The sequence below is a fragment of the Pezoporus flaviventris genome, unplaced genomic scaffold (genome assembly GCF_033815535.1).
Source record: "Pezoporus flaviventris isolate CSIRO_AGI_PZ_B2104156 unplaced genomic scaffold, CSIRO_AGI_Pfla_v1 ptg000080l, whole genome shotgun sequence".
Classification (NCBI taxonomy): Eukaryota; Metazoa; Chordata; class Aves; order Psittaciformes; family Psittacidae; genus Pezoporus; species Pezoporus flaviventris.
Window position 1 is genome coordinate 1,459,027 of NW_026892628.1, and position 70,358 is coordinate 1,529,384.

Genomic DNA, 70,358 nt, shown 5'->3' on the forward strand with positions numbered 1-70,358 from the left:
AGGTGAAAGCTTTGTTTCTATTATTACTTTTCAACACATCTTGGGGTTTGTGTCGGCTGATCAAAAGCAAACAAGTGGAGCCCTTTGCAGCGGATCAAGGGTTTGGGAACTTTCAGAGCTTTTAGTTTTTATCTTTTTTTAAGTCATGTTTGCAAAGTGGCTGAGCAGCCCCCAAGAGGGTCAGAGCCGGAACATGGGGGAACAGAGAAACCAGGGATTGCAGGGCCTGGAATTAGGGGGAGGAAAGGGGGGAAAGCAAAGGGGAGGAGGGAGAGATTGGGGTGGAAAGGGAAAAAGGCGAAAGGAGAAACAAGACAATGGCAGAAGGCACCCCGGGGACTTCCTGAGAGGTTTTAGAAATTCAAAGTACGCCTTAGAGCCTCAAAGCTGTGTCAGTCACAGCCCGGGCGCAGGGATCACCGAGGCTGCGGCCGAACAATACCAGATTGTGTGAGGAAGGTGGGAAAATAGGGGGTCTCAGCGGCTCCCACTCACACCAGCGGTTCCGCTCGTCAAGCACGCGTTCCACATGAATCAATTCTGGACAGAGCCTCGGCATAATCCCCGCCAGCCTCGCTATGACAACTTGAAGGAGAATTCGGCGCCTGAGTGACAGCAGACACAGAACTGACAAGGCAAAAGCCTGCAGGACTTTCCTTCCCTTTCCCCCCCCCTCCTCCTTTTTTCTCTTCCCTCTCCCCTTATCCCCCTTCCAGTAACTTTTCCTGGGCCGCTGGTTTGGGTGCTCACGCATCCATGGGTTTGTGCACTCACACGTGGGTGCTCCCCATGCCCGCGCTGCCAGAGGGGCTTTGCTCTCTCCTTGCAGCCCCAAAGACCCTTCTGAGCTTGCCCTGCTCCTGGGCACCCCCGGCCCTTCCCAGCAACAGGGATGCTTGGGAACCCCGGCACCTCTCCCACCCGCAGGACTGGCCACGGCTCTAAGCAGAGTGCAAGGGGAGCGTGGGATGGGGGTACCCAGCTCCTGGACCAGGATCCCATGGGAGCAACAGCAACGAGCAGCCACCCCAGGGCTTTGGTAGAGGGGGACACACGGTGCTAGGACCTCACCTGCTTCCCTGGAGCATCCACCAAGGCTCATCCCTGGCTTCAATGCTGCCCTTCAGGGGCACAGGGCAGCTGCAGGAGCCCTCCAAGAGTGAAGGCTCATAGGGGCACACCAGCCTTAAGCCTTTGGGCTCGCTATCAAGGGTGTGAGACGCTGTGGGGCTCTCAATTACCAGCATCACCTACACGTGTTTGCAGCTCACCTTTGAGGGGCCCTCAACACCTTCCTGCCCCCATGGACCAGGACACGGCCAAGCAGAGCAGGACTGGTTTGGGTTTCAATGGGTGCCTGTGGGGACGGGGCCATGTGGCAAGGAGCTGCTCTGAGATAATATATAAAGATTACAGTTGTTAAATACGTTTCTCCAGCCCTGCAGCTAAAAGATGCACTGATCACCTCTCAGTGCCTGTTGCTGCTTATCCCTGCCCTCCTGCGCTCCTGCCTCCTAAGGTAAAGGACATGTAACATTAATAATCATATCAAGAATAAAAAGTGCTTTTTGTCACCTCTGGATCCTGCTCCCTTTCGGGCTCCCCTGTTCCGTTCCGCTTGCGTGCTCGGGGAGGCAAGAGGTATAAAGGAAACTAATTAAAAATTGCCAGTGTCTTATGTTGGAGCATTTGGGTGCTTTCAGTAGTGAAAGAAAAGCGTCTTGTTGCAAGAAAATCAATTTTACAGTTACAGGAGCAGAATAAATAGAGGTGGTGCGTTAAAGCAAGAGGATGAGCAGGGGTTGCGAGGGGGCCAGCACAGGGATGCTCCAGGTACCCCTATGTCTGCCCCCTGCTCCTGCAGCTCTCCCCCAGCAGCAGGTTTTGCTCAGACCATGCGTTTTTCACCCAAAGCAGTGCTGCAAATCAGGCTCAGCACCACCTGCCAGGCTCTGTGCTTCCAGGAAAGCCAGAATTGGTCCCCAAAATGCCACCCCGAGCATCCCCGTGAGGTGCACACGGGGTATATCCCCGGCACGTCCCTGCTCACGCTCTGAATCCATTACCCATCCCTGCCACGCAAGCCTCTATCTGTATTTCATTTCTATCGCCTCTCTCTCTGCAGGCATGTGGCTACAATCTATTGGGTTTGTGCACAATTTCATTGTCTTTTTGGGGGTCAGGAAAACGGTAAACAAGCCAATTATCCTTGGCGGAGGGGGTTAAATGCTGCTCACCCCGGTCCCCAGCCCGTGGGTTTCCCTGGTGCTCAGGACAGTTATCTGCTGCCTGGAAATGAGGGAGCAGCAGTCAGGGGGCCCAAAACAAAATGACTTTTATGCTAAACTGGATGCAGGCAGGCAGGGAGCGGGTGGGGAACGCAGCAGGAGCATGGGATCGCTGGCACCGGGGTCTCTCTGCTGCTTCCAGAACCATCGGCACTGCGATAACCCTCCCTGCTCACGCCCTGGCTGGACACAGCATCCCCTTCCCAGCCCCGGCAGGGTTTTCTTGCCTTTGCTCGTCACACCAGGACAGCAGCGATCCCTAATCCTCAAATCGTCCCTTGCTGCTTTTACACACATCTCTAAGCTCCTCATAATAGATTTATTTTAAAATAAAGAAACAAATGGGAAAGGGAAGGAATAAAAGCCCTCTGTGGGTTATTACAGGATATTTTTGTGTTTAATTGAAAACTCTGAGCACAGAAAGACAGATCCTCACCGGTGTAACCCAGTGCAGTCGGCCCCGCTTGGTGGGATGAGACAAATTGGTGCTGGTGCAGGGTCTGGCTATGCCAAAGCCCACCCGGGCCCCTCAGAGCATGTCATGAGCATCCTCCAGCCTCAAGCGGGGAGCTCGGCATCCCTGGAAAATGGATCCGTGCCACTCATTTCCTTCATATCCCACCTCGGAAGCCTCTGAACACTCACAGCCCCACTGAAGGTGTGAGCTGGGCTCTGCTCTGTCCCCCTCCGGTCATCTCAGAGCTGATCGGGCTCTGGCTCCTCCACAGTGGGGTTGGTGTCCTGAAGGGGGGTATGAGGTGGGCGAGGGGATGTGGGGCCATTCCTGTGGTGTTGCAGATCCAAAAGCTCCTCTAACCGGTGGCTGTGGCTGTGCCCTTCGCTTGCAGGCAGTGATTCAGCTTCCTCCAGCTCAGAGCCTCAAGCAGCACCAGAGCAGCACCGCTGTGCATGCACACACGTGTGCTGCAACATGCGTGTGTGTGCGTGCTGCAACACCCATGTGCGCTGGGGACACGCTCCTCTGCCTGCCTCAGTGTTCACACTCTGTAGGGTATAACTGGTGCTCGCTGGGGCATCGCTGGTGCCAGCGCTGCTGCATCCCTAAATAGATGTAATTGAGTTACTGAGATGATCTGAGATGAACTGGGGGGGGTTGGGTTTTAGGTTTTGGGTTTTAGGTTTTGGGATTTTTTTTTGTAAGAGAAGTTGCCTTGAAACCTGCGGTCTGGGGAGAGAGGAAGGTCTCCGGGTGAATTAGCATTTCCGTCGCTGTGCCTTGCATTTCAAAACCCCCTTTATCTCTATTAGCACCTAATAAAGACAGAGCTTTGCTCTAATTCATAATTATAGCACTGGATGGAAATATTTGTGTTTCTATTCCCTGGGAGTTTGCCTCCAAACCCCTCAGCCAATTTGCAGTGGAAAACGGACGGGTTTCCCCCTGCACCACACTGGGGCCCTCCACCGGCTCAGCCAGGCTGAACCCAGCACCCAGGGCCCACGAGGGCTCGGTTGCTTGCACGAGGGATGCTCGCTTGTGCCAGGGTCCAGCAGCACCCTTGGCTCAAAGGGCCACTGTCCCCTGGCCGGCTGTGCCCTCTGTGCCAGCCCGCAGCGGCAGCGCCTGGGCTGCACGGCCAGCTCGTTGTGGATTCACCGCACTCCCCGGCACAAATGGGTTTAAACTACCTTAAGTGTTTCAGCAGGGAACTGGCGCTGGCGGTGTAACACTGTATTACCACAGCATTAGGAGTGAAGTATTGATCCTAATCCCCTGGTTCAAAAATAGGATTATCAGAAGGGGAAGGGAGGGAGGGGATGCGGGAGGATGCCCCGTCCCTGTCCCCAGCAGACCCGGTCCCTGCAGTGGAGGACGGGGCTGGGTGTCACGGTGGCACCTGGATGCTCCTCTCCCCAAGTGGCTGAGTCCCTCGCGCCCCCGGCCAGCACCGGCCGCCCCCTGGCTGCCCCATGGGGAATTGGCCACCCCAGGCTCTGCGGGAAGGGGCCGAAGTGGTGTTTGGGTGAAGGGGAGCTGCCACCGCAGGGTTTCTCCTCCTACAAATAGGGCCAGCTTCTCGTTGCAGTGACCGCTGCATTAGCGGTTCCATTTGACTGTCTCCAGATGCATATTTCCATTACCCAGCCCCTGAAAAGCCATCTTCCCCGATCAATACCTGCACCTTTATTCCTGATTGATTGATTGACCGATAGAGCAAACCACCGCCGGCTCAGCCCCAGGCCTGGGGGGCTTTGCTGGATTTCTGCTACATTTTCCTCTTGCCATTACTCTTTCTTTTACCCTTCGCTGCCCAGCAAGGGGGGAGCAGACCCTACCGTGCGGTGCCAGCTCCTAACAGCGCTGGCTGCCATGTGCCATGCAAGGATGGGGCTGAGCGGGGCTGGGGATGCTGCAAAGCCTGTGAGAAAAAGGTTTGCACCAAGGAGCAGCTTGCACTGAGGAGCAGCTTGCGCAAGGAAGCTGCTGCTGTGCACCCACCCCCCTGGGAACCCTCAGCCCCAGGTTGATGGCAATGGTTATTCAGTCATGAAGGGGAGAAATGGATTTGAGTCCTCCCCGTGTGCATCTTATTGCCTGTGACACCGGGCTGGATGGCTGGTTATTGTTCTAGATTAATGCAAAGGATTGAGGCTCCTCTGTGCAGGAAAAAGGGGGGGGGGGGGGGGTGTCTCCAAAGCCCCTGGAGCATGATGCCCGCCTTTTGCTTCCTTTACCCCAGCCCTGGGCTTCCTCCTGCCGCCAGCTCCGGCGTGGGACGCGGGGCTGAGCCCCTGCGGCACGGTCCCCTCCTCGGCTGTTTGCTTCTCCCTGCCTGGCTGACTCTGAATACAGTTCACATTTCACTCCTAATCTCCCCTCCTTAGTTTTTAATCCCCTCTCTCCTCCCGGGCTCCTTTTCCCTCTCCTCCCTCTCCCTTCCCTCTCTCCCTTCGCCCTCCCCCTCCTCGCAAGACAAATTACCCTTAATGATATGCTGAAGGCCATGACACCCATGTTGTCTCTTTGTCATCCTTCGCGGTGCAGCGTGAAAAGATAATACAAAATGCGGCACTTATCTACAATTGAGCGCCAAGACAACTTGCTAATCCCTTAATAACGCGGCGGCCGGGGCCCCATCGGCTGCTGGCTCCCGCATGCCAAATCGCCGCCGCCGCTGCCAGAGGCTGCTGTGCCCCTCACCGTGGTGCGTGCCGAATGCCGGGGCCGCGGGTCCCCCCCAGCACCCCGTGGGGAGGTGGTGACCTCAGATGGATCGGGAGGGGGGGGGGGAGGAGGAGGGGCAAAAAACCTCAGTGTCTGGACCCAAAAGGATGCGGCGTGGTGATGGGGCAATGGGAGCATCAAGTGGCAGTGTGGAGGGGGCAGATGGCAGCCCCAAGGTTGAAAAGGCCATGTGCCTGATCCTGACTCCCCTGGTGCCCATGGAAAACCTATCTCTTATGGCTTCTCCCAGTCCAGCCCCGCTGAGGAGCAGAGCAAGGCACAGCATCGATGTGCACCCACCCCACTGCACACGAGCAGGGCTTGTGCCCTGTGCCCACACCCCGGGGTCCCACCGGGGGATGAGCATCTCTGCACCCAGAGGGTGACTGATGGGGACACCGGGGGCCCCCCGGGTCCGGCATCCCCCTGCCCCTCTCTGCCGTGATGGACAGAAATTGCCACTTAATTTCCGGCTTCCTTTCCCCTTCCCACCCCGGCCGTGATTTACCTCTCCCCAGAGGAGCCCAAAAGCTGTAAACACACTTTTATTTGTCAGTTGTATCCCTGCAGCCGGCGAGGCTGTTGAAAAGGTAATATATGATTTCAGTCCTCTTTGCTTGATGATGTCGGGATTAGGAGCCCTACATATTTTATGGAAACCTCTACATGATCTTCCTTTATAAATCATTTAAATAGGAGTGTCTTTTCTTGGTGTGTGATATAAAATATTTACTGGAGTGGGTGAAGGCTATTCATCCGTGTTTACCCTCCCGCTTCCCAGACCCGCTGCATTTACAAACAGCTCAGCTCGGCACAGCCGGTCACCGGCTGCCTACCAGGAGCCTGCTCAGCTCAGCCCTGGCACAGGGAGGGCAACAGCAGGGACAGGCTCCATAGGGATGGGAACTCCTGCCAAGGGGAATTCTGCGGGGTGATGCCTTCCTGCAGCTGCGTTTTACTGTGGAAAGAAAGGATTTTGGTACAGCATCCCAGAGCATCGCCCCTGCAGCGCCCACCAGCTCCGCTCTGGGCGCGTGTTCTGTGCCAGGGGCCAGCTCCAGCCTGCAAGCCCGGGGTTCCCCAGCAGCTCGAGTCCCTCAGGGTTGAACCCCGTTGTTCCCATTCTCCCCAGCTCCTGCCCAGCCCCAGCTCCAGCCCTGGCAGCCTCCGCAGCATCCGCTCCGCACCCCATTAGCATTCATTGCAATTCTTTTCATTTGTTACCTGGCAGGGGAATGAAAACACGTTGTTCCCCCCAGCGGGGTGTTTCCTACGGCGAGCCCCAACTTTTCAATCATTTCTTGGCACCGCCGTGGCAGAGAGCGGCCCCCCCCACCCCCCCAGGCAGGAGACATTGCTATTAAAAGGCTCACCCAGGGGCATGTATTTTACATAAGACGCCGTGTACATGCTGTGCAACATTCAGGAGGATCATGCTGGAGCAATTGGTCCGAATATAATGCCGGTTACCTTGCGAGAGAGCAGCTCGCCGAGGGGAATGGATGCTCACGCCGTGCCTGGGGGAGAAATCGCTCCCTGGCAAAGCTCCCGGGGCTGGCAGGGACAGGATGAGGATGCTCAGCGCCTGCTTCACCTCTGCCCCAAGCCAGGCCGGGCTTGGGATGGGGACAAAGGGGCAGGGAAGGTGCCCTGTGTCCTGATAAGATGCTCTGTGAGATCCTCTTCGTCATCGCTCCCTATGGATGCTGCAGAAGGCTGCAGCAGCCCCCAGCCCATGGCCCCATCGCCCTCTCCCCATGGCAGGGCAATGAGCAGCTGAAGGAAAGTGAATGTCTGGTGGCCCGAAAAGTTTCCTTTCCTGCCCGCAGGGCCCTGCCAAGCCGCATGCAAAGGAGGCTGCCGCCGCTGCGTGCAATTACACACGCGGCTGGGCTATTTCATGGAAATCAATGGCCCCAAAGGGACAGCGCGGGGGCTCCACGCACCCCCCTCCTCCGATTCCAGCCGCCCGCCGGCACCAGGCACAGCCCCGCATCCCGATGAGCCGGGAGCAAAGGTGCTGGCGCTGCTCGGGAGCGGAACGGGAGCTCCATCCCTCACCTCCGCGCTCTCCTCTCGCTCCCTATTTTCATAAATCATCCCCGATGTGGTATTCTCCCGGGTGCTCCGCAGCCAGCAGCTTGTTACATGAACGTTTCTGGTTGTATTCCTTGTACCTATCAGGAGATAAGGCTGGGGAGAGGGATGGCGGGAGGGGAGGCAGGGAGTGAAGTTGCAGATGTGACAGCCAGGTAGCAGGAAACAAGCAGCAGGGATGGTGGGGCCCCCTGCGAGCCCAGCCGCTCCCGCCGTGATGGATGCACTTTTTATCCGAGCTGAGTCAAAACAGGGCAGGAGCCTGCGCCGGGAGCTGCTGGAGAGAAGTGACGGAGCCTGGGAAGTGCCAGTGAGCCCATGGTGAGCACAGGGTGCTGTGGGAGCAGGGGACACAGGGCCGAGCCCCCCCCCAGCCCTGCTGCAGCTGGGTCTGTGCTCTGCTCTGCACGACCCGAGGGAACAGGATGGCACTGTGCAAACTGGTGCCTCCAGCAGCCTGAGCTCTGCTGCGTCCACAAGCCACGGCCTCAGGCACAAGGCTGGGGGGGGACACGGGGAGGAGAAGGGGGCAGCCTGGCCTCTGGGAATTCATTGGAATGGGGCAAATTGAAGGCAGATGCTGGGAAGGGGTGGGGAGCGGAGCAGCGTTGGGGTGCATGGGGTGGCTGGAAGGGGGGCAGCGCACCAGCGAGTCTGGGGCCTCAGTTTTAGCACTGGGTGCTCCCAGCCTCCTGCTCTGCCCCAAGCAGCCCCGGGAATGCTCAAGCTCGACCCTTCCTCATGGTGAAGGTTTCCCTCAGCACAAGGTATCTGGGGCTGCCCCAAGGCTGCCAGAGGAGCCGAAGCAGCATCTCTGCCCGAGCAGGCACCGGGCTGGCCCCTCCATGGCACAGACCAGGAAAACCTTGGTGCAGAGCACAACAGGGATGAGACCTGCTGAGCATCCCTCCTCACCTGCAGGCTTCTGAACCTGGAGCGAGAACAAGAGGAAGGAAGCCGGAGAGGTGCCAGGGGAACTGGTGTGCTGGATCCTGAGCCTCACCAAGGTGTAAGCCTGGACCATGTCACCGGGACTGGGGAGGCTGCAGCAAGCTGCGGATCGGGCTCCTGCGCTGTCTGCAGCAGTGGCTGCACCAGGCGGATATTCCACGGGCCAGTGGAGCACGATGCGCCCGCTGCCTTCATGGGATTAAAGCAGAAAACTATTAACGCCGAAACGTTGCAATAGAGCACGGAGCAATGTGCCAGTGGAGACACAGAGCAGATGCTCTCGGGAAGGGGAACACCGTGACCGGGAGGCTGCTGCCGTGGGGGCTCAGGACCTCTGAGCTTCCCCCTGATGCCATTGAACTGGAGCGGATCGGGATGCTATGGGGTCAGCAGGATGCTATGGGGTCAGCAACCAGAGGCACCTGTGGAGGTGCAACTGGGGTGACCCAACTGTGCCATGGCTGAGGCACCCCAGCAGCCACCCTGTGCTTCGCCCATGGGATCGCAGGGGCAGCTCCTGCCACCGTGGCCAGACACGGGTCCAGTGGTTGGTCAGTGGAGAGTGTGGAAGGGAAAGGGTGTGCTGGAGCAGGGCTGTGTGGGGGGAGCTGCCCGTCCCTGCTCAGTAGAGGAGTTATGGCACTTGGGAAAGCTGAGCCCCACAGGCCACCCTCATCCCACCCCACACCTGAATATCTTGAAGGAGGGCATGGCCCCAGCCCTCCTGCACCGAGCCCTGAGGTCCTGGTTAATTGCACAGCCACATCCTGGAGTAAGTGCGGCGTGCAGAGGTGAAACCGTATCCCTGTCAGCCCTGAACCCCGACTGCTGGCACAGGGGGCTGTGAGTGCCCACACAGCCGGGAAGCCCTGACACTGACAACGTAAAACTGGTGCTAGAGGAGCCTGAGGCCCATAAAGCCCCGTTTCAGACACCACCAGCCACATGTGGCACCATCCCTGCTTCCCTTGGTGCTGGCCATGCTCCAGGCACTGCCCTGCAGTTGCGGCACCGCAGGATGAGGGGGTCCTAGGGATGCCCCATCCCATCCCTCAGCCCCGGCTGCCCTGGGGGTGCTTAGACCCCACTCATCCCTATGCCCTATTCTGCCCCCTCACCCCCAATTGCAGCTGGAACTAAGGATATTCAGGGGGTCATGGGGCTGGGAATCCCTCTGGAGACTGGGGCTGTTTCCTTCCCCTTCCTTCGCACATGCTGCCACGTTTAAAGAGATTTAAGACGTGTTTCTCTGGGTCAGCAAGCAGAGGAATTCTTGGTTTTCCAGCAGCGCCAGCTGCTTTAAACAAGGAAAGAGGTGGAAAACTCACTCCCATTTCCCAACATCCCACCTGCTGCGGCGGTCATTCCCCCCTCTGGCCAGGCAGGGAGCTGCGGTTCCCCCGCACGGTAACGCGGATGCTAAAACCGACAGGGTTTAGGATGCGGAAAGAGGGCGGCAAGAATCAGCGATGCTTGGAAAGGGAATGACCCTGGCCCTGGGCATGGCACCGGCACCTCGAGCGTCCCTCGACCCAGGGCTCATACTCTGCAATGGCTGTTTCAAACCCAAATAACAACTGCTTTAATGCACATGGGCCCTGCAGCCGGTCCCCACATCCCCTCTCCCCTTTGCAGGAGACACCCCAGAGCCGCAGGGACCCCCTTGCCGGGGGCAGTGGGGAGCCGGCCGTGCCCTGGTTAAGCAGGGTAACCACTGACATGGGTGATACCTGGACACCGCAGCAGGAGCATCCGGGCTGGACCAGCTCTCCATCACCACGAGTCCTTAAATCAAGCCTCGGTGCCCCTGTGACGAGCTGCCTGGTCTAAATGATCCTTCTCAGGCCTTAAAACTCCATGACTCAATTAATTACTTACTAACGATGATCCCTCTCAGCCCTGCGCCTGCCGGTTTGCTATTTTTAACTCCGTGTTTCCAACCCCCTGTGTTAAAAAATATCATGAGTCAGGCCTCAAAACCTCCCTGAGCGGGGCTAAAAAATCACCTTGTTATTCCCTGCCAAATCCCTGCCGGGCTCTTTCCCAGCACTTCCCTGCCCGTCACAGCAGGAACCGGCAGCGCTGCGGAGCTCGGTGCAGCACCCACCTCGCTGCTGGCACACAGATGGCCATTATTAAGAAGCAAAATTAAGTCTTTCACCCTCTTGTGGCAAACTTCAGCGCCTCGGATCAGCTGTAGGAGCCTGGGTTAATGAATAGCGGATTGCTCCTATCATTGTGCTGAAATACACATTAAGCACTAGGAATGGGCTGCACAGGAGAGTTCGGTACTTGAGGAAGAAAGGAGCGGGCTGGGGGCTGCCATCGCCTCCCACTGGGTCGGGATAGGGGTAGCGAAGGATCCGGTGATGCCCGGTATGAGCAGCACGTCCCAGCTTTGGTGTCCTCTCGGGCTGCCACAACGCATCCCGGTGCAGGGGTAGCTTTGGCAGCGGCGGTGCCCGGGGAGATACCGGGACCGTGCCAGCCCCGAGCGCCCGCCCGCGGGGCTGCAGCACCTCCAATAATTAAGTACTATCAACAACTGCATATTAATTAATTTAATATCCATTATTATTAATTAACGCGGTAATTAAATCCTTCCCGTAATTAACACACCACCCAGCAGAGCGGTCTGGCTTCACAGCCCTGGCGCGCCGCGGGAGAGGCTGCGATGGGGATGTAGGGACAAAGTCAAGCGTGGTTTCCCCTGGGGGGGGGGGGGGTTGGCACTGGATGCTCCCCCCACACCCCCCCCCCCGCCTTTGGGACACGGCAAAGTCATTCCTCCAAAGCAAGGGCCTCGCACGACATTTATTTGTGTTTTATTATAAAAAAATACAGACTCCAAACGGGGGGGGGGGGTGGATCCGGATAGCACCAGCACGACGTCGAGGACGAAAGCGGCGTTGTCTAAGGACGAAGCTAGGCAGAACGGAGACCAACACGCAGAACCAGCGCCAGCGACGGGCTGCTCCCTAGGGGCAGCCCCGGCCCACAGCGAAAAGCCATTCCCCCCCCCCCCCAGCCCGCAGCACCCGCTCGGCCGCTCTCCCGCAGTCGCTGTACACAATATAGATATTTATATATATAATCTATATATATATAAAACACAGACCAAAGGCCAGGGTTTGCTGCTCCCCGTTGCGAGCTGGGGGGGGGGGGTGTTGCTGCCGGCCCCTAGACGGAGCCCTCCCTTCACCCCTTGGATATACACGATGCTTTTGCTCGCCTTCAAGAACCACAACTTGGTCTGGACACACACACACACACACACGGGGACCGGGACGGGAGGCAGGGAACGGCAGGGAATGGGGGAATGCCGGGGTTTATTGTTGGGTTTGGGGGTTATTATTATTATTTTTTTTCTTTTTTTTTTTTTTTAATTTTTTTTGTATGTTTTGGACAGTCGAGATGAGCTTATTGCGAGATTCCAGCTTCCTAGTCTAAAAAATAAAAAATAAAATAAGATAAACCCTTCCATAAAATCCATTCTCAACAATACATAAAAAAAACCGCTCACAGTACAGCGCTGTATGTACAGGGACCGAGCCCCCCGCGCCGGAAGGGTCTGGGGTGCGTTCACAAAGGTGCCCTCCGGAGGGGGCTTTGGCCGGGTCCGAGCCCATCGCCACCATCCCCCGGGACCATCAACCCCATAGGGCATGGGGGGGCTCTCATAGGACACCCCCCCCCCGGTGGGACAGCTCCAGATTTAAGGCGAGGAGGGGTCAGGCCCGAGGGGGACCCCTCCTTGGGGATCTCCCACCCCCGGGGTCAACCTCGGATCGGGGTTTCAGTGGGTTCTTATTAATGCAAAGAAGGAGAAGGAAAAACTTCCCAAGTGCAGCCCCAGAGCCCCAGGGACATGGATGAAGGGGCGACCATGGGGAGCGCCGCGATGGTCCCGCATGTGGCCAATGAACCTCCCCCCCTCCTCGCCATGGGCATTCTCACACCCCAAAGGTGTTGGGGGGATGCAGTGCAGAGCAAGAGAATGCAGAGAAGGAAAACCTGCTCTGTGAGATCGGCCCTGCCTGGATGGAGAATCCAGCCCCGGCTCCAGCCAAACACCCTTGGAGTGATCCCAGCATCCGGGCAAGCCCAGCCAGCCGGCTCCCAGCGCCCGGCGGTGCTCCTGGTGCCAGTGGCCATCCCTGGTGCTCCTGGTGCTGGCCATTCCTGGTGCTCCCCGTGCCAGCCATTCCTGGTGCTCCTGGTGCTGGCCATCCCTGGTGCTCCCGGTGCTGGCCATCCCTGGTGCTCCCGGTGCCAGCCATTCCTGGTGCTCCCGGTGCCAGCCATTCCTGGTGCTCCCAGTGCCGGTCATTCCTGGTGCTCACGGTACCAGTCATCCCTGGTGATCCCGGTGCCAGCCATTCCTGGTGCTCCCAGTACCAGTCATCCCTGGTACTCCCGGTGCCGGCCATTCCTGGTGCTCCCGGTACCAGTCATCCCTGGTGCTCCCCTCCGGTGTGTCCGGTTTGCTTTGCTGCTCATGGAGCTGCTCCGGGGTCCCACGGGGACAGCAGTGACACGCATGGCACGAGTGATGGAGACAGGGTCACCCCACCAGGCCCTTGGTGGGGGCTCGTGTCCGCCCAGGCCCCTCATCACCATGTCCCCATTGTAGGTGGGTGCCTGGAGAAGCACCTTGGGGCCGGCACCACCACATCCCGGTGCCAGAGCGGTGGCTGGGCTGGGAAGGAGTCTGTGACAATGGAGCCGTCGGCACCATCACTGTGCTGTTTGGTGTCCGGTGTGAAAGCAGGGCTCAGTGCGGGGCTGAGCCCGGCCCCGTGCGGGTCAGTCTGGCACGGGGGAGCGCGGGCTGGAACAACCCAGCAAACAAAAATAAACCCCTTTTATCTTTACAAAACCAAACCCCCCCCCCCCCCAAACCAAACAACGAGGCCTCTGTATTTGGTCTAGAAATGCAAAAAGCGACATCCAAGAGGCAGAGCCGGCGCCGAGCGAGCCGCAAGCGCGGGGACGGGAGCTGTCGGTGCGCGCAGCCGGGATGCTCTTTGCTCCCGGGGCCATCCCTTGGCGTGGTGGCCGTGCGGTGACGGGGACTTCCCGCGGTGGCAGGATCAGCAGCACCAACCCTCCCGGGGCACCGGAGGTGATGGAAGGAGGGGGGTGGCCGGAGGTGATGCTCCCCGGAGCCGCTCCCCGGCGCGTCGGTGTCAGCGCTACGAGGCCAGGAGCGTCCAGATGACCGGCACCACCACGAGCATGGCGCGCGGCACCCTGAGGCTGCAGCAGGAGTTGTTGCTGGTGAAAATGGGCTCCGGGGACTCGTACAGGGAATCGTCTGCGGGAGAGGAAAGGAGGGAGACGTGAGCCGGAGACAGAGCCCACCTCAGCATCCCGGGGGCTGCGGATGCAGCGGCTTATCCCATAGCAAGCAGCTGGGTGCTGATGCCTCCTCAAAGGCATCGCTGCCACATGCACTGGAAACTGAGATTGTTTCAAGGACCCAGTCAAGGGTCCTTTGTGCCCAGGCCAGCACAAAGGCACCCTCTCCGTGAGGGAATAAACCCCCAACACTATGAACACACTAACAAGCACTACGAGGAGAGCTTTCCCCACCTCCCGCTATGCCCTAGTCCTGAACAACACAGAATGATTTTTTACAGATGGTTTCATTATACTGGGTTTTATTTTAAAGCCATGCAAATACACAAAAAAAAAGAAAGACATCCTTTTAAACGGTGACATTTCGCAGGCACTCGTCCCCAGGGAGAGCTGCTGCCATTTGCTAATTACACGTTAACAGGAGAAGAAAATTATTAATTTGTTTTTTTAAATGGCTGAGTTATTTGATTCTGAAAAGTAGCCACTGTGCAGAGATTATTATTCATTCCCCCCCCCATACGGAGCTCGGCAGCAAATGGCCATCACCAGGCACAGCGCCTGCCATGGCACAGACACGCTGGCATGGATGCGGGCATTGTCCGCATCCCCATTGAGTGCTACCAAGGTGGGACCTGCAGCACCCCGTTCCCCCCGCAGTGGTCCCCACTCACCCAGGACCATCACCCCCTCGCCCCTTGGGCTACCCAGGGCCCCCCCAGTCACTCACTTGTTGGCCGCACATAAACCTTCAGCTTCAGGCAGGACCTGTCCACTGTGTTTGGGGGGGATGAGGCTGCAGGGAAACAAAGGGGAGAAGCAGGAGGTTAGGGGGGGCTGTGGCCCCACAAAGGGTCCCCAGTGGTCCCAGTGCAGCTGGGCAGGGAGGGATGGCTCGTGGGGCTCTGTCCCTGTGGTGAAGGGCTGCGAGCGCAGGCAGGGCTGTGCTGCTTCCCTCCACAGGTAAAACGAGGATAAAGGCACAGGAATAAGAATACTCACTGGGAGAGAGAAAGGGAGTAATTGCAATAATTATCTTGGTGAAAGTCCCCTCTCAATAGGAGAAAATGTGATTTATATATATGTTTTTAAAAGAATTTCATATTGTCTCAGAGTGGTTTTTTTTTTTTGCATTAAAGAAGGGCAGAGAGCATTATTCACAATGAAGTTTCATTTCAGCTTAAGGAAGGAAGGGGAATCGGGACGCCGCTCGCAGGAGAGGCAGCAGCAAGGGGCACACGCAGTTCCCTCGGGTGCCCACCACCATCCCTCCCCTTGGCTCTGAGGGACAGACACAGCAGGTTCCTGTACAGATGGTGACACGGGGGGCACCCCCCCCGCTGCCCCACAGGACCCATCTGGGTTATTTTATCCACACAAACCCATGGGGCAGCTGCAGAGGGGCAGCCCCCTCTCAATGGTACCCCTGGCCCCCTCGACGGGCGCATCCAGCCCCTGCGCCCAGCTCAGCATCACGCCCATGGGAGCGCTGGCATCCGACGGGGGATGCTGCAGAGCCTCCACGGTTGGGAGTTGTCCCTTTTCTTTCCCTCCATGGCGCTACCACCCCACATGGGAAGGAGAAGGCCATGCCTGCCGCGCCATGCTGGCCCATGCCGTGCCGCGCCGCGGCCATCCATCCGCCGGCTCTGTCCCCAGGGCCAGCTCATGCCCTTGACCCGGCACCGGGAGAGCGAGCGCGTCCCCGTGCCCGCGAGGTTAATGGCATTCCAATTTGCGAGCTCGAGGAGGAGGTAATTTCTTTTCTTTCATGTCTGCTAAATACGGTTCCTCAAAGAGGCATAATTTCTAATGTTCCGCATGACATGAATTCTAACCGGTTTAGCAATGATCGGCTTCACCATTTACTTCTGTGTAATCTCTCCCTAACGACATTAAAAATAAAAAAATAAAATAAAATAAAATAAAATAAAATTGGGGGGGGGGGGGAAGAAGAGAGAGTTGTAGCTGCTGTTATTTCACAAGTGACATTTTACAGGGGGGAAGGGAGAGGGGGGCAAAAATGGTAATTTAATATAGATAAAAGGAACAAATTAAGTGGGCTGCAAACAGATGCTTTAGGAAAAAGGGGGAGAAATAATAAGGCAGATAAGCACACGGCTGGCTCCGGCGCGGGAAGAGGCGCCCCTGTCTGCCCGTGACACCGCTGAGTGCTGGGGGTCAGGGCTTCTCCTTTATGGGTTTTTCACCCTTTATTGATTGCCAGACTCCCAGTGATGGATCCGAGCCCCAGTGGCTGATTTTGCCATGGATCTGCTGCTCTGCCCCCCCACATGCCCAGCTCTGCAGAGGCAGAAATTCAATGAGGGGCATCATCGGCTTGATCCTGCCACCGCTGCCTGGTGCCTATGGGAAGGTTTCTCCCCTTGAAGGCCAGTTTGGGCTTCATCTGTTGGGTGAGAAAGGGGAGTGCAGTCTAGGAGTTCATGGGAATACACAGGAGCGCATGGGGACACTGCCTGGGCCTGGCAGGGCTGAGCCACCACTTCGGTGCATCACCATGACCAGTGCCCGGTGTTGGTCCCGTTGGAGACGATGAAATCAGTGTCCCCATCATCCCGTGGTCCCTGGAAAGTCCTATTCACTCCTGTGGCCACCCCATGGCTGTGGCTCAGCCCTGGAGAAGGCTTTTGGCACCGTTTGGGATCTCCACCTTGACTCGGACATGCTGGTGCTGTCACCACAAGGATGGATTTGGGGGCATCCAATGCAAACCGACCTGTGGCTCAGCACCCAGGTCTGGTCTGCACTGCGGGGTGATGCGGGAGACATCCCTGGGGTGTTCTCACCGCCCCCCCCCATCCATCCCTCCCCACCATCCCTACTCACAGATGTAGTAGTACTCGTGGCCGGGTCTGAACTCGAAGCCCAGTGAGAAGGGGGTGAAGAGCTGGAACTTCTCTGAAAACTTGAGGGGCCCGTTGGGGGAGTCGGGCCGGTTGCACTCCCAGCGCTTGAAGCCCCTCTGACGGTGGTCGCAGGATGCGTGCCCCTCGTAGTTGACCATGTAGAGGATGTAGCGCTCCATCCGCTCGGGCAGCGGCTCCTCGTAGTGCGGGCAGTAGATGTCCAGGTAGTCGTTGATGCTCACTTCCACTGTGTAATCCCCGTGCTGAAACCTGAAGGAGAAACCGGCGTCAGGGGGACCACGCTTCACCGGATCCCACCATGGGGATGGGGTGTGCCAAAAACCTTGGGTCCACCACAACCCAGGGCCTGATCCGGCCCAGACCGGCACCACTGCTCTCCTCACCATTAACCTACAAGATTAACCCCGAGCCCCGTGATAAACCGCCACCTTTTAAGTCACAAAAGGACCACTGTTCACGGCGATGCTGTGGCAGCGCTGGCACCGCGCTGCAACCCCGGTGTCATTTGTGCTTCTGGCACTGATTACCTGAGACATCAAGGGATTAGCAGTGCTGGAGAGCTCTGGCACACACACTGGCAGCTCCCAGCTCCTCGGGGTGACCCCTGTGACACCCCCATCCCTACACTGTGCCCTGAGCGGGGGCATTGCAGCCCCCTGGAGCTCCTGGCACTGCAGCCGATGGAACTGGTGGCCAAATTGCCTGGCTCCCCCAGGAGCCAACCTGGCAGCTTGGCTTTAATCTCTGCTCATCGAGCTCGTTTTCTTTGCTAATTAATATGAGGTCCCCCTCAGGGATGGGGACACCGCACGGCTCCGGGGCTGGAGGAGCAGCGCTGCATGAAGGGATGCTCAGCGGCTGCAGGGGTCAGTGTGGCTTGCATGGGGTAGGGACGGTGGCCACGGCTCCTGTGGCCACCCCAAACCGGCATCCTGGGGGCTCCCTGTGCCCGGTGGGGTCTCAGGCAGGTGGGAGCAGGGCTGAGCCTGGCTCAAACTCATCGCACTGAGCACGGTGAAGGGTGACCCATAAAGGGAAAGGGGGGACCGCAGACAGCACGGGTGGGGAGCGGCAGCGTCCAGCCCCATCCAGCTCATTACCTGCTTCATAAGCACTCTGAGCACAGAGGGAAACGCGCTAATTAAGGAGCAGGGTTTTTCTCTCTCTCCTTCTCTCTCCTTCCCCGAGTCAGTTGTGCCAACCCTGCCCCTGGCAAGGTAACATTTTCAATGTAAAATTAATACAAAGGGCCAGGATTTACTGGGAAACAATTTTCAAACGCGCACAAAACAATGCCAAAAAAAAAAACCCCAAACAAAACACCTTTTTCTGCCTTTTGTTTAAAAAAAAATTACTTATTTTAATGATCATTAGAAAAGCCCGAGCAAAGGCGACTGAAACAGGAGGGCACGTGCTTAGCAGGGGAATAATAATAATTATTCTTTTTGGAGGGGAATAAAAACATCAGCTGACCCTAAGGGCCTTCGCTGGACTGGCAAATGCTGCATTAGAGCTGATGAGCTGTGATCAATGGCACCAGGCATAAAGTCGGGTTTTAAGCGAAGGACAGGTTTTTTGGGGGATGGACGTGGGGCAGGTTTTGATGGATGGATGTGGGGCAGGTTTTGATGGATGGATGTGGGGCAGGTTTGGAGGGATGGATGTGGGGCAGGTTTGGAGGGATGGATGTGGGTAAGGTTTGGAGGGATGGATGTGGGGCAGGTTTTGATGATGGATGTGGGGCAGGTTTTGATGGATGGATGTGGGGCGGGTTTTGGGGGGATGGATGTGGGGCAGGCTTTGATGGATGGATGTGGGTAAGGTTTGGAGGGATGGATGTGGGGCAGGTTTTGATGGATGGAGGTGGGGTAGGTACTGATACATGGATGTGGGGAAGGTTTCGATGCATGGACGTGGGGCAGGTTTGGGGGGATGGATGTGGGGCCGTGCTGGCAGCACCGGCACTTCTGCCCCAGCACAGCAGGCAAAGCCCAGCACAGGAGGAGGCAACCAGCACAGGGTTCATTGGAAGAGCCCCACTGATGCCCTCAGGATGGGGATGTGGGGATGGGGGCACATGGGGATGGGGTCTGTGATACTGTGCTTGTTCCATCCCATCCCAGGCACCAGCCACATGGAACCACCACGGACCAATGCTCAGCACAGGATGAGCTCGTCCCGCCTTGGCTTCAGCTTTCCATGGCGCCACAACCACACCGACAGCCCAGGTCCAGCACCCAGCACCCTAAAACCTGTCCCTGAGCACCAGCGCCCACGGGAGACCCGAGCCGGAGCCTCGGGCGCGCTCACAGCCGCGTCTGCTGCCGGATGAGCGCAGCCCCGCGCGCACGGAGCCCTCTGTTCCTTCATTCTCGTTTCAGCGGCAGCAGGGCCCCGCTGATGACAGCGAGAGGGTCTGAGCTGTCTGAACCGGGAGCATCCCTTGCTCGTCTGCTGCAGAGGAGATGCCCCTTTCAGCGGGGTCCTCCGTGTCCTGCTCCCGCCTGGCAGCACTGGGCATGGAGCGCACGCTGCCCTCCCTGCACATCTCAGACACGTGTGTGGTTTATGCCAGCCTTGGGGTGAGCTTTGTCCCTACCGCATCTCAGCCCTTGAGTCCCAAGGACACGGGGACACGAGCCCTTTGGTCCATTGGGAACTGCAGAAAGCAAGAGGAGAGACCTCTGCTTTGGCACACCAATAAAGGCCAATTCACGACGTTTTCAAGCCAAATGAGAAGCTCAGCTCTGAGCAAATCCACATTCCTGTTACTCTGCCTGGGCTCACCACAGCCGCACACATCATGGGGTGGGGACGATGCTATCACCAGGATCGATGCTATGGGATGGGGATGATGCCATCACTGGGGCTGATGCAATGGGATAGAGATGATGCCATCACCAGGAATGATGCTGGGGCTGATGCCATGGGATAAGGATGATGCCATCACCAGGAATGATGCTGGGGCTGATGCCATGGGATAAGGATGATGCCATCACCAGGAATGATGCTGGGGCTGATGCCATGGGATAAGGATGATGCCATCATCAGGAATGATGCTGGGGCTGATGCCATGGGATAAGGATGATGCCATCACCAGGAATGATGCTGGGGCTGATGCCATGGGATAGGGATGATGCCATCACCAGGAACGATGCCACTTCTGGGGCTGATGCCAGAGCCCACCACGGCCACCAGAGCTCTGCCGATGGACACAGAGTTCACCCACTGCCAAAGGGGTTAACATGGGAGCTTTGTTTTTCCCTGACAGAGACGGATGGAGCAGCCTCCCGGCCTCACCCGGCGGGATGTTACACTTGACAATTGCCTACTCGCAGCTTTCAGCTCTGTCAGCTACCATTAAGACCGGGATCCTGGCTAATTGGGTGCTTCATTAGGGGCATTCATTACTGTTAGCGCTGCCTGACAGCCAGGCCTGCTCTGCCAGCAGGGCAGGGGACACGGGCAGGCTCACGGCCCCACTGCTGACCCCCACTGCAGGGTCTCCAACAGTGAAACCCTCCTGGGACACCCTGCTTGGCACGGCCACGGCTCCCATCGATGCCAGCATCCCAGCGCAGGGGGCTCTATCCTGCATCGCTCTCCCACCCTCTGCCACCCTGGTCCTGGCACCAGCACCCACCACGCGCCGAGCCCCGCGCTGTTGGCTCCATCTCGGGGCCACGTTTAATGGACAACATCCCGGTGCCATCACGCGCCGGCCCCTTTGCATGACAAGAGTGGGAACCCATTGGAGTGAAATTGCCTGGAATAAAACATCGGAGCTGGCGAAGCGGCTCCGCTGCCCGCCCTCCTGCCTGCGCCGCAGCGGCACCGTGCCCATGTGCCCCCACACCGTGCCACGCAGGGAGACAGCTCCATGCCAGGGCCTTCCGAAGCTTTCAGCTCTTGGGTATTCCCTGTGGAGGGCAAAAAGCCCCCTGAGACCCTGCCCTGCAAACCAGAGGCATCCTCAGCCCGAGCCCCCCGGCCTCCATGGGGCAGAGGCAACCAGGAGGGCAAACCCTGCCTGGCCCAACAAGCAGGGTTGTGAGAGCCCAGCCCTGGTCCTGGTCCCCCCGGGCTGGGCAGGCAGTGCCTCGGCTTCCCCTCTGGGTAGCAGGAGCATCCCCCAAATCTCCCAGATAAGGGCAGCCAACCCAGCAAGGGAACAAAGCCCGTTTGTCTCTGGCCTCGCTGCATCCTGCAAGCCCAGCCAGTGTCCCAAGGGTTAAATAATTCAGATTTTTCTTTCCTGAACAGCTTGAAAAGAGATATGATTGCACCCGCTGAAATACTTGGCGGGGGGGGGGGGGGGGAGATATATTATGGAAGGAAAAGAGCTATTTAAGCTGAAGAACAGCGTTGGCACATAAACAAATGGGTATAAACCGGCCATGAATAAATTGAGGCTGGAAATTAGGAGGTTTGTAACCCCAGGAGCGAGGGGCTGGAAGGGGCTTGCGGAGAGGCAAGGAGGGGGCCTGGGTGCTGCCGGCACCGGGGTCCCAGGTGCAGGGATCCCCCGGCTCCAAGGGCACCCGTCCTTGCGGGACCAGACGCTGAGATGCTTAAAACCTCCCTTACGCTTTCATCTCCTGAAATCTCCTTCATTCAAATAGTCCCAGCGTGATCAGGAGTAATAAGCCTATTACAGAGCAAAATAAAACCCAGCAGCCCCCCCCCCAAAACCAGCCCCCAACCTCGCCCGCCGCCCTCTCGCTGTCTTCTAAACACAACCTGATGGGAATTGGGATGCTGTGCGGGCAATGCCAGCCCCCCGCCAGCCGCCGTCGCTGTCCCCCCGCCTCGGGAAACAGGCACAAAGCAGCTCCTGGGTGTTGAGGGGGGGGCATCAGGGAGGAGGCGTCCGCCCGGCCCCTTTCGGCAGCGTTACGGCTCTTTTCCCCATTAATCCTGCTGCTCGGCTGGTTGCTGGCGTGTCCATAGCCAGCAATGGACTTCATGCCGGGAACGTTTAAGCTGGTTTTCCCATCTGTTTCTCTTTCTCCTTGGACAAGCCGGCAGCGCCCAGCGCCGATCCCGCGGGATGCTGCAGGCAGCGCCGGGAGCCGGACTTTGGCCACGTGTTGGTCGCAGCGTCCCGGAGGCAGATTCATTCTCCCCATGCAAGAGCAGGAGCAGAGCTCAGGGCTAATGGAAGCTCTGGGAGGGGATGGAGCCAGAGCTGGATGCTCTCGGACACATGGGTCCATCCGATGCCGGTCCATCGGGGTTGGTCCTCCCACCCGGTCCCACCATCCTGCCAAGCACCAAGGTTCATCGTAACCGTGCTGCTTGGTCCTGCATAGCCAGAAAGCCAGCGTGAGCACCCAGTGCTCCCCAAACCTCCACCCAGCATCCAACCCAGCCAAACCCAGGGGATGATGCTCCGGGGTTGTGGCAGGAGCCGGTCTTCAGCCTCATCCTTCCCATGGAGGCGATGATGAGCCCCGGTCCCAACGGGGCCGTGTGTGCTCCGGCAGCATCCCCAGCGCCGCGGCGGTGGGGCAGAGCGGGGCCGCGCGTGGCGGGCTGCGGCTCACGGTACGCCTGTAATGTGGTCCTGAGGGACTCGCCGTACACACACCACCTAAATTATTTAATTTCTCCAAACTGCTGCACCTTTATAAATCATTAAAAGCTCCTTTTGATCTGTGTTAATGAGGTTTCCGCAGCGCCGTGGTTGGGAACGCTCGCCGGCGCCAGATAGAGAATCAGCTAATTAAAAATACAAAGAAGGAGCAAGTGGGAGGAGGGACGGGTCCGGCGTGGGGCAGGCACGGGGTGACGGGCACCAGGGATCGCCACCACCTCTCCGGGGTGCGGAGGGGTAAGGGATGCTTTAGGGATGCTCAGCCTGGTTTTCCCCTTTCCTCTTCTTCCCTCTGTTTTCCCCAGGGATGGGAGGATCCAGGCTTGGCTCTCCCCAGCCATCCCCACCTAACCCTAACCTCATGCCCCGACAGGAGAGCAGCCAGCCCGGCAGAGCGGGAAAGGCGGCGTCAAGTGAAATCCATCAGGAACAAAGCCACAAGCATGGGCGGCAGCAGAACCATCCCATTTACTTAGGGGTATCCCCAGTGGTTGAGCCCTGCATCCTCTGGCCTCTGCTCTCCCGGGCTGCGGGTGCCACCCCGGGGGCTCCAGCACCCATTGCCCACTGACCACCCCTCCCAGGGGCCTGGTTTTCCCCCCAGCCACCAAACCAGGAGCTGGAACCGTGTCACTTGGAGATGCCCACGTTGGCCAAAACACGGGGCTGCTGGTCCTCCCGCCCGCTGCCATGTGTGTGGAGAGGGATGAGGGATCGTTCTGGTTTGGAACCTTGGATGCTATCCCCCCTCTTTGGGAATGGTGATGTGCAGAGCCACGGCGGCAGGAGCTGACGGGTCAGGCAGCGAGATACCGGTGGGGTTGGTGTCAGCGTCGCTTTGCCAGCCCTGACAGCTTTAATATCAATATTTATCTCAACTACAAAACTCCGAGCCCAGCTACATATTCAGCAGCTCGATTACAGTTATCTGGAATGATGGTGACGGCTCCCACAGACGGGAGGTTAGTTTGGGCTTAATGCCATTTGACAGCCCCGGCGCAGCAGGGATGGGGATGGGGATGGACAGCACCGCCTTCACCCATCATCCGACCTGAGACCGAGCCATGCCTGGCTCACATAGGGCAAGCCCCAAGGGCCCCCAGCAGCCCATTGAGCCCCTTGGGACAGTTCTCCCCACTAGCAGCTGGCACAGGGCAGCCCAACACTGCCTGCCCTGACGTGCCCCAGGAGCCTCTCCTGACACTCCCTGAGTTACCAGGGCCGGGCCGGCGAGCCCTGGCTTGGCTTTGGCATCAGCCTCCCTGCATCACCCCCAGCCCGCAGGGACAGCGCGTTCCAGCATCGGTAAATCATCGACGGAGTCACCACAAGCGTGTTTTTGTGCTCAGCCTCCAAAGGATCCGCACCCTGATGGGGAAGGACCCTGAGAACCGGGTCTCTGTTGGTTTTACATCCCTAAAACTCCGCCAGCCACGGGCTGTGAGCCTCTGCCCTGGCGCTGGTTTGCAGCCCCGAGCAGCATGTCCATGGCACAGGCCATGCCCATCACACGGGGCCAGCTCTGCTGTGAACCCCAGACTTCCTCCTTCAGAAACCTGCTTTCTGGGGGTGCCACAGAAGCCACCGGCTCCCCCGTGCCGGCACCACGCGGTTCCAGCAAGCCGGAGCATGCAGCAACAGGATGAGCCGGAACATGCAGCGTGCCGGCGGCTGGGGAGGGCCCTGTGGGTGATGTGGGAGGGTTCCCGTGCAGAACCAGCACTCAGCAGCCAGCAAAGCGCATCCCCAGCCCCATCACCCATCACCAGTGTGGGCCGGCAGCGGTGATGGTCAAGGACCAGTGCTGGCCCAGGCAGGACTGGGGAGCAGCAGCCCCCCAGGCTGGTTCAGCCTGGCCTTCCTGAGGCTCCCTCCTTCATTTATGGATATTTCCCTTTCCCTCCTTTTAATGTAAATGACAGAGTCCCAAGGTGGTGCTCAGACGCAGGTAACCTCGTCCCAGCTCGGCCGTGCTCCCACAGGAGACAACGGCTCCTGTTACCTGGGGCAACAGCGGGGAAATTATGGCTGGCATCTAAATTGCGATCATTATGCTCCAGAGCCAACACTCCCCATTTACACTTTATTGTCATCTTTTGCTTTAGGGAGATGCTGAGATATTACAGGACGGGGTGACAGAGTGGGATGAGATGGGATGCACAACGAGATAGACTCCGAGATAAATGGGTACACCCGGAGCTATTATTTCAGCCTGTTTGCAGGTCTAGAGAAAGAGCAGCAAGCCGCACTCCCCCGGGCTAAGGGGAGCCTTTATAACACACAAGAAAACAAGATTTGCTTAAATGCAAGCGCCAGCCTGCCGAACCGGCCGCGCTCGGTGGCAAGGCGCCGGTGCCACGTCTCGTGCCTGCTGCCTGGACCCACAGCTCATTGGAGACATCTCCCCACCAAACCAGTGCCAAAAATGCAGCCGAAGCGGCCCCATCCTCCCTGTGGCTGCGGCGAGCGGGGATACGGCAGAGCCGACGTGGTGCCGGGCGCATCCCATCACCGTTCGGTCTTGTTCCCCCGGCACAGCAGCACTCAGCCACTCTCCAACACTCTCCACACGACACACTTATCTTACAAGATGTGCCCTGACCACACAGATTAATTTGGAGGCAGGAGCACGCCGCTGGCTCTGCGTGTACCAGGCGAGTGCTAAAGCCACATGGATGCAATAAGTCTTCTCATGGGCTTTTGGGTACAAATCGATGCTCGCCGGCACTCGCAGGTATCATGCTGGGGCTGGGACCCTATTGCAGGGCACCCCCAAGGGTGCTGCTCATGGGCACCCCAAAGCAAAACTGCTCCTGCTGCGTGAAAGAGCAAGTTTATTCTAACCACGCACTTTGTGCCAAGTTGCATGAGGGAAATGAAAAACCAAACTTGGGCTTCGTTCCTCCCCCTGCACCACGCAGGGACCACGGTGTGAAAAGGGGAGGGGGGAGGAACGCTGAAATGGGGCTTTTAAGTATTTTCAAGGAAAAAGAAGGAAAAAAAAAAAAAAAGGAGAGAAAAAAGCAAAGAAGTTCAAAAACCAAGAAGCTTTTCAGGGAAAAGCCAGGGCTGCTGCTCCTCCCCGGCCCTGCGCCAGGCTGCGCATCACTGTGCACAGGATTGGGAATCTGCCTTGGAGACCCTTCCCACCCGACTGCCCCATTACAAGGGAAGCTGGAGCTTGTAGCACGCATGTGTTTGGGACCAGGTCTGACCAGACAAGGCAAAGCTTTTAACAAATGGGAGCTGGCTGCTCCGTGATGGCCAAGTACAGCAGGAGCGAGCCGGGTGGACGGCGCCTGCACGCTGCTGCTGGTGCACTGACCTGCCAGGCTGCTCCTCCAGCCCAGGAGGTCACTCACTTGTCCAGAGAACCCCAGCGGTGCCAACTGGAAATACGCATTTTTGGCCCATGAGTTCTCCATTTTCCAGGTGCCAGAGCCCATCCCGGGGGTTGAACCCGCTCCTCCTCGCAGCAGCAGCTCCGTTTTGGGGTTCTTCACCCTTGTCCCCACACTGCAGCTCCCTGGAACCACACCGGCTGCTGCAATTCACTGGCCCCTCATTAACATGGATGCTCCTTTGCCCAGCGCTGAGACTAATCAATACTGCCATTAACAGACTATCCTGAATGAATGCATTTTAACCTGGCAGGCGTTAGGATATTGGTCATTTTTCCACTTAACCTGGCAGGAGGAGTTTTTTCCATTGCTGGTGCCCAGTCAGTGCAGCAGTGACTCAGGAAAGGATGCAGGGACAGTTTTATCCCACCCAGATCCGTTCTCCTGAGATGCTGTTGAAGGGGAGCAGGACCCGTGCCCACGAGTCCCAGAGGGAATGGAGTCACCACAACGGGACCCCTTATCCATGGGTTAGTGCTTCGCTGCCACGCCGGCTGCTCCAGAACCTCAGGCAGCATCATCAGCACAAGGGAAAGGTCCCCTTGAGAGCGCTCTGGGTCCATCACTGCTGCCACAGGTCCCTGTCCCCTTGTGCCCTCCGTGGACCCCTGAAGCAGCAGCCGAGCTGTTCTCCCCCAGGCACCCCAGAGCCACCCTCCCCTGCTGCTCCCGCCTGCCTCGCAGTGCCTCTGGCTAAACAGAGATCAGAAATGTTAGATCTTTCTTAACATCTCCTGCCAGCACTGTCAGTGGCCCTCTCCAGAGTACCAGGGCCCTCTGTTATGTAAACACAGCACATTCTCTGTCAAAGATTAAAAAAAAAAAAGGCTCATTTGCACATAAAAGCAGCCTCTGCACCAGTTACGGGCACTGTGGCATGTAAGGAAGACTGTAGGTTAAATTCAATAATCAAGTGAGGCGGCGCAGAGGTCCCGGCTCCAGCTCCTGCAGCCCAACGCAGCGGCCAGCGAGCCCATGGGCAAGGGATGGGGAGGAGATCTTGAGAGGCAGGATGGGGCGAACGGTCCCATGTCCTTTAGCAGGATCAGGTTGGAAATGACCTTTAAGGCCATCAAGTCCAACCTTTACGCCAGGACTGCCAAGGCCACCACTAAACCCTGTCACTAAGCCTTGCTGCACGGTGCCTCATCACCCTGGGACCCCTACTCTGCCCTCATGCTCCTCTGTCCATCCGTGTCCCAGCTGCTTGTCCACGGCACCCCTGGACCCCACCGTATCCAGGCCCAGCACCATTCCCATCTTCTCCACTTGGAATGCCAGCCAGACCTGGGTATGGTGCCCCCACAACCCTTCCTACGTGCTTTTGGGAGCACCAGGTGTGCCGCAAGTGCGGCCGACCGATGCCCTCATCCCACGGCACAACCACGTGGCATCTCCGCAGGAGCAACAAGGAGCCGCTCGCCTCGCCAATGGTGACTGCAATGACAGCTCTACAGTGGGGACAGCAATGGGGGTGTCTCCATCCGCAGTGACCCCACGGCCTCCCCGGGGAGCGCCCGCGCCCGCCCGGCTCCGGGGATGGCGGCAGACAGCCATTCCCGCAGCCCAGGTCCACGCAAATTCAATCAGATGAGGAATACATCGTCAGGGAGACGCCGGCTGGGAAGTGTAACGGTAATTGTGTTAGTGCCGGCAGCGCCGCGGCGCGCCACGCTGCAGAGCTGAGGGCACGGTGGACGGGCACAGCATCGCCGCGGACCAAAGCCCCCCCCCCCACCTCCCAGTCCCAGCAGGGAGAAGGCAGAGGGTCAGGGGAGGACGAGCAGAGCTCTGTGAAAGCCGGTGTCCAGATGGCTCAGGAGAGGGCAGAGCCATACAGCAGAAGGTGTTTACAGTGGTGCCTGACAGCAAAGGTGAGAGGGGCAGCGAGGGGAGGAGAGGAGAGGCTGCCCACGGTCTCCAAATCACAGCTTGCCACGGTCCAGCATGCGTGCGCCTACAGGTGCCGTGTACAACCAGTCCCACGCGCACCCAGCCCCACGCGCTCCCTGCCCCACACACGTCCCCACAGCCATGCAGCAGCTCCCGCAGCCGCCAGGCCCTGCACGTCGCTCCCAGCCGGAGCCCAGACATGTGCCAGCCCATGCACGAGGCCACGCGTGCTCATACGTGCTCCGGCTGCTCACGCTGAGCGCCCTAATTAACACGTCTGGCGAGGCGGGCGGGCGCTGATAACGGGCACGGGACGGGAGCTGCTGGGGGTTATCTGGCAACGGCAGCCGGGGCCCCCCGCCGCCCGCGGGGACAGACACATCAAGGCACCCGTTTGGGGGTCTCGTGCAGGGGGACCGGGTAAACAGCCCCCAGGGCTGGCCTTGTTACCGCTGCCACTCATTGAGGCTGCGCCCGGCACGGTGTGGGCAGAGCCCCCGGCACTGCTGCCGTCGGCACTCGGCCCCGTGCCAGCCTCTCGTCCCATCTGATGGGTGAGGGACAGCCCATCCTTGGGCACCCACCTTGCCAGCACCATCAGCAATGGGCTGCAGGGAGATGCTCAGAGGAGCCCTTTGGTACCCACTGGGTCACTGCCACCATCTCACCTTTCCCCTACCAGCCACTGCTGCCCTGATCTGCATCCTTTAGCTTACAGGCAGTGTCCTGTGCACATCCAGCCCAGCCTGACCATGGCCAGGGTGCAGCCACGTGCTGGGATGGGTGATCAGCATCACCCTTGGGTCTCTCAGTCAAACCAGTCACTGCCCTGGTGCTCCCTGGAACCACTTCCAATGGGCTCATCCCAGAGCTATGAGCAGGACTTAGCACAGAGCTGCTGTGACACTGGCGTGGCAGCCACTGCCTCCATGCCTCAGTCTCCCTCTCCCAGGGCTGGACCATCCTGCACGGCACAGGTCCAGCAGCACAAACAATGACCGAGGAGAGCCTTCCCCTCCCCACTTTAAGACACACAAATCAATGAGGCCAAACACGCATTATTGCACTATTTCAGTCATTGGGCACCTTGTTTCCTGGCTGTGTCGCAGTCCCAGGCAGTGGCAGGGGCTGGGGGGCAGCAGGACACATGGGGGACTCTGTAACCCTGCACCACTTCCATTCACAGGACATTCCATGCAGCAGCAGGAGCCATTCCGAGCGCATTCAGCAGCAGCAATGTGACCGATGGGAGCCCTGCAACCACCGCGAGAACACCGGCACAGCGGGAACCGGGATGGCACAGCCGGGCCAGGACACGGCGCAGAAGGACGGACACAGCAGGAACAACCGTGACATGAGCCGGCTCGACCCCAGCCCCATGGCCCCTGCCTGCCCCAGCATCCCCAGGGGATGTCAGGCAGGATCCAAACCCGCAGTGACCCCCATGCAAAGGACAACGCAGGACTTTCCCCCCCCCAGCCCTGTTGGTGATGGGCTGCAGAGCCAGCAGAGCCGTAATTTATCATGCCAGCCCCTGACAGCTCCCTTTGACAGGGTCCCCGGGGGGGGGGGCGGCAAGCGATGCCTTTTGTCTGCCCAACAATTAATTATTTCCTGGCTAATGATGAACTCCGACTTCCAAAGCAGGTAAGGGCTGCGTGCAGGAATGAGAGCCGTTCCCTTCGCTCCTCTCCCTGCCGTGCCCCCTCCGAACCATGGGACCCCCGCCATGGCACCCCTATGGCAGGCTGCAGCAGGGGGATGTTGGTGTACCTGGGGCTAAGGCTGGAATCCCCCTGCACCCCACCATGGGCACGCTGTGCCCCCAAAGGGCACCTCAAACCCAGACAACCCCATAGGTAAGAATGAAAGTGCCGGTTCAAAGGTGCACGTGGAGCGTGCCGGGACGCAGCCGCTTTGGTGGTGCCGGCAGGCGGGTGCTGTGCTGCGGCAGCAGATGTTGGCTGCGCTGGCGGAGAGCGGTTTAAGTGCCAGCCGCTGTGACCGCAGCCCCAGAGCGCTCTGTGCTGAGGAGCTGATAACTGGATGATGGGTCTGTGTTAATGGAGAAAATCCATTTAGGTTCACTCAGTACTCTCCCACAGGCTTTCATTACACCTCAGGGGTCTGCGGTGCACAGGGCCTTGATATGGCCAAGCTGTGAGCCCAGATCACATCTCTGCTGCTTCCCTGCTTCCCCTGATGTGTGGAGGGATGCAGGGAGGGATGCGGGGAGGGATGTGCGAAGGGATGCAGGAAGGGATGTGTGCACGAGGGCTTCAGCCCTGAGCTCGTTGCCGCACCATCAGCATCCCTTGGCCGCAGGCCTGTGAGGGACAGGCAGCAGCAAGCAGAGGCCAACTTGGAGGTGCAGAGGGGACCCTGCCCTCGCAGGGAGCCCAGCACGGCTCCTGCTGCGGAGGGGAGCACGAGCTGGGCCCCGCAACGGAACAAGCAACGGAGCCGTGAGAAGTAAAACAATTATCAGGAGCTCCCAGCTCGGCCTCCCAGCCTGGTGCTTTCTGTTTAAGGCTAGTTAATAGCTAGTGTTCTCTGGTTAGGCCTGAATGACATTTCCAGAGTTATAATAACTGAGCTATTACTTGCCGTATTGATGCATTCCCCCTGCCGGCAGCCTGCTCATCCCGCGCTGCGCCGCCCGGCCGCCGAAAGCTCCTTTAGTCAATAGCACTTCTATTTTTCATTACTCCCTGGAAATGTGGCTCTTGGAAGCTCATCCGTCATTCAATTACGCCCTGGTTCAGTCCTATCATACACGTGTCATAAAGTTCCTCAGATCTGAACTGCTGTTAATTTTCTGCGCCATCCCAAGGGGATGCCCGGGACGTGCCTGGAAAGCAACCAGGAAGCCGAGGGCATGCCGGGTACGGGCGCACCGGGGAGCAGGGGCTGCCAGCGCCGCCGGGGGCACGGGCACAGCGGTCCCTTTGCCAGGTACCTCACCGAGGAGCTGGGCTCTGACCGTCCCCGCGCAGCACCGGCAGCACACGACCTTGGCAGCGCTGCAATTTATTCCTCTGGCTGGTTTTATTCCTTTATCAGGTGTTGGTTTAACAGGGTGAGCTCCCCCCCTCCCTCCCTTTTAATCCTATCGGCATCTGTGTTCAGCACATCCGTACACAGAATAATCACCTGCCTGGCAGATTTGTCACTTCAACAGATGTAATCGGGGAACTTTTTTTCACGTTTGGGTTTTTTTTTCTCTCAAAACCCTCCTTTTTTCCTGTTTTTCTTTCACTCGCAGCTCCCGGGCAGAGGCGGTGCCTGCGCCAGGTCCCTTCACCCCTAACCCATCCCTGCCTTTACAACGAGGACCTGCAGAGTCCTTAAAAACTCAAGTCCTGAGCTCTCCCCTCCACCAGCCCCAATGCCACCATTCCTCCTCTTTCCCCCTACAGTCTCATCCGGGGCTGCCTCCACCCCACGGTCCCCAGGGTGACACCAGGGTCCCATCCAGCCCCTGCATCCCCGCCTGGGTGGCCTCGGCCAGGCCGGGCAGGCTCGCACGCCTCCCAGCAGGACAATGACTGCTCCAGCATCCCGCTCGCCGGTCCCCATGGGGCCTCCCGGGGGCTGTTTTCCCTAAGCCGGGATGGACACACGCCCGGATCCTTGCAAACGCCGCACGTCACTTGTCAGCTCCCAGGACAGCCCCACCATGCCTCCGGCCACGCTCCTCCCAGGCCCCTTCCTGCTCCTTGGGATAACTCCGGCTGCACCAATGGCTCCAAAGCTGCCAGACATCCCCGCTTCATAGGAAGGTGATGACCGGGGACCCTTCTGCTGGGTGGGCACCTCTGCTCCCCTCCCACCCCACCACCCGGCCTCACACTTCGCTCTGGGGCATGGCTAATGACTGGCCCAATTGATCTCTGCTCCTCGCAGGAGATCGATGCTGGCACCAGCTCGAGGCTCTGTGAAAAGCCATTTCTCCCTGCCCAGCCGGGCAGCACCGCCGCCCCTCGCCCACAGGGAAGTGCCCATCGATCCGGGCAAGGATCAATGGGATGGAGAAGAGGACGGAGGGGAGGGTGGCCACCCCCTCGGAAGGGACTGGGGGAGCAGCCTTTGCTCCCACTTGGTCCAACCCCGAAGCACCGCAGGCAGTCAATGACCATGCCTGGGACAGGGGTGATGCTCCCAACAGCATTTCCCATCCTCCCAAGCCTCCTTCTGCACAAGGATGTCTTGTGCCACTGCTGATGGTATCTGGCATGGCCAGCACCAGTGTGCAGTAACAGGCACAACCAACAGTCCTGCCGCATACGGTGCTGTGCCAGGTGTGCCCACTGTGGCTCCACTGCTCCCACCCAAAACCCCAAAATCTCGGGTGCATCACTGGAGCAAAACCACATTCACACCCCAACCCACCCAGAGCTGCCAGCGGCTGTGGGGGACACACAGGCTGCCCTGTCCCATCGCACACTGGGAGATGGATGGATGGATAGATAGATGAGGGATGGATGGAGGGAGGGATGGAGGGATGGATGGATGGATGGATGGATGGATGGATGGATGGATGGAGGGATGGATGGATTGATGGGAGGGCAGAGACTCACGGGGAAGCCCCTCATCATCCCCATCCAAGGTGAGCAGGGAAAGGGGGTGAGCACCCAAGGCAGCGGCCGCCGTCACGAGCCCAAGCGGAGGTCACAGGGCCAAAAGAACCATCCTTATCTTTGCCTGGCTCTTGCCCCTCTTATTCCTTCCCTCACGGTCCCCTGGCCGAATTTGACCCCATTGGGCGAGATCGGACGGGGTCTCCACTTCTCAGGGACCCCCCTGCCCCTCCCCACTCCTTTCAGTGGGGTTTAAGCCTTTTCGCTTTGTCCATTCACTCCAAAACTAATCAGATTAAAGCCTTGCCCGGGGTCTCCCCCCACCCTCACCCGCTTCACCCTTATCCCCTGGTGGGTTTTGGCAGGTCCTGGCACCGCCGCGCCAGGGGCCAGTGGTGGCACCAGTCACAGGGTGCAGGGGGAGTGATGGGGATGAAAGCAGCAGCATCAGCTCTCCCTGCCAGAGGGGAATCCCTTCCCAGCCATGCTTCACCTCTCAAGTCAGGCTAAAGGAGCATCTAAGAACAGATGACCTTTAGAAAAAAGGGTGTTTCTTCTTTTTCCCCTTCTTTTGGCCTAGAACCATGCGCACCAGCTGCACCCCTCAGCCCAGCCCTGCTTGGAAAAGGCATAATTCCCCACTGAACACTTTCAGGCCCTATCCCACTCTCCCACTCACCTCCCCACGTGCTCCAGCCCCCACTCCCAGCCCCAAAAGCATCCAATGCCCCCCGCCTAAACCTGAAAAATTGATTCCAATTCACTTCGGCCCCGCTCTGCACACAAATGCATTCGACACGGGCACTCTCCCCCGGCCAGGATTGTATGCAAAGGCAGTTAGGGGTCAATGAATAATTCATACGCCGCTGTCTTTCAGAATTATACTGTGGAAAAATAAATCTGAGACTATATAAAAAAAAAAATAAAAAGAGGGAAAGAAAGGAAAAAAGAGGCTTGGGGGGGTGGGGGGGGTGTGCTCGCCCCTGCACCCCCTCGGCCAAACTGGGGCGCGGGGATGAAAGCATCGGCGCGTCGGCATCTCCTCTTCCATTGAGCAACTCGACATTCAGGTCTGCGCGGAAACCACCTCAATTCCTTCCTGTGCTTTGTTCTGCTGCCTTTTCAAGCGAGAGTCTCACGGAGATGGGGAGGGGGGCACGGAGGTCTTTGGGGGCGGGGGGGGTCCCTTTGAAGAAACCCACTCATCCATTCGGCTGGTTGAGTTCAAGGGGCAGCGTGCTGGGGCTGTGCTGGCCATGGGGCCGGCGTGCCCCTGCCCGGCTCAGCCAGGATCCCCCCCACCTCCAGTACCCCCAGCATCACCTCCCACCAATGGACCTTGCAAGCACAAGGAGGAATAGGGGGGCTCAGCCCCTTTCCCCGGGGCCGGGCTGGGTTTTGGGGTGCCTGCACCCGCTCTGGGACCAGCCGTGCCCATCGGGCACCGGCAGCGGGCACGTGCTCCCCGCAGGATGTGCTAACGGGGAGGAAAGGAAGCGGGATCCACTTTAATTTGGCTATTTAGAAATAAAGAAATAACACAGGCTTTGAAAGCCCAGAGGGGTCCCAGCGGAGAGACCTCCATCCCCCCCTTCAAAGGCCGCCTCTGCTTTCTTCCCCCCGTTAGCAGCACACAAAGGTGCACAAGCACTTTCGTCTCTGTGGAAAGACCTTTTTAATTGGTTCCAGGCAGAAGGTTAAAATCTCTCCCCTTCCCTGCACGCGTTTCTAAGAGGGGAAAGGAGGGGGGGGGGGAAGAGGCAGAGGGAGGAGGCAGGGAAGAGGGTTTGCACCAAAGCAAAGCTTGGTGTGGGGCGGCTGAGCCAGGGGGCACCCGGAGCCAGTGTCCCCTCAATAGCGCCCGGAGTGGCTGAGGGTGATGGGGATCCCCTTGAGCACAGGGAGATGCTCGGTGCTCCCATAGGAACACAGGGCTGAGGGTTTCTGCAGGGATTCCCATAGAGCGGCTGGAGACGTGCTGCCGGGGCAGCGCACAGGGAGCTGCTGCAGCGCACCCGGTGCATCCTCCCCCGGCCCCTCTCCCTCCCCACGGAGCTGCCACCCTCCCGGCACTTGGGTTTCCTTTCACGGAAGGGGGAGCTGAGCAAAACCGCATCAATTATTGAGCCGGGGCGCGGCGAGCTCGACGTGTCCCCCTTGCTAATGCCGCTCAGGTAGAGCCGCGCGGAGCCGCAGTCAGACACCTCCCGACGCCTCAGCCGCAGGGCTCTGCCCGACGCTTCAAGGTCAAGTTTTCTGAGGCTGACAAAAGGCACGGCGGCCCTGAGCGATGCCACGCGGCCAACGGGACCCCCACGGCTGGATAGGGGGGTCCCCGATGGGATGGGGACGCTGCGGGGCTCCCGGTGGAATGGGGAGCTCCCAGCCATGGGATGAGGACCCGGAGCATCCTGCTTTAAGCAAAGCGACTCCCATCACGCCATGCAGGAGGAGCGGGTCTGGCCTGGCCGGCTCCACATGGAGCAGCAATTGGATCCAGATGTTTCCTGCAGCAGCCCGGAAACTGCTTCCCCCCATCCGGAAAGCGCTCGGCAGCCCCTTTCCACCACCAGCAATGGTTTGATCTGATGTGCCGGCATGAGCACCCCTGCAGCGGAAGCAGGGCTGGGTGCTCACCAGGCCGGGTGCCCACTGTGCCAGGCAGATGGTAGCAAAGCCAAAACCTAACTCCAAACCTCAGTCTACGAGGACCTAGACACAATGTCCAGGTGCAAAGAGGTTGGGAAAGGGCTGGCAGGTGGCTCCATCGATGGGATGCACAATGCAGGTCACCATCAAAGGCACTCCTAAGAGGACACCATACCCATAGGTCCCTGTCTCCCCCTCAAGCTGCATCCTGCTTTGTACTGGGTGCCCGGGGCAGCGTCCCCACACAGGACAGGAATGCGGCTTTCTACCCCTCCAACCTCAGACCAGAGCAAGGAAAACCACAAGAAAACCTCGGAAACCCATCTGAGGAGCCAGAACCTGAATTCACCCATTCTGACGTTATTTAAAGCCCATTCCAGCTTCCAAGTCCTGCAATGATGTGAGAATCTCAATTACCATTAAAAGAATGCATTCCTGCTCTTTGCATTACGGAGAAAAGCCTGAAAACCAACCCCTGGGGATTAAAACAACTCTAGAAAGAAGAAAAATAAAAAATTCATGTAATTTCTATTATTTAACACCTGGCACTTGGCAAACCAGTCTGGGAGCTGGGGGGAACTGGGGCCGAACACACCTTGCAGAAGGCAGGGAGACAGGGCTGGAAACCACAATCCCAACTCAGCGGCCCCACAGAGCCCCCAGTGCCACCGGCTCCGCACCCTGCACCGGGCTGGCGGCGGGATCTGGTTTTAAATGGGTTTTTAAACACCTCTGAGCTTGTGGGACGCCGCACGCTGCGGAAGGACAGCGTGTTATTTTTATCGTTGCATTAGCGCCAGTTTAATTGCCGGGATGTTATTAACTGCACGGAGCAGGGTCCAGGCAGTAGGGATGCTGCTGGCAGTCTGTGCTGCTCCGGGCCGCCCGCGGTGGGATGGGGTTTGGACCCAGCACGATGCCTCATCTCGCACTGCCGCAGCTCCAACCGGTGACAAGCAGGGACAGGAGCCATCGATCGGCATCAAGTCCTCCCCCGCCTCCTCCAGCCCCAACATCCCTTCCCTTCCTGCACTGGGATGGTGGCTCCCCCCAGACCTCCCTCCAGTCCCCTCCAGTGCTCTGCCCTTGAGGATGCTCCCATTGCCATGGATTCCCCAGCCCCAGTGCTCCATCGCACCGTGCCCAGGACGCACCATCCATCACCAGCCCCTGTTGGAAATCGCAGGTCTCCAACGCGGCAAAAAGCCCCAATCTCGTGCCAGCGCTCACGGCTGGGCTCCCTCTGCTCCTCAGGAGCTGGGAAACGCGCTCAGCTCTTCTCTTGGCTGCTCCCACGCAGGAAAACCTCCCACCAGCGCTAACCCAGAGATGCCCAATAACCTGGAGATGAGCTAACCCTGGCTTCCACACCCAGGGCCCACGGGGACCCCAAAACCACCACCGGGACCCCGCCACCGTCGCCGGCTCCATCCCCAGAGCGGCGGAGCAGGAGGGAGGCAGGAGAGCGCGGCGCAGCAGAGCCGCTGCTGAGAAATCATCTCGGAGGAAACAAAACCTGCCAGTCAGCGATCTGACTAATGGCATACGGGAATTAAGACACCAGAAAATGCCCTCCCGCGCCTGCCAGCAGTTTCCCAGGCAGGTGTGCTCCCCACAACCTGTTTTCACGGGGGATGCCGCATGCGTGCTCAGCGCCTCAGCTCACCCCTCTCCCTGCACAGCATCCTGACCCTCCCGGGACCAAGCCACCCTCCCGTTCTGACCCCTGCAGTCCCAACAGTCCCCAAGATGCTGAATGGGATTGGGCCTGGGATGTGGGATTTGCTGGGGGTGGTTTCCCACAGCATAGGTGGGGATAGGAGCATCCAAGCAGGTCGAGCCCTCTGGGGATGGGGGTGCCAGAGGTGGCCAAGCAGGCTGGGCAGGGATGAGCAGCATCACGTGGAGGTGACAGTGGCATAATCCCAACATACAAACTGCTTCCAGCGGGGAAAGCAGGGCAAAGGAGAAGGATGAGGCCCAGGCAGACACACTGGGATGCTCTTGGACAGCCCTGGTGGGATGGCTGCCACAGAGGGCACCCACCCCAGGGCCTTGCTGTCCTTCCAACACCAGTGGCCTCCCAGTTCCGCACTGGGGACACATCTCGAGCAGAGGCTGGCACTGTCCCCAGCCAGATTTGCTTTACAGGGTCATGGAGGAAGGTACCGGCGCGGAGATATCGAAGCGGCACTTTACCAGCGGAAAAAATGAGAGCCACAATATTAATTAATCCTCAAAGCACTTTACGAACATTAACTAATTACGCCTCCCAACCCCTCTGCGATGGGGGAAAGGTATCACTGGCCTCCTTTTAACAGCCAATGAAGTGTGCAGAGGTGACGTGACTCACCCAAGGTCACTGCGATCGGGCGAGGGTGGGAAGGGGACCCCGACAGGACCCTGCAGCACCCCAAACGCATCCCATCCCCCTGAACCAGGTCCCAGCATCCCGGTCCCCACCCGGGGCAAAGAGTGAGTCGAGGGGCACCTCCCGCACCATGGCAGCGGGCAGAGCCCCCACCAGAGGCTGGGGCAGCCGGGTAGAACAGAAAACGCTGAGGGGCTTTATGGAAAGCACAAACGACCCTGCGCGGTTTAGAAGCGATTAGAGGCCCTGGCTGGGTTATCAACCGGTGTCTCAATCACGCAGCATCGATCCAGATAATAGCCGGCAATTGTTCAGATACAATATCATAAAGTCACTTTAACTACAGCCATAAAGCTTCCCCCGCCTGCAGCCACCGCTGGGCGCTCCCCACGCCATGGGGATCGATGGCAAAGCCTCGGCCATCACCATGTGCTGGGGGATGAAGGGGCTGAGGGGGCTCCGGGCTGGGGTGCAACCGAGCAGCAGGCACCGACCCCTGCACGGACAAGGCCACCCAATGGGGTTCCCTGCCCTATGGTGTCCCCTAGGATGCTCCCTGCTTCTGCTGGGAGCAGAGGGGACACCGAGGCCCCCCTCAACACCCCTTCCTGAGCACCGAGGTTAGGGGAGCTCAAAGGCAGCCACTGAGATTTGCTGTTTCAAGCTTTAATCCATGGCTTTATGGTCAGGAGAAAACGTGTGGCGACAGCCGCAGCCCCCAATGCACACAACGGGTTCCCATCCATATGGTGCTGGGATGCGGCTCCTCTGCTCCCCACAGCACCGCGGGGAACTTGCCACCATCAGCTCCCAACACCAGGGTGATTCCAGGCCATGGTCCCTGCCCAGCACAGCAGCAATTGCTGGCTTTGCTTCCCAGCCAGAGCTCGGGGGGGGGGTTATTCACCAGGGGACACCGCCGGCAGTCCCTGCCCGCTCTGGAGCCGCATCCTCACCCGCCGTTTCCCACTGCTTAATGAGCACAAAATAGTTCCATGTTGCCAATTACTTGGTTCATTTGTGCTGCTCTGGGCAGGGCTGGCGTGAGGAAAATCCCAATGGAGCTGCCCCAGCCCCCAGGAAAGCCCCAGTGGGGTCCCTGCAGCACTGCAGGGCTGAGCATCCCTGTCCCCACCAGCACCCCCAGGACCCCCTCACCCCGATGACCGCCACTGATGCTTTCTCACATCCCAACGTGACATGGATGCAGCTGTGGAAGGAAAGGGAGACCTTCCCGGGGTTTCAACTGGACTTGGAGAAGCCCCAGTTCTGCCCCGGTCACTCTCAGTGTCCCCACACTGAGTCACAAACGCCCTCAGAGCCAGGGCTGTGGCCATCCCAATGTCACCAGGCCCCAGGAGCAGAGATCCCCATTTCCAGGTGCCAGTCCTGGCTGAGGTGTCAAAGCCAAGTGCAATTGCACAGGCCAAGGCGCCCATCGTGCCCCTTGGGTACTGATGCTCCCTAAGCATCATGGCAGGATTCATTCCCCATAGAGCGGGTCCAAGCCTGAGCTCACCAGGGCACGGGTCAGTGCCTCGCCTGGCTCCATCACTGCAGAACGATGCCAGGAACAGCTCGGGGGTCTCCTGGACCCATCCCCAGGCTTCAGAAACCCCAATTCCAGTTTATCCCCTAAGTTCCACTCTGCTGATGGACACAAGCAGAAGATGCTTTGGTGTGCGACCCGCCGCCGTGCCAGCGCCGCAACCCTTTCCACCCCGAGCAGCAGCACCGACGTGTACCGGACCTCGCGCTGTCCTGTCCCATCCCATCCCGGGATTTAGAGCCAGGAGAGCCCTCCTCTCCCCTCGCCGAGATCGCTGCTGCAAACACCATCATTATAGAAACATTAAACCAGCCCGGTCCCCAGGAGCAACGCTCCTCTCGCCGCCGCTCCACCTACGCCCATAAATCCTCCCTCTACGAGGCAGCCCGGGGGTGATTTATAAGGGGAAGTTATTCACAAATATCACAGTGTTTTAAGGCAAAAACCAAACAAAGCCCAGTCAGGCTCCCCCCCCCCGGCAGCAGGAACCGGGGCTCCTGGCGATGCCAGCGTTTTGCCCACTGGGGACAGTGAGGGTGTCTGCAAGAAGCCCTGAGCCCCCACAGCCCCATCGGGGCCCCAGAGCAACCCAGAGGGTGCCCCAGGCTCTGTGACCGCGCAGCCAATGCCATCGGCACCGCTCGCTGCCGAAACGCCTGTGTCTGGCCATGGAGCAGGGTACAGCACGGGAGAGCGATGTCCCTCTCGCTCTCTCCATGCACTCTACATATATTAATTGCTTAATTCAGCCTCTGGCAGAGATCCTCACCTGAACAGTGGAGAAACTGATGCTGAGAGCAGGGAACCCATTTGTCTCCGTGTAACGAGCTGGAGATCGGATCCAGAATCACACGGAGCTCGCTGGCTTAGTGATGAGAGCATCCCTCCACCTTATCCAAAAGCTTTCTATTTCAAAAGACAACATTATGATTTATTATTATTAAGCAGCTTTGAAATGCTTTCTGGAGTCCAGATTCCTGCTGCGGGGACCCCAGCACCCCCCTCTGCCACCCAGCCCTGCCGGCACTTCCATTCCCAGTGCTGGGGAGAGCGCTGGGAAGGAGCCAAGGCAGAAAATGAACAAGTGTGGATGGGGATGAGGCCAGATGTTCCAGCCAGAGCGGCGGCAGTTGGGTGTCTGCACCTCAGAGCTACCAACCCTGAGAGCCCCCATGGGCCGGGGATGCAGGCAGAGAAAGCCTAGAGCCGGCTGGAAGCAAATGGAATTCATGGAGATAACGCCGGGGCCGGGCTGGCTGGATGCCACTCCTGGAGCACGCATCCCACACAGAGCATGATCCCAGCTCCCATCCCTCGCTTTAGCCTTTAATTCCACCTCACGGGGCCGGGCAGCGGTGCCGGACGATCCCGGTGCTCCACAGCACTTGGCACCCACCTGGCTCCAGCCAAACCAAGACCTGCGAACACAAAGCAACCCAATGGAGACAACATCGGATGGGAACTGGAGCCCAAAGCCATTTCTGTTCTGGATTCTCTGTGAGAAACCAAACCCAGAGCACTGTTTTGACCAGGACCTGAAGCTGGAGCTCGTGCCACATCGACAGCGGTCGCACAACCGCAACACGGTGCCGATGGCAGCGGGAGCTCGGAAAACCCAAGGAGTGGGTTTGGAAGACTCCAAGATGGACCCCGAGCCCCGACACATGAGCTTGTCCCAGAGAGAAGAACCCTGCAGGGCTCGGGATGACGATTATTTCCCCAAATAAAGGATTGCCAGGCCCAGCCAATTGTCTTGGTAAAAATAAACCTAAATCAGCAAAGCACATTCGTGTGATGGGGAGCAGGGGAATTCCAGCTGGAAGGCCCAAATATAGAAAAAGCTGATATTCCCGGTGTGAAGGGTGAGAGCAGGCTCATAAAGGTTCCCTTTAATTTCAGGGCAAGAGGAAAATAACTACTTGGCAAGCAGCGACGTGCTCTTTCCAAACACCGGCCATTTCGGAACACCACCGAAATCAAAGCGCCCAGCCCAGCTTTGGGGTGGTTCCACCACACGAAGCCCCGGATGCAGCCACCAGCACAGTTGAGGGCACAGCCAGCCCGTCCTGACCCTCCGCTGGCGCACAGGGATGGGGCAGAGCCCCACAGCATCGTCCCTGCAGCCTAAAGCCATACGGGGCTGGACCAGCATCCATTGGCACTCCGGAGTGGGATGCTCTGCCCCACGTTTTTCCACTCAATTTCCTTCCCCAGTCAGCAGCGGATAAACCCCTCTGCCGAGGCAGGCGGCCGGAACGGCAAAGCCAGCGGTGCCAAGTTTAATAAGCAACCCTGATGGAGAAACCAGATAATAATTGGGATTATCGAGCTGGCTGGGAAAGAGCTTCCCGGGCTCTCGATGGCCCCTGGCAGCCACTTGGGCTGCTCCTGACCACCCGGTGGCAATGACACCTTGGGACGGCCACTGGGCTCGGCGAGGCCAGACGCTGCCAGGGAGCTGCAGTGATTTCGGATGCGCCATTTATGATCACAAAGATGCCAAACAATAGCCCCCTTTTGGGGTCTGCACCTGCAGGACGAGGGACCCACCACCAGCCTCTCCCTGCATCCAGGATCTCCTTTTCCACATCCCAGCTCGGGGGGTGCTGCTGCGGGAAGCTCAGCAGCTGAAATAATCCCGTCGCGGTTGGATTTGGTGCAGGGCGCGAGGTCCAGGGGCTTTTTTCCTCAGTGGAAACAGGATTGAGAAAAGGAAGAATTGGGATTTTTAAGAGCTCTTGACAGGGTCAGGCTTGGCTGGTTTCATTTCCCTGCAAATTTAAACCCCCCTATTTAGAAATACATAAAATTAGAAAAATCATAATAATAAAATAAAAATAAAAAAAGAAATCAAGCCAGGCTCAATAAAACCCCACTGGAAGCCACAGCCAGAAATCCTGCTGGAGGCCAGGCAGAAAGAGCTGTAGCCAGGCGGAGCGCGCAGAAATATTTGTATTTGCTGTCTAAACATTTTATCTCTTTCGTAGCACATGGGAGAGTTTTGCTCCCTGTGTAACGGTGAAGAGAAAAGAAACCCCTACAAATAATTCCTCCTCCTCTGCAGGAGACAAAAAACCAAATCCAACGGAACTTGGTTGCACCCAAACCAGCAGGAATTCCACTGAAATGGAGCTGGACACCACGCGAATCAGAGGGCTGGAGATGAGTCAGGAGGGATGGGGATCTAACCCGCCTTTCCCGTCTCCAGGCGCTACAAACCCCTCGTGCGATTCACTCGCCTTCTTGCCAAGGAAGAGTTACAACAGCCCTGAAACAGAGAGTTCAATCTTGGAGGGATTTCAGGGTCGTGTGGGGAAGGAGCTGAACTAAAAGCACGTTCCTGTATTGAAATCAGAAGTACCCAGTGATGGTTTTAACCTCCGTGGGTGCCGGGAACGCTCCTGCAGCGCGCGGTGGGAACGCCGGTGGTGGCCGTGCGGATGCTGCAGCCTCACTGTGCACCTCGGGGACCTGTGGCACCGTGACCAGCACCAGGCTGGCGTTTGGTGGGTCTGACTTCACACGGGCAGCCCACGCTTGCACCAACACACGTGTGTATGTGTGTGCATGACACACGCGTGTGCGTATGTGTGTGCAGGACACACACGTGTGCACGGAGATTACAGCTGCAGGAAAAAGATGGAAAACGCCAAAAACACAAAGCAAGGGCAGTGGTTTTCTGGTGAGGAAGAGCTCCAACCACAGCCACATCCCGCAGGATCCCATCATGACTGCATCCCACAGGATCCCATCACGACCGCATCCCGCAGGATCCCACCATGACTGCATCCCACAGGATCCCATCACGACCGCATCCCTCAGGATCCCATCAGGACCGCATCCCTCAGGATCCCATCAGGACCGCATCCCTCAGGATCCCATCAGGACCGCATCCCGCAGGATCCCATCAGGACCGCATCCCTCAGGATGCCATCAGGACCGCATCCCTCAGGATCCCATCACGACCACATCCCACCAGATCCCACCATGGCCACATCCCACCGGATCCCACCACGGCTGCCCCTCTGGCACATTCCCACCAGGACATGGCTTGGCTCTGTGGCCACCCCTCGCCCTGCAGCAGCATCACTCACTGCTCCTCTGCTCTTGCAGCTGGGCCTTGATAAGCAAACATGGGAAGAGAGGAAGAATTTAACAGGGGGAGGAATATAAAGAGTCTTAATCCCGGTTTCTGCCTGCATCCCTATCCCTCCGTGAGGGAAACATTAAACGGATCCAAGCAAGGCTTGGGAATAGGAATGTGGGTCTTGCTGGCCCCAGTGCTGTTTGGCTTCACTGGAAGCCAGGAGGCATCGATAGCCTCACCTTACGTCATTTAAATCACTGCCTGGGATTGATACGGCACTGCACCATGGGTGCCCAGCACCACCATCACCAGCTTCACCAGGCAGGCAAGTCAAGGGCAAGCTGGGCAGCGTGGGGGCCTGGGAGCCCTGCCCACACCCCAAACCCCTCTGCCCAGGACCCCACATCCACTCTCAGCTCCACTGCCCAGTCCTGCCCCGGGGGACCCCCCAAGGCCATTCCCTGGCCCAGGGCTGGACCGAGCCTTTGCTGGCAGCCAGGGAGGGTGACCCCAGAGCTCCCACCAGCCTTTGCATTCCCATCAGCTCAAACAGGCCCATTGCCCTCTCCAGGGCTCAGCCCCCACTGGCCCGGACGCTCCCCAAGGGCACAAGGGAAGGGGAAATCATTCCCCATCTTCGTTATTATTCTAGGGAGACGTTTTCCCTCCTTTGTTTTAGTTTTCCCCACTGCTGCCGCTTTGACCACCTCATCCCGCTCTGAAGTTCAGCATCCTCCCACCCGCCCCTGACGGGGGTACAAAGCCCAGCTTCAATCAGCGGGGCAGGGCGGAGGTGGGTGCCTTCCCCATCCCTTTGGAGAAGGATCCTTTTTCCCCCCTCATCGCGTCTGCGGCACTGCCATCCGGCACATGGAGGAGCCGCATGAGCCGCCGCAGCCTCACGCACGGCGCTGCTCCAGCTCCACCGGACACGCACGATTCCAGGGGCAGAGCCAGGACCAGGCAAGTGGAGACCCTCCATTGACTGCCTCCAGCCAAAGCTCTTGAACCCTGTTAAGGGCAAGGGCCCAATCCAGCATCTCACAGAAGGATGGGATAAGGTCAAGAGGAGAAAGGCGAAGCGGAGCAGGATTTATCCCGACAAGGGCGCACACACGCAAGGGATAAGCTTAGAGGAACCCTGGTTTAAGCACCAAAACGAAAGATGTGGCTTACAGGTTACCCACGTCCATGAGGATGAGGTGATGCGGCACTGTGGCACCAGAGCAGACACTGGGAACTGCTGCTGAGCCCTGCTGAGCACCAGCACCCCAACCCCATGGGGTTTTCACTCCTCCCCAGTCGGTAGGGATGGTGCTTGGGGCTCAATAGAGGATCTGAGGCAAAACCATTCCCTGGCCACCCTTTGGGATGAAGCCCCAGCCCACAGCCTCCACTCTCCTTGGCTTTTGAGTAAGGAGCCTCATTAAGAGGTAATTAGCTCTGGAACAATGGGAAGCTGTTTAGCAGCCCAGCCACAGCAGCAGCAACAAGCAAAGGGGGAAAAGAGGGAGGAGAAATAAATAACACCACTCTGACCGCCCAGGAACTGTGCGGGGACGCAGCACCCTGCCCAGCACCAGCCTAACGGCTCCCTCCTGCCTGCCCTGCTCTCACAGCCTCGTCCCTTCCCAGCTTTCCTGCTGGGGGGGCAAAACAGCCCGGGAGCATCGCAGGGGGTGGACAAGCCCGAATGGAGCATCCCAACACGCTCCCACCCAGCTGGCGGCACAGTGGGGATGGCAACAGGGACCCCAAGGCCATCGGCCAGGGCAGAACGGCTGCCAGGCTGCTGGTAAAGAGTTTGTGCCCGTACAAGCACCCGCTACGCACCAGTGAACACCAGTTGTGGTGTCGGGGGTCTCTGGCTTCAGAGGCACCTCCTGAACTCCCTGGCAAAGACCAAAGCACCGGTGGTGGCCTCCTGCTCATACCAGCACTTCCCAGGCTTCGGATCCCTTCGCTGCTGCAGCTCGGACCGGGGCACTACTCGGATCACAGCGCAGCCAGAGGCAACCCCGGTGCTGATCTTGGTTTCGGGATGATGCCCAAGGCCCAGGGAAATGGCCAGACTTGGGGCTGGAGCACACTGGGCTCCGGTGGGTCATGGTGGAGCAGGAAACTCCTCTTAGGAGGTGAAGGTAACAAGGGTAAAGATCCGCTCGCCCTCCATAAACCCCATTAAATCAACGGAGCAGGGCGAGATCCCTGCGAGATCAAAACGAAGCCTCTCAAAGTCATGATTAATACCTAACACAAAAGAACCGAAATTTCCACCATCAGGAACAAGGAGCTATTTAAAGAACAATTGCTGCAATTGTACAGCCAGCCCGACAGACGAACCTTCTCAGATGGCTGCAGGTACGGACACGGGGAGCCACAGCCATCGGCACGCGGCACGCACCGAGATGGACGGGGGGGGGGGGTGAGGGCAGAGCGGGATGCTGAGACCTGCCCTGATAGATGGGTAAAACCAAACCTACACATGTCCCTCAGCCCACAGGTAGACATTACATACGTGTACAACACCGGGGTGGTTACAGCCCCGCCGGAGTTTGGACATCTGTGTTATTTATGTGTGTAAGGTGTATGTATGCATGTGCACATACACACACACATAGAAATGAAAGCACTTTTAAAGCTTTCCAATGGTAACACAAGGCATCTCTCTCCCCCTCTTCCTTTTGCACCCTTCTCACTCCCCATCCTCTTTGTGCCTCCCCACTCTGGGACACGCAGGGCGACACTGTGGGCTCCGGGAGCTGCTGACCCACCGGCCCCAGCCTGTCCTCGCATTAGGATGCTGCGCATGGCTGGCATTTGGATACCAAATGTGCAACCAGCAGGGAATGTAATTGCGGTCCCTAGAAAGGGACAGGCAGAGAGACGGAGACGGGCAGGGAGAGAAAATCTTGTCAGAGACGCTGGACCTGTTTGTATCTGCTCTCCATTAACCACGCTCGCCGCAGACCTGGGCTGGTGAAGAATAGCTAACACGGCTTAACGGGCTGGAAAAGAGGGGTGGGGAGGGCTGCAAATGATCTCAGCACAAAGGGAAAATGAAACAGATGACAACGAAAAGAGCAGTAATTGCACAGACGTGGGACGTGGCAGGGTACCGCTACCCCCAGCCCGGAGAGGGGACTCGGCCTGATGCCGATACGGGAACCACGCAATCACTGGAGTTAAAGCATACATTAAAATCACTCTGAGGGGGAAATGGGGTGTCCTGCCTAAGGGAGCGGGGACACCCAGAGGTCCCAGCCCAGGCAGCCCCAGACAAGAGCCAGAAGATGGAGGTTTGGGGAACCCACCCCATGGAAGGGCTGGCACCAAACCCGCCCCGGCACAGAGGCACGGCTGGGCACGTCCAGCGCCATGCCTGAGCCATCCCACTGAACCGCTCCTCTCCAGCACCAAATTCCCTGGAAAAGCCAAATACGCATTGCTCCGGCTCCCTCGGAGGGCAGCACACGCGGCTGCCATCGGCCTGGCCCCTTCACCCCAGCTCCACCATCCCTGTGCATGGACCCTCCATAAGAGTCCTCCTCTGCCGCCACCACGGTCCCTGAGCATCACCTGAGCTCCCGTCAACTGCAGTAAATCCCCTGCTAGAACCCATTTCTCTGCCTTCCCAGTGCTGGGATCGGGGAGTGCGGAGCAGCAGAACCGAGCCCCTGCTGTGCTCACCACCAAACCAAGAAATTTAAAGGGAAAACAATCAGAAAAGAAACCTTCCGAGGCAAAGAAATGACCTCCGTTAAATGTAGGCCACGAGCAAAATCTGGACCATTTACAGCACTTGTATCTGTACTGTAAACAGAGAGGAAAATACCCAATACTGCACATTTCCCCCTCCGGAGAGAGCGACTACGGGAATTGCGTTTGGCTGCAGGAACACTGTCATTCTGGAATTACTCTAACCTGCCCATTACGTAGCTGTAGGTAGAACAGGGGACGAAAACGAATCTCAAATCCTCTGTCCTTCCTCGGCCTTCCAGAGGTTTCCAGCCGCAGCCCCAAGGCTGCAGGCTGGGAATCCCGGGAGCAGGGACCCTCCGAGGACAGGGCGCTCCTTCCCGCAGACCTTTTCCCCTCCGTACTGAGGAGGATTCCCAGACCCCTGATTTTTTCCCCGCATCGTAGTTTCATCCAAGACACTCATCCCAATCCTATTGCACAGGGATCACGTCAGCAAGGTGGGGGGGATGGAGCTGGAGCCATCCCACCAGCAGACACTGGCTTGACCTGCTGCGGGTCCCAAGGATGCAAATCCATCCAAGAACCCTATGGGCAGCTCCCATGCCTCCGGCCACACCGGCTGGAAAACATGGAGCCCATGGAGGGAAGAGCCCTGTCTGCGACGCCGGACCCCTGCCCAGTTCTCGTGCCCTCTGGTCCCATCTGCAGGAGCATCACATGCAGAACCTTCACCCCTGACCAGCCCGGCCCTTCCAACACATCCCATCCTGGGAATGAAACAGCGTTAGTGAGCCTGTACGTGCTCCAAACCCCACAGTGATCTGCGGGCATCGAAACAGTGCATCATTATAAAGAGACATGTTCTTCCTCCTTCAGCTGTTCCCAGGATAACCCAGGAGTTCCATCCAGCACAACCCCAGCCGCCCTTTTCCACATGCAGGCTTCCAAAATCATGCAGAAAAGAAACAGAAACCTGGGAATCCAGAGCAAGAGGCTCCAGTATCTCCACGGAACAGGCAAACTGCAGCATCCCGAGGTAGCGCTTATTTTTAATTTAGACCCAATTATGAAATATGGAATTATTCTAATCTGGGCAAATCATATTGACCAGGAGATTTATAACTGCCTTTTATAAAATATAGATTGCAATAGAAAGCCAACGGAAAATATTTATCAACAGATCAGGTCTGTGGGTTCGAACAAGCACCGGGCAGGTTCACCTTCCTTTTTTTTAATCCTTTTTGATTTCCCCTTATTAAATATTCAGGGGGGTCGGAGGGGAGGGAGGAGAAGGAAAACAACGGACCAGAAAAAGCATCTCTACTTTGTTCTTCATTTTTAAGGACGAGGTAGTTTTCTACTAACTCCAGAGCCAAAATCAAATCACCGCTGGGTTCAAAAAGGAAACCAAGGAGAAAACTCCACGGCAATTTCTACCTTTGCAACACCCAATAAACGGCCTCGAATCCCGAGACCCAAAGGTGCACCCAGGGAGCGCCTCGGCCAACTGCGACACCGGGTGCTCCCGCGTTGGGGAAATATGGGTCACATCCCGGCGCTGCGACGTGCCTGCGGAAACCCACCAGCCATTGTCTGCTCGTCCCTCCGACCCCGCGCAGCTCCTTCCCTCTGCTTCAGTTTCCCCTCAAAAATATTCTCCCTGCTAATGTCAGATGTAGGAAAGAAACTGGATCTGTGTAATCACGACCCACTACCTATTTTCAAAGGGAAATTCCCTGCTGCCTTTCTCTGCAGCGCCCATACAAGGGGCAACGGGACACAGGCAGCTCATGGGGCCGAGCCGAAGCCATCGCCGGGTCCTGCGCCATCGGTCACCCAAGGACCAGAGGCTACTTTGTGCTGGAGGAACCTTTGGGTGCTCGATCTCAGCCACGGCCCCAAGCGCTCAGTGATGCCGCCCTCATCGCCAGCAGCCGGGATGCCGGAGTTTAACCGGGGAGCCCCTTGCACATGTTTGGCATTTGGGAGAACAAAAGAGAGCCCCAAGTGTGGGAGCTGGGGAGGACCAGGAACTGTAACCAAAAACTTTGCAATGGGCAAAAAAAAAAAAAAAAAATAGGGAAAAAAAATTCCCTGCCTCTTACAATCCCCCACAAAAATGTGGGATAATAAAATCCATATGCACCGCAGGCGGCCCGCGGCGAAGGCAGCGCCGCGCACAAAGGCACCGGCTTGCCCCAATTTTGGGGCGGCACAAGGGGCATCAGACTGGGGGCAACGGTGCCTGGACGGTCCCCCCCAACGGGACACGGTGTCTGCATGGCCACCGACACTCACCAGCGTCCTCGGCCCCATGTGCATCCCAAAAGGCAACTGGGAACTTCAACGAAGTGCGATGGTGTCACCGGACACTGCTGGGTGTGTGGTGGGAGAGAAGGGACCATCGAGGATGAGCCCCATTGCCGTGGCCCAACTCCCGCCTGCCATGTCCCAAGGCCGGGCCCCACTGCACGGGCACCCATGGGTGACCACGGAACAAGCTTCACACCAGAGCACGGAACAGTCCAGAGCTGGAGGCAGCAGCGCCCGCTGCAGAAGGGAACTGAGCATCGCCCTGCACCCAGCTCAGGGGAGACACCCCAGAGCCTGTTTAGCTTTGAGGAACTGGGGGGGGGAAATGTGGTTTTGGTCATTTTTGTCTTTTACACAAGTCCCCAGAACCCAGCCTGGTCAAACCCTGCTCTGAGCACAGAGGGGAGCTGAGGGGGGGGGAGTTTGGGGGGGTCCCAGCCACCTGAGCCAGGAGCAGAATGAATCCATGCTCACTTCCAACTCTCCAGCGGGATTTTGGGGGGTTCTTCAAAATGCAGAACAAAGAAACGCAACAGGAATGAAACTCTCGTTGGGGGAAGAAATAAAAACTGCTTGGGGAGGGGGGGGGGGGGCACCAACACCAAATATTGATTAAATCTAATAAATCCCAACACGGAGCAGGGAACTGAACCGACGACGCAGCCATTTCTTTTCCAAGCTGAAAACCAAGCGGGGAGCGGCGGCTGCGAGCTCTGGCCCCGCACCCCCGCCCGCACCGCCCCGTTTTGCCGTTTCACCCCCAAACCCGTTGCTCCAAACCCTCCCGGGGCCGCTCCCGGCGCCTTTCACCCTGTTTCGGGCCGTCCCGCAGGACCCTCTCGGGACGGCACCGTTGGGACGGGACCGGGGGGAGAAGAGACTTGAACTTCCCCGAAGTTGGGCGCAGTAGGGCCGGGGGGGGGGGGGGGGGGACCGGGCGGCAGCGGCACCGCTCCCCCAGCCCCAAGCACCCGCAGCCGTGGCCGCCCCCGGGGACCGCGGGGGATGCTCCCGGCGCTGCCGCAGCCCCCGGGGACGGCTCCCGCCGGGTCTCCGGGAGAACTTTCGGAGGGGACAACGGGACCCGCGCCGACCCTTCGGGGGCCGCTCCCGCCCCCCCCCCCCCCCCCGTTTTAACGGAGCACAGCGGGGGCTGGACCCGCAACGGACGGCGGCGGCCGCCTGTCACCGACCGGAGGGTGGGGAGTGAAGACCGAACCCTCCGCCCCCCCACCACCGCGGCAGCCCGGCCCCGCCGCCCCGGCTCACCTGGGGTTGCTCCCGTTCCAGTAGACAGCGTACCGGTCCGAGATAACTTTCCCGGTCTCGTCGGTCCAGACGCAGACGCCGACGAGCGCGGCGAGCAGCGCGGCCGCCTCCCAACGCGGCATCGTCCCGGCCGCGGCGGGCGCGGCTCCGGCCGCTTCAGCGGGCGGCGGGGCGGCGGCCGGCGGAGCCCTGGGGCCGGCGGCGGGCGGCGGCGGGCGGGCGGGCGGCCCTCACCATCGCCCGCGGCCCCGGGCGCCGTCAGCGGGGAAAGTTGGGGGCGGCCGCGGCGCGGCGGCACCGGGGCAGCCGCATCCCGCGCCCGGGACGGCGGGGACCGGGACCGGGACCGGCCCCGGGGGCCTCCCCCCCTCCCGCGCCGAACTTCGGCCAAGTTCCGCCGAGCCCACCCCCCCCCCACCCCCCCTTCCCCTCCCCGCCCGGTACCGAGCCCCGGCGCTGCCGCCGCACCTGCGGGGCAGGAGCGGGACGGGGCGGGCGCAGCCCCCGAGCGGGCTCCTGCGCTCCGGGGACACCGGAGAGACAAAGGCCGGGCCAGGGAGGCCGCCGCTGCCTCAGTGCCGCCGCGCCATGCTGCGCCCGAGCCCCGCCCCGCCCCGCACGGCCCCGCCCCGCCCCGCACGGCCCCGCCCCGCACGGCCCCGCGCGCCGCCTCGCGCGCCCCCGGCCCGGTGCCAGGGCGGGGCCTGGAAGGGGGGGGGGGGAATGTGGGAAAGGGGGGGGGGGGCAGGTTCTGCATTGGGGTTGCGGGGGGGGGGGGGGGTGCGGTACCTCGAGGAAGGGGAGGGCTGGGGGCCCCCCCCCCCCCCCCCCATTTGCGTTTATTCCCCTCCGATGCAGGAATAAATGAACCAAATTTGCATCAAGGCGTCGCGTTCCCTTGCGGAGCGCTCGGGAAACGCTGATGTGGTGATAACGGCAACGGGCGGCACCGCGGCCACCGGCACCGGCACCGCCACGGGCACCGCGAGCCATGCAACGGGTGGTGAGCACCGGAGCCCGCAGCCCCCCGGGCGCGGAGCGCTCAACAGATGGATCCCTGTTGCTCCAGGGGCGGACTCGGGCTGCTCCAGACCCCCCGTCCCCAGGGGCTCAATCCACGGGGCGCCCCCCAAGCCCCCCCCCCCGCCGTGAATCCAGATGCAACCACGCATCCAGCTGGATTCACGACAGCCACAAGGTGCCCATTAGAATCCATGGGAGCAGCAGCCGAGGCGCTTCCGCAAATCCAGCTCGGCGCCTGTCTTTATGCTTCAGCATCCAAATACCCCCGTAAAGCTGCCTCCACCTAATGCGCCTTTAGTTGTGAGTTTGCTGCCGTTAAAAGGGAGAGAAAGGTTGTAAAACACCTCCAAGCGCTGCATGTAGATAGGTGGGGTATAAATAAAAGATGGATCATTGTCATTATTTATTTAGCGGATCTATTTTGGAAAACTCAGTGGGCTGTGGGGCTCTGCATCTCCCCCCCCCTTCCTTCCCCCCCTCTTCCCCCCCCCCCCCCCTTCTGAAAAGTAAAAACAAATAAAGGTGGAATTATTTTGGAATAACGCTGCCGTGGCATCCTCGCACACAGCAAATCCTCATCCTCCACCACCAAGGTTACACATCCCTTTATCCGACTCCCATCAAGATATTTCTCTATCAAGCCACCGACAGCCAATCTTTCTCCTTGTCACAGGGAAGCTATCATAAAGCTGTCTGCTTGTCTGTCACCTTTATTTGTTTTCATTTATCTAGCCAAAGCACTAAAAGCCTTTCCAAGCACACCGAGAGGGCCAGGGGTGGCCATCCCCTGTGATGGGCAGCGGAGAAGGGAGTCCCCAAAGAGCCCGTCCAGGGGTGGCCATCCCCTGTGATGGGCAGCGGAGAAGGGAGTCCCCAAAGAGCCCGTCCAGAGGTCTCAGGGGGTAAACTGCAGCTCAGCACAGCCCAGAGCCAGCACCACCCACAACGGGGATGTCCCAGGGACTGATGTCCCTGGAGCTGGGCCACCAGGAGACTGTGGCATCCAGTGGGATGCTGGGGGAGGCTTTTATAGGGTGGATCCAGCAGGAAGGTGCACGCTCACCCAGCCCATTCACCATGGGGTTCACCCACGTTGAGACTGCTCCTGATTGTGCTGGGGCAGAGCTGCTCCAAGGGCAAACATCCCAAAGGATATCTGACCCTGGATCAGCTCCCAGTGACCTACTGAGAGGCTCCTCCACCCCACAGCACCAGGGGGATGGTTCTCAACGGAGGGGTGCCCACTGCTCAGCATGAGCAGGACCTAGAGCACGTCCTCCACCACCAAACCAGTACAGGAGCTGTTGGGGAACTGGTTCCCACTCCCTAACACTGAACCACTCCATGCCAGGCTCGCATCCCTTCTTTTTTCCCCCAAGCCCTGTTCTTGGAAATAGCTGACCAAATTTGGCCGAAATTACAGGAAAAGAAGCCTCAACTCAGAAATTCAACCCTAACAGTAAAGCCATCAGCAGCTCAAGTACCAGGGATTCAATAGCGGGATCTGCTCCAGCCCTGCCTAAAGCACCTCAGGCCAGGCTGGCCAAGCCAGGCAGCACCTTCTATTAGACTAAATGACAGAGCTGGAGAAAGCAGAGCAGCTTCCAAGCATGAGGGTTTCCCCGGTCCCTGCTCCAGGGAATGGTGCAGAGCTCAGCCTCAGGCGCACGGCACACGGGGACCGGGGACACACGCCCCAGAGCGAGGGGCTGTCCTGTCCCATGGCACCCCATAAAGGGCTTTGGATCAGGATCGGGCCCTTGTGGAGGGGAAATACCTTGAAGTCATCATTACTAAATTAGACAAGCTTCACCGTATCCCTCGAGACGAATCAATTCCATAGTTACTTTGTGGACTCAGAAAGAGAAAGAATGCAAAGCCCATCGCGCTGCCCTGTTGAGTTTGGGTGGTTGTGGTTTGGGTGCTGGTTCCTGCACTCAGCACCGGTGAATCCATGACCATTCAGCACAGTGTGGTTGCATGAAGAGGCCATGGCAGCACCGAGTCCTGCTGCTTCCTCCTACACTCCACACGGCTTTCCTCAGCCCAGTTCTACCCAGTGCATCCCAGTTCTGCCCAGCGCAGTCCAGTGCATCCCACCTCCACCCAGTACAACAGCTCATGCTCCATTGGCGCTGCATGAGGTCATGGATCAAATTCACTGGGAAATGGGAAAAACACAAGGAAAGAGCCTGGCTGATCTCTGCCAACCAGCTCCCGGCAGGGGTTTGCGTCCCAGCCTGATGCTGGTTTAGTCTCTACACGCCTCTGCCCACACAGAGCCCAGCACCAGCTTTGCATGTAACGACTTCTTTTTCTTCCCCCTTCTTGGTAATTGGAAGGAAAATGCTTTCCAGGGGTTTCCTTGCTTCTTTCGGACTGTTTTCCTTACCAAACAAACCCAACTCTATTGCAAATCCTCATATCCCCAGCCCCCAGATACTCGGGGGTTGGGGGGGGCGAGGATGGGTGCAGGGAGGTGTAATTTACACCCTTTAGCTTCACTTGGATCAGCCTAGAAATGATAGGAAGGATGGAAAAAATAAACCCCATGGAAGAGGTGGCTGCAGAAACCCCCGGGAAGAGCCGGCGCGAGCCCACGGCTGCCTCCTCACAAAGCCTGGTTATAATTTAGCTGCAACAGGAAAAACAGGGGCCCCGGAGGGTCCCTCTGCGCCGAGCACAAACCCTCGCGCAGCCGCAGGGCCGTGCGCGGGGATCCCGGCCGGCAGCGGGTCCATCCCTGGGATACAGCACTGGGATTGTGCTGATGCCACCAGCACCGAACCCGGAGGCCGTTTAATGCGTTTGGTATTTAAGTAAAGATCCATGTGAGAAAGCAAGGGCTGATTTACAGCTGGTCCTGGGCGGCCATGGAGGGGGAAGAGACAAATCCATTAAGTGACCCAAATGTCAGGAGCCTCAGAGTAATGCAGAGCCACGGGTGGGTTGCTGCTGGCTCAGTGCAGCTTGGGCCCCTCTGCTGCCCAGATAATGCTGATGGCAAAGCTCCTGCCTGCACCAGGGAACGGCTGCTCCATCACACTGGCACCGCGCCGGCAGGAGGCTGGCAGCGCACGGTGAGGGCAATGAGCCACTGCGGTGAGCTCTGGCAGTGGCTTCTCCATCACCCACGGCGGCCGGAGCCAAGCGCTGCAACGCCGGCCTGGGAGACACGCCTGGCTCAGCCCTATCCCTTGTGCAGGGATGCTGACGCTCACTGCTCGCTTCATCCCCATCCATCGAGCTGCCTGCAGTGGGGCAGCCTCACCTGAGCCCCCAGGCCAGAAACCCCAGCTCCGGTGGGGACCCGCAGGCACCGTCACCCCTCCAGGAGGAAGGCTGGGACAGCCCCAGAACCACAGCTCAGGGTGGGAACCCAGGGGAGGGAAGCATCCAGACCCCTCCTGCCCCATCCATGCACAGACACGCTTTGCCCGGGGCCGTCCCGGGCGCTGCCTCCCCAGAGCAGGCACACACCTTTGCCCCAGCAGCACCGGGCATGTTCTGCTGCTTCACCCGATGCTTATTAAACCACCCAGCCCTGAAATCCAGCTGCAGATAAAGGCCCTGCCACGGCCGAGTCATCCCACGCCAGGGCTGTGCCAGCACGGGTGAGCTCAGCTCCACGGCACGGAGCACAGTGGCAATTTGTGGCCGTGGTCCCTGTGAGATGCCAGCACTCGGCTGCTGGATCCGCGCACCCCTCGCAGCAGCAGCAGCTGCAGCAGCCGCCCTCAAAGCAATTTGCAGACATTAATTAAACCCCAGCCCCTTTACGAGGCTGGGTGGGAAATGGTGCAGGATGTCCCCTGGGTGCAGCTGACACCTCTAAAACCAGCCCCGTAAAACCCACCCCGCTGCAGCACGGGAAACTGAGGCACATGGGGACGTCTGTCAAGGTTGGATGGAGGGAACCCGGGGGAGCTGCCTGGGGTCTGTGCCCTCTCCTGCCCGCAGTGGTGTCTTTGGGTGCCAAAGCCCAGATGCTCCTTACTGAGGCTGGTTTGCTCCCATATTCAGCCCACAGGCAGGGCCGGGGCAGATGGACAAACCTCAGCCCATTCAAACAGAGCAGGGGTGAAGGCGAGGACCAGGGGATGACAGAGTTGAGCCCTTGTTCCCCCTGGGGTTTAAGCTGCCGGAGGATCCGAGCTGTGCTCACTGAAACACAGGGAAGGGAACATCTCTTTGTTGAAGAGCCTCCAGCTCCCCACGTGTGCCCGGGCAGCGCTGCCTCCTCCTGCCTCTCCCTGCATCCCCAGAGCCTCCGTCTTGGTGAACAACCCCAGCCGGGGCTGCACCAGCAGCAGCCAGACCTGGGTGCCAACACAGACCCAAGACTGAGCCTGCCGAGGGCTTGGCAGTGATGGGCAGAGCCATCCATCCCCTCCGGCAGGAGAGCAGCGCGCAGGCAGGGGGATGACCCCGCGGCTGCGGAGCCAGGAACAGCTTGTGCGGATCATGGCAATGACTGCGCCCTGGTAGCAGCAACAACGGCGCGTCCCCGGGAATGCTGCACCTCTGACAGCGCCGGGCCGGGAGGGTCCCTGCGTGCGGTGGGAGCACCACCGGCATCGATGCAGCGGGACACAAGCTCCAGCGTGGTCCACCCAGCTGAGCCAGCGCCAAAGCCATCGGTCCTGTGCTGGTAGAGGTTTACAGACCTCCGAGTAGTGTTTTCCCGTTCTAACACCCCTGTGCAGGGTGAGACCCGCTCAGAACAGCCGTGGCAGGAGGGTGGCTGGAGCCAGGAGCCCCCAGGAGGACCTTGGGATCCCCGAGACCCGTTGCCAGGCGCTGCCTCCTCCTCCCAAGGGATGGAGACGCATCCCACGGCCTGCGGCAGACCCGCACCGCTCCGGGGACGCTCCGCGGCTGCCGCATGGAGCCCCAGGGCCCGTTAGTTCCCAAATCTTGCAGATCTCACCCAAAGCAGAGGCCGGGCGCGGCGGCAGCAGCGCGGAGCCGAGCAGCACCGCATCGCTTAGCCAACACCCCCCCCTAGTGCCGGTGCCCCTCCGCGGGCCGCCTGGGGCCGGGGGCCGCATCCTGCCCAGGCCCTGCGCCACAGCCCCCCGCCCCTGGCAGGGATGCTGCGGCCATCACCGTGGCTTCAGATCGCTGGTAACAAGCACTCTGCGCAGCCCCAGCGCTGTTGGTTTGCTTGGGGGAAGTTTTATCACTTAGGAAAACAAGTGAAGACACCCCCCCCCCCCAGCCCCACAGCAGCCCCTTCGCCCCTATTGGGTAGTGGGGGGACCCTCCACCCCTGCACAAATCGTTCCCAGAATCACCCCATTCACAAGGACACTGCTCAGTGCCACTGCCGCAAAGCCTGGGCACGTGTTCCCAGCATCACCACCGACCCCACACCAGGAGCCAGCACCACGAGCATCCCCCGTGACCCTCCCGAGCCGAGCAGCCCCACAGGTACCCGACTGCACATCGGGAGCTGCTGAATATGGAAAGCGCAGGGGAAAAGCGTTTTCTGTTTGGCCTGAACCCACCCAAGTGGAAGGGGAAGGGGAGGAGGAAAGGGCAGCCCAAAGAGTTAATCCACTTTGAATTGCAGCGTGGCTCCAGCCAACACGCAAACACGCCAGGGCTGACAGCTTGACAGAGACGGATTGGCAGCTCCCGAGGTGAAACATCCCGGCCCGAGCCATGGATCCGTATTAAAACCCGTCTTGAATGGGGCAGGTTTCACGGTGGCGTTTTCCACAGGGGAAAAATAAGTTAAAGAAATCGAAGTGCGAGGGGAAGGAGAGCAGGGAGCTGGAACGGGGACCCCTGCGGTGACTCCCCACGTTTGCCCCTCCCCAAAACCTGCCCTGGAGTTTGCCGAGCCCCCCCCAGTGCCAGCAGCTTCCCCCGTGGAACCTGGGACCAGCGCAGCATCGTTCCCAGCTCCCGTCCATGGGCTGAGCTGCTCCGAGGGTGCTGCGGGGCCGAGGCTTCCCCCGCTCCCAGCAGGACTCGTGCAGGGTCTTGATGCCCTGGACGGGACCCCCGAGTGCTGCTCAAACGCAGCTAAATGACAAACCGGGAGCAACGGGAACCGGCTCCATGGGGCGATGCCAGCGTGGGGCGTGCGGGTGATGCAGACGGGTGAACGCAGCCCCGAGCGGGTGTTAAAACCCCTTCATGTGGGCAGAAAAGGCGTTTTCCAGGCAGGAAACGGGCTCAGTCCGCTCTTCCCCCTCCCAGGGCTGCCTGCCTGTCAGCAGCAGGAATCACTGATCTCCAACGGGTGTCTCTGAGGGATGATAGGGCACCGACCCTCATCTTTTCTGCAGCGAGCGCTCCTGTAAGCTACCTTTGCGCTGGAATGATCGGAATTCATTACAGACCACCCCCCGCCGTGCCGGGCTCCCAGGGGAGGAATCCGCCAGCTCTCTCCAAGCCTAAATGGGATTAGGTTATCTCCCAGCACCGAAAGCCAGACATGCGCAAGCCAAGGAGGTCCCAGAGGGTCTCACTTGGGGGGGGGGGGGGTCCTCCTCACCGAGATGTGATGGCACAAGCGCTGGCGTTGCCACCAGTCCCTCGGGGCAGAACAAGCCCTCCACATGGGGATCTGCTCCAACATGGGCACAGAGGAGAGGTTTGATGGTGATGCCAGTGCTGAACACCTCTAGTGGCGCCGTGGATCTTGGACAAACACCATCACCCCGTTGTCTGTCAGTCACCAAACACCCCCACCCTGCTGTCACCCACTCATGTTCCCGCAGCTTTGGTCCCACTCTTGCTCAGTTCCTGATCCTGGTGCAGGGCAGAGCCCATGGGAGAGGTGGGTGCAGCCGGGCGAGCCATGGCGCTGCCCAGCACTGGCACCACTGGTACCGGCGATGCTCTTCCCAGGACCATGCACCAGTAGTGGCAGTGCCCAGCTCCTCAAACCACTCAGAACTCCACCTCAGGCATGGAGTCCTCAGCATCTTGACCCTGCAACCCCTCCCTCTGCCCCACACACAGCCCGCATCCAGAGGCATTGCTGCCTCCTGAAGACCACCGGCACCGTGTCCATATCAATCCCAGCACAAAGCATGGATGGGCCCCCCCCAGCTCTCCCGGCACCCACCTCAGCACAAGCAAACCAGCTGCCTGGGCTTGGTTTAAGTGCCGCTGCTTTTGCAGCCATTCTCTCCTCTCCCTGCGGCTGCTGGATTCCCTCTCCATCATGTCAAACAAATCCGGAGGAAAACATGTTTGACTGCATCAAAGTTCAAACCTCCACCTGTCTGTGTCCCCAAGCAGAGGCCCTTTAATGCTGCAAAGATGTAAACTCCCCCAGGTCTTCATTATGTCTTACAGGCCCGATATTATATCAGATTATGGAATCATTAAACAAAAAATTGCACTCCTCACTGTCCAGAGGGGCCTCTAGTTACCTTGTCTAAATATAACAGCATCATTTTTAACCAAGGAGCTGGTACAGTCCCTTGGGCCTTCATTATATTTCATGGGCCTGGGCTGGAATACCGGCTCACTCACGTGCTGGGGAACTCATCCTGCTCTTGTGCTGAGGCCAAGGCCATAGGACTTAGGCCAGCCATGGAAAAGGCTCGGAGAGGAGCCAGGTTGGGACGCGCGATGGGCTGCCAAGGAGGACCCAAAGAGGGTGGAAAAGCAGCCGAAGAGAGAAAAGCAACGGGGAGGGGGTGAAATCAGAGCTGGGTACGCACCCAATTATTTTAATTGCATGTAGGTGCCCTTTAGGGCTCAGCGAGGCGTCGCACATCAGTGTTTGCTGCTCCAAGCACAACCAATTATGTTTGAACATCGAGGGGCTGAGAGACAGCAAATAAACAAGCGGGCGTGTGGTGGGATCCGTTGTACGTAGCCTTGCACCCATCCGTCAGTGACCAGCCAAGCATGGACCAGGGATGGGGGGCACAAGGCAATCCCCCCCCCCACCACCACCACCACCAAGGCTCCAAGGATGGGGTCAGGGGAGCCCCACGGCACCGCACGGCCGCAGGCAGGAGCGCGGCACCCGAGGGGAGAGAACACAGATCTGTTTAGGAAACGCGGGGAGATAAATAAAGACATAAAGATATAGTTTCTGGTGAGGTTTTGACGCGAGTTGTCAGAGTTGCTGGTGCGTGTGCTCCTGTCTTTACAGTAAATAACTGTCAGCAATTAGAAGGTGTGGGTGCTGCGGAGCAGCAGCTCTGCCACATCAATCACGGGTGCGGGGAGTGGGGACCGCATCCCCCCCTGGGCAGAGCTGCCTTTAACCCAGCCCAACGTCAAGGGTCCAACTGCCCTCCCTGGGGCCACTGCTGGAGCAGGGATGTGGAGGGTGGTGACAGAAACCTGCACCCCGGGGGCTGCTCTGCAAACACCCTTGTTCTGGGCAAGGGCACTGTCCCCCATTGCTCAGCACAGCCCCGTGCTGGGACAATGCCGGTGCACTGCTGCCAGAGCCGGGTTGTTCTGTGGGATGTGGGTATGCAGCTCCTTGGGCAGCTCCTGCACCACGTTAGTGCCAAAGCACCCGTTTGGTGCCGGGCTCAAGCGATCAGACCTGGAGCCCCAGCATCCCACGGGTAGAGCTCACAAGAGGAGCCAGCACAAACTCCATGGGATATGGTCCTTACCTGCCTCGGGAACCTCCAGGAAAACCAGCCACCAGCCCTGTACAGGTAAGTTATGGAGATACACAGATGAATTCCTTACAAAGGGTTTACAGAAGGCTTTGGGTGGGGGGGGCACGCCAATTCATGCCCCCATTCCATGGTGGCAAGCTGAGGGCTGTCCCTGCCAGCAGCCAGGCTCCTACAACAAACACACCCACGGCAGAGCGATGGATTGCACCTCGAGCCTCAGCCCCCATCCTCACCACTTGCCCTCCCTGTTGAAGACATTTCCATCACCTTCCTCCTCTTCCTCCCACCCTGCCCATCAAGAACTGGCTCCAGCTCCAAGCCTGCGCTCTCCCCTTCCCTCCTCCCTGTTTTGAACTCCCCTCTGCTAAGAAGGCTCTAACAGCAGTTTAGCCTCTCGCTCTGCAAGTTCTTTGACACCAATAACCTCTGCCTTTGTGCTTCCTGGCTCAGACAAAAACTCTGCCTTTCAGGCTGGCAGCAGCCTGCGCCGAGCGTCGGCCTTGGGGCCGTGTAGCCCGGCCTTGATAAGCCCGACTTCAGAGGCTCGTTAGAGCACAGCCCCAGGAGCTGGGCCCCGGGGGAGCGGGGCAAGGGGGACCCCCAGCTCCCGTTCCTATGGCGACCGAGGATGCCGATGTAGCAGCCCGAGGCGGTACTTTTGGTACTTACAGATCAAACCGGCAGGGCAAGCGGTGCTGGGGAGGAATACCCAGAGAGCAGGAGATTTAATGACTTGAATTAACAACAGGGGAGCCAGCGGCTCCCCTCAGCACCGGTCGGGAGGAGGCACAAACTTTGCCTTGTTGGGTTCCAACTTTGGATCTCTCCTCTTTCCCCCTGCCCTTGTTCTCCCACTCTGGTTTAGCATCCGTTTGGGAAACACACGCATTGAGGGCAGCGAGCCAGGACCTGTGGCATGGGCTGTAAGGCCCCATCCCAGGATGTTGGCCCCGTCATGCAACCAGAGACCAAGATAGGTCAGGAAAAGGCCGACAAAACCCGAACCTCCACCCCCTGAACATCCGCATCCCAAAACAGAGCCACAACCCGTGCCCTGCTCCAGCTGCTGGGGACCAGCTTCTCCCCTTGTAACATGCTCACCAGTTATGGGATGGAGCTGGAAGGCAGTGGGCAAAGCACAGCTCTGCCCTGGGGAGCAGCAGAAGCCAGGGGGGGACCCTCAGCATTCAGCTGCCTTCACACAGTGAGGACTGGGTCTGTGCAAAGAGAGAAAGGGAATAGAGGACTTCTCCCTGGTTTTGTCTCTCCTCACAGCCTCTTCTCTTCTCCTTTTCCATCGCTCTCCTTTCCCTCGTATGCTCTTTCCGCTCTAGAGCATTCTGTGCTTTACTGGGGCATTAAGAGGCGGCATCTCAAACAGTTTAGTGAAGCATTAAAGGGGCATGAAAACGCTCGCACCGCATCTGAGCGCTGAGAGCCCTGAAGCATCCTCAGGAAAAACAAGAAGGCAACCTCCCAATGCTGCGAAACAAGACACATTTCTGCACACAGAACCCGCTCCCAGCACCAGACAGCATCCGCATCCCGCTGCCACAGCCTTCCCAGCTCCATTGCCAGCCCATCGGGCGTTTCACAGCTCCTGAAGTCGATCCCTCCCCATTCCCAGCCGGATCACTCGGGAGCACTTGGGCCATCAGCAGCCGCTGCCACCATCTGCCACCATCCAGGCCTGCGCCAGGGCAATGCTCGGCCTCAGACGGTCGTGCCCAAGACCAGGGATCCACGTTATGCACAAAGAGAGGCTGTACACGTTAAAGTCATCACAGACAGAGCACACAAGGAGGAACCAATTCCTCACACGCGCCCCCCAAACCAAACCCAACAGGCACCTGCAAACACTTTGGGTGCTAAAAGGGGATTTTCCCTCCGTGCCCAGTTTCTCTGATGCCACAGGCTCTGATGATGGGCTCCCCTTCGTCAGGCTCCAAAGGCAGCATCAAACCCAATCTTGTCCCAGGAGCCCAATGTGGGAGCGATGCCTGCATCCCACCACAGAGCGATGCTCCCGGCTCGAGGGCGAGGAAGCCAAGAGGGGGCTTGGCTTCACGTAGCAGAGCGGCACAGCAGGGATGAGGATCTGATCCTGCCCCTTCCCAAGCTGAAACAGCCCCGGGGCCACAGAGCATCGCCTGTTCCTGCTGCGAGGCTGCAGGCATGAGGGTGACCCAGGATACCCCTGAGCAGCCCCCCAAAAGGGCATCCCTGCAGCTTCAGGGCTTGGAAACAAGAGCCTGGATAAGCTGGAAAGCTCTCCCCAGGGAAGCATCATTCCCAGAGAACACGGCTGGGAGCACCACGGCGTCGTGCCCTGAGCATCACCAGGCACACGAGCCCCGGCTGAGGCGTGAAATGAGGCAGGATCGGTGCTGCTCCGTTCCCCCTCCTTTCCCTTCTTTGCGTGGATTTGCATCTCTCTTTTGGGCAGCTCCATTTCCAGCACAGAAAGGGCTCTGTTCGGGTCTCCCCCCCTCCTTTGCCAGCAATTGTTATGTTAAAATCCCCAGGACATGTTTCTGCAAAGAATTAAAAGAGGGTGAGGAAAGAGATTGTTTTCGTCAGTGTCTCACTAAGTCTCTGACCTTGAGCGTGAATAGAAAACAAGAAAAAAGGGACTTTATGCTAATATCACTCACTAAGCACAAGGGGGAAAAATAATAACGGCAAATGAAGATTATGAATGCAAATCAACTTAATAAAGAGCCAGGGTCTGTGCAGGAGCCTTGTTTTGCTCTTGCGCAGCCGACTCACACTGTCTGGTTGTGCTGCACCCCAGGTCTAATCATTACAAATTACATCAGGAGAGGAAAAGAAAGGAACAGGAAAGGTTTAATTCTCTAATTATGACATTGTTCATTTCCCCCGCTCACGGCTGCGCTGCTCAAGAGGCCTCTCGCACCGGCCCTTCACAAGTAGCTCCCTCCAGTGAACTTCCAGCCATGGGCCCGTCACGCACAGGACCGGCTGTGCCAGAGCTGGGTTCCAGGCTCCTGCATTATGGGGGCAGGTCCAGGGGGATGTCGTGTCCTGCTGCTCGGACCCCAGCAGGAGAAAGCCACTGCTGTACCTTTGCTTTTCCCTCCCCTTTCCCCTTCTCTCCTCAGCCTTTTCAGCCGAGGCTCCCACACCACAGCATGGGCACTGATGCACGGAGCATCCCTGGAGCAAAGCCCCCATCCCTGGCAGGATCTCGGGCATGATCACAGCACCATCATCGTGGCTTCAAACAACGACCAGACAAAGAGCAGGCTTGTCCACGTTCAGGTCTAGAGCAGCAGCAGAGCCCACTGGCTCCTTTTGAGTGGGCATTTACACACAGGGAACTTGTGATGAACATGGCTGGGGCTGGTCCTCACCGTGGCACTTCCAAGGCTGCACAACTTCAGCTGCCTCTTTTGACTCTCTAGATGGGCCTTTGCCATGCGTGAGACCCTCCAGGACAAAGCTCTGCTCTGTAAGAAGCAAAAACCCTGAGCTCAGACCCACACGCATGAAGAAAGGTCGGTACCTTGCTGGAAGCTGCTGCAAACCCAGCTCCACATCACAGGGTGATGCCCACGGCTGCTATTGTGTCCTCCCAGGACCTGTTGCATCACATCCCTCCCTGGGCAATGTTGGAGGCACAGGGGATGCTGCCCTCACGGAGCGCTAGGAATGGGGTTCCCTTTCTTCCACAAATCAAGGTCAATTCTATTTAAATAGAGCCTCACACCAGCCTGTTCAGTTCAATGTAAACCCAATACCGGGCTCACAGGGAGTCCCAATGGGCCAGCTGAAACCCGGACAGGATTCATTCCTGGGCTGCCAGCACCGCGTTCCAGGGACCCAGCGTGGCTCCGGCTCAGAACAAACCAGGATGGTCCCCGCCTGCTTCACTCTGCTGCAGACCTGGGGCTGGGGCTGCCCTCAGGATGCGGCCTAAAAGGACCAAAGGATCCATGGAGTGTTTAAAGGACGACCCCGGGAGCAGGGACCTCGCCAAGGTCTGAAACCCATTCCTCCAGCTCCAGGTCACGCTTCCGCATCGATGCCAGGGCTGGAGTTATCCTCATCCCACAAACACCCCCCTTCCTCCCCTCCCCTCCCAAACAACACCCACAAGAGAGTTTCGGCTGGGAACGCAGCTCTTTAATCTCCAGCAAGCCTTTGACAACCTGTCTCGTCCTGGCTTTTAGCTGCGTGAGAGCTGTTCGTTAATGGAGCATTAACCTTGGAGAGCTTCTGCAATTACTCCAACACTAATTCTGACAGTTTTTTGGTGTATCTGTTTGTTCTTTTGACAGGCAAAAGGAATTTCCTTTTAAAAGCTGTTTGATACATTTGAGACCTTCTGTCCACATGCTTTCTTCCTGCTGGAGATGGGAAAGCGGGGGAGAATGAGCAGAGGTAAAGACGCTGCCTTCCCGCAAACATGGGCTCAAGTCAAGCTATTTCCCCCCTTTCCAAAGCCCTCCCGCCCCAGCTTTAAGTCACACAAGCTTTGGTCTCTCCTGACCTCATTAGGGTAATTAGTAAACCTTTTGAAGCTGGGAGAATGGCTCTGAGCTGTGGGAAAGTGAGGAGAGCAAAGAGCCTCTGAAGGAGCATGCGTGGATGGAGAAAGGGGGAGGAAAACATCTTCAGCCCAAAGAGGTGACCTGTGGAAACAGAGGGGAAGGGGAGGAGGACGAGGAGGACGTTGGCCCCTTTGTTCCCCTGGAAATCTCCTTAAATTGCCTCTTTCATGGGGATGGAAACCCAAGTCCTGGCTATCCCGCAGGTGCTGAGGACAGCCAAAGAACGGGGAAGAGAACCGGTGCTGGGGCAGGCTGAGAGCTGTGGATCCCGCTTCAGTTCCCTGACCTGCTACAGCTTCCCGTGGCAAATCGGTTCTTGCTGTGCCTTAGTCCTTCCTTCATCTAAGAAAAGGCTCCCCACACCTGGTTTTCTACACGGAAAACACCCTTTGGAGGGAAAGTGTGAGCGTGTGCCTGCTCCCAAGGACTCCACATGCTCCTAGAAGCGCATCCAGCCTGGACGTGTGGATAACGAACACCTCGAGCGGAAGCCTGATAAGGCCCAAGGGATGTTCCTGATGGCTTCAGATGGAACAAGGTTATTTGGGTTTGAACACTGCTTTCTACCATGGCCTGAGCCACCAGTTAATACCTGTACACACACCTGTGAGGGGAATGGGAGCCTTCATTGAGGACACACAGCCCTCCCGTCCCCTAATAAACACAGAAAACGTTTCCAGTGGCTCATCCAAGCCAGTTGGGAAGCCAAAACGATGACTGTGGAGAAGCTAAAGTCATAGCATGGGTAAACCCCTCTGCTTCGACAAGAAGCGAAGCGGTGTCTCAAACTATACACTGCAAAGGGCACAAACCGAAAACCTCTCGGCGTTCCTTAGAAAGAGAGAGTTTGAGGTGAGAGAAAAGCAGATGAAAACAACACTGACCAAAAAACCACCAGAAAGAAAGCGGGATCAGCATACACCAGAGGGCTGGCACCACCACCACGTCCCCGGGAGCTGTGGGGCTTTCAGCCCCACACGATGGAGCTCTGCTCAATACCCATCAGGGGTTTCACTATGGCAGAGAGGGGAGGGTGTGCACTGAGCTGGGGTAGAACAATGGGATTGCTCAACCTGAGCTCAACAATCCCATTGTTCAGCCTGATTGGGATTAAGCACGTGAGGCTTTTATGTACAAGAGCGGCAGGGATGAGCCACCGGAGCACAGCAGCGGCGCACCGGGGATGCAGCGAATGCTCCAGCACTCGGTTGATTCAGATGGAGCTGGCATCCACTCCAAGAGAAACCTTCCAGTTTCACCACACACAAAAAGACAACCCAACGATGAGCATAAAGGTGTCTTCGAGCTGCAGGACCTGCAAATCTCAACACACACACACACCCCCCCCCCCATTCCCCAGCGCTTGCAGATGGAAGCAGTACTCCGACTGCAAAGAGAGCAAGAGCATCCTGCATGCGGTGGCAGCAGTCGCTGTGGTTTGCAGCATGGAAACGTCCTGGAATCAGGAGAAGCTGCCAAGAGGGGAATGAGGAGGCGCTGGGCACAAGCGGATGCTCACATGCAAGTCCGATGCCGATTCACTTCCATTTGCCAGCACTCAAGTGCCGACACGAACCTCTTCGCACCCAGGAGCCACCACCAACATGAACACTGATGGGCACCAACACCTCAGCCCCCCATCTGCCTGCATCCCAGAGACTGACGGTAGTTAAAGCAGCTGGTAAATGCCCACAGGCACTTCCACACGGGCAGGGGGGTCTCCAAACCCAGACCCCCTGCTGAAGCCAACGGGATCCATCCAGATGCACAGTGATCCCGCAGCCCATGGAAGCACTTCCACCGGATTGGACCCGACATCCCCTTTCCTCCCGGTTTCAGCTCGTGGGGGCATTGGAGTTTCATCCTCTCAACAGGTATCCTTGGACGGGGCTTTGATGTGGCAACGCAAAGAAGAAAACACTGAAAGTGTAACATCTGAGACGTTCATCTCCAATTTCATTGCAGGGCCATCTTCCCCCTTCCTGCACACAGGCACACATTAGCATGCAGCAGGAGTACCGCATCCCCTTTAATGTTTACTCATCCTTAGATTGCAGAAATTGTTGTGTGAATTCCTTCTTCAATTAGCTCTGGTACTCCAAAAAAAAAAAAAAATCCCGTTCCGTTGCCAGCCCCGTTATGATCATTTCCTTCCTTTATACTTCTATTCCCCAGAGGGACTTGAAAAGAAAACCCTTCTCCATCCTCCCCTGCAAAGCGCCCTTTAAAAATGGTTAAAACAAAACCAAGCAACGCTTCCAAAGGGAAGGCGCTGGTGGCTGAAGTGCCACTTCCAGTCACCTTTCCATCATGCGAGGGGAAAACAGAGAGATCAGAAGGAGGATTTGGACAAAAAAGGCAACTAAGTAAAGCTAATTTTCCATACGGGCGGATCCTGCGCGTGCTGTGGAGGAGCTTTGTTGAGCGGAACAGAGGAGACATCAGAGGAGCCTCTGCAGCGGTTCTCAAGTGCTTCCAGGCACCTTCCCAGCGCGCTGCCTGTATCCCACAGCAGAGGAACGAACGGAGCCGGCTCCAGCACCACGGGAGCGCATCTACCACCTTGTCTGGGGCACCTGGGGGGGGGGAAACTGCCCCAGCTGCTCCCTGCAAAGGGGCTGGAGGGATGGGAGCTAAAAACTTGTGTGTGGATGCTCCGCTTCCAAGAGCCGCGCAGCAATGAACTGACCAAAGCACCCACAGCACAGAGCCCCAGAGTGGTCTGGGTTGGAAGGGACCTTAAAGCTCCAACCCCTGCCACGGGCAGGGACCCCTTCCACTGGAGCAGCTTGCTCCAAGCCCCTGTGTCCAACCTGCCCTTGAGCACTGCCAGGGATGGGGCAGCCACAGCTTCTCTGGGCACCCTGTGCCAGCGCCTCAGCACCCTCCCAGGGAAGAGCTTCTGCCTAAGAGCTCATCTCAGTCTCCCCTCGGGCAGGTTCAAGCCATTCCCCTTGGCCTGTCCCTATATCCCTTGTCCCAAGCCCCTCTCCAGCTTTCCTGCAGCCCCTTTAGGTATTGCGAGGCTGTTCTAAGGTGTCCACAAACACCATTAAAAGCCCCAATTGTATTGTGAGCCCTCATTAAAACCCAGCCAAGTGCTTTTCTCCGCCAGCAGACAGCCGAGAGGCGGCTCCTCCCCAAGGCCGTGCTGCAGAGGTTGCTTTGCACTCCGCGGAGCACAGCGAGGTGCGATGCTGCCGCAGCAAACAGGGCAGCGAAACCAGGGGAGCTCAGCGGCGCTGAGCAAACGGCCGCAGTTCCCCTTTCAAGGGAGGAAATTTGCATCCAAAGCATCACGAACGCTTTAAGTGGGAGTTTCAAATGAATCCAGAGCAGATCCATGCCGCCAGCTTGTGCCTGTGACTGGAATCCCAGCCAGCAGCAGCCTGAGACCGCAGGGAGAGCCTCCCCTCGGTAAGAGGTGAGAGCTCCAGCTTGTAGCACAGGGAAATAACGTGGAGCACAACATATGTGCAGGTAATCCCACACGAACAGGCCACAGCCATTAGTGCTAATTGGGGCTACCAGCCCCCTGAGCCTGAGAATGAACAAGAATCCCAGAATCCCAGCCTGGTTTGGGATGGAAATGACCTTAAAGCTCCTCCAGTTCCAACCCCTGCCACGGGCAGGGACCCCTTCCACTGGAGCAGCTTGCTCCAAGCCCATGTCCAACCTGGCCTTGAACACTGCCAGGGATGGGGCAGCCACAGCTTCTCTGGGCACCCTGTGCCAGCGCCTCAGCACCCTCACAGGGGTGGAAGGTGGATATAAGGAAGAACTTCTTCCTTACATCCACCCTGCGCAAGCACTCGGTCTGCATCCTACTGCATCTCCCTGCATCCCACACAGACTGCTCTCCATGCCTTTGGCAAGCACTGCAGCTAACTTTGCACAGCAGCTCCTCAGGGTGCTGCTGCGGTGGGGCTGGGTTTCCCCATGCTGCTGCAACGCTGCGCTGAGCTTCCTGCAGGCACATGGACTGGGAAGCATGGATTGAAGGGGAAGGGAGCCAACTCTGGGCCAGGCTTTAACCCCTCTGGGGCTTGGACCAGCCCAAGACAACTGTGCCCTGCACAGACAAGCCTTTCCTTAGCGGTGGTGAGCAGCGGTGCGAGCAAGGAGCCTACAGCTTAATTCAACCAAATCAAGGTTATCTTAAAGCTGTGTCTGTGCCGGAATCACAAAAAGCCTTTGCAGACAAGCACTGACAGGGCCAGGTTAACCCCGCAGAGGTAAAGCCAGGGCCAAGAGCATCACCTGCAAGCTGGAAGCAGCCTCTCCAGGCAATCAGCTCCCCAAGAGCTGCCCCAAAACCCTGCTGCTCCCCAGCCCTGAAGCCAAGAGACCCCGAGGGGGCACTTGCACCTCCAAGGGGAGCCTTTGTAAGGCTGCAGGATCCATTTGCAGCCTCAGTGGGTGCTGCCAGTGGCATGTTTGGTCTGTGAGTGCCATCTACAGGGTTCCCCATTGCCCGGGCCCTCACCTGCCCGTTCCAATGGAAGTCCCTGCCAAGAACAAGGTTAAACCATGCAGCAAATGCAGCCACTTGCCTCCCGTGGGGCAGGAGAGCAGGGACACGAGGAACCCAGCTTCTCACTTCTTCAGTGCCACTCATCTGCACAGCTAAGCCTCCACAGCCACCCTCCTTCACGAGATGGGTGGAAAGCAGATGATAGTGCCAGGGAACATCCTTCATTTGATTCAGGCGTTAGTTCTTTGGACTGAAGAGCCAGGATATCCTCATCAGGCTCCCAAATAAGCAAAACGTAACTTGGTTCTCCTGTTGCAGAGAGGCTGGGATCACCCTTGTAGGGACTTTACTGAAGTCTTCTGTACAAGAGAAGGGATTAATGTCCCACAGGGAGGGAGGAAAGGGAGGAGACGCTGGGAAACCGAAACCAACCCTGAGATGACTGGCGAAGGTGAGCAGCAGGCAGTGAGAGACGTGGCCCCAACACACAGGGCAGGTTGATGGTGCAACTGCTGCCAAGCTCAGGCAGAGGGAGCTTCCACGACGGCAACCAGCCCCACAGAACCACAGAGGGAGCAGGTGAAGGGAATGCTTTATTCCACTTGTGTCAGGATACAGGAGGGGGGGATGCTGTAAACCATGGTAAACCAAGCAATTGATGCAGGGCTGGTTGCTATTCAGAAGTAAAGCAGCAACTGAAGCAGGAGGCGAAAGACTCGCTCCCCCCTTCCTGGGAGCACAGGCAACACGATGCACTCAGGAGCTGCTTTATTGACTCCTTGGCGAGCTGCTCAGGCCACAGGTCCCTCTCCCAGCGCAGCAGATCCCGTGTCCAAGGGAAACAAAACAGGAGCACGTTATTAGCACCAGAGAGCCGATGCTCAACTCACGCTCAGTCAATCTCATTAACCTCAGCAGACGGTGCAGTCGATTTGCCTCGCAGCTCAGTATCAACAGCAGAGGATTCGATGCAGCTTTCCAAGAAGATCAGAGGGGCAATTACATAAACTTAAGAGATGAGGCTTTGGCTTTACACGATTGGCATTGTTTCAAGTGAACCCTGCAGCTGTCACTTGTGACACACACAGGCTGGTGACTGCAGCATCGTCCTCATCACCCCGTGCCCATCAGCTCTGACAGCCTTTTGGCACTATTGCCCGGAGCCCTGCACACGCCAAAGTCCCCTCCTGGCCCCCCCAGCTCACTCTGGAGGAAGAAAAGGAGCTGGTGAGGCATCAGCCTGCCCAGGGACAGGCACACGCTGCTCTGAGCAGTGCTGTGTGTTCACACAGGCACAGCCCTGCAGCCACGCAGCTCCCGGAGCGGAGCTGCCTTGCATGCTCAAGAGCACACCTGTGTCTGTGAGCACACGTGTGTTTGTTTGCCTCCATGTATTTAAACCTAGCCTGGAATGCTACTGGAAGATCCAACTCTTGCAGAGACCTATGAGGCTATCAATGCCTGTATCAAATACACATAAAGTACCTAAA

General features: G+C 58.4%; 1 protein-coding gene across 1 annotated transcript; it reads right to left on the minus strand.

Annotated features, from left to right (window-relative positions):
- Window positions 1-13,666: 13,666 nt before the first annotated feature.
- Window positions 13,667-50,369, minus strand: EFNA2 (ephrin A2). The gene is made up of 4 exons (XM_061474626.1): window positions 50,183-50,369; window positions 16,732-17,021; window positions 14,612-14,677; window positions 13,667-13,840 (listed from the first exon to the last, which is right to left on the minus strand). Exons 1-4 carry the CDS (start codon window positions 50,302-50,304, stop codon window positions 13,719-13,721), a joined length of 600 nt encoding a protein of 199 aa, XP_061330610.1. The 5' UTR covers window positions 50,305-50,369; the 3' UTR covers window positions 13,667-13,718.
- Between the last annotated feature and the right edge of the window lie 19,989 nt (window positions 50,370-70,358).

Bases quoted from the DNA above. Each gene is read 5' to 3' on its own strand.
- EFNA2 (XM_061474626.1), bottom strand. From the start codon at position 50,304: ATGCCGCGTTGGGAGGCGGCCGCGCTGCTCGCCGCGCTCGTCGGCGTC. The intron at 17,022-50,182 runs GTGAGCCGGGGC...TTTCTCCTTCAG, and splicing joins TGGAACGGGAGCAACCCCAG to GTTTCAGCACGGGGATTACA. The intron at 13,841-14,611 runs GTGAGTGACTGG...CCTCTCCCGCAG, and splicing joins GGTTTATGTGCGGCCAACAA to ACGATTCCCTGTACGAGTCC.